The sequence below is a fragment of the Mustela erminea genome, chromosome 16 (assembly GCF_009829155.1).
Source record: "Mustela erminea isolate mMusErm1 chromosome 16, mMusErm1.Pri, whole genome shotgun sequence".
NCBI lineage: Eukaryota > Metazoa > Chordata > Mammalia > Carnivora > Mustelidae > Mustela > Mustela erminea.
This window is the reverse complement of record NC_045629.1, coordinates 73327195-73399283: the sequence shown is the minus strand read 5'-3', so window position 1 is coordinate 73399283 and position 72089 is coordinate 73327195.

Below are 72089 nucleotides of genomic sequence, written 5' to 3'. Positions count from 1 at the left end.
CCTTAGGATAGATAGAACTTGCTTTTTTAAAGACTAGTCCCTAAATAATATCCACTTGTTTCAGCCTTTCTCCTTCTTCAGGTTGGATGGTAAACCATGGAAATTCACTGAAGGCTGCTACCCAGGAGATTCAAAAGGGAATTGTTAAAAAGGAGAACTATCCAAACATTGTCCTTTCTCTTTGCAGCCTAAGCAGGCTTTCATAGGCAAAGTAATAATAGGTGAACACTCCAAGAAGAATATTGTCTGGACTCAGGAGCTGTGGCTCTGGCTCCATGTCCAATGACCCAAGGTTTATGGGGTTCAGGTCCAGAGAAATGGATTTCTGCCACTGAAGACTCATTAGGGCTGATGCTGTCATGGTGCTAGAAGGGAAACCTTATGTTCATCTCAGATCTGCCAGCTGTCCTGCTGCCATCCCCACTGGCAATGGCAAAAATTCTCTGAACTTGGACTAGAGAAAACATAGTGAGAGCCAGCCTAGTCCATGAGCCCAATCATGGGAATGCTAATAATAGCAGACCTTTCTTGAGCACTTACCAAGAGCTGGTACTGCTGAGAGCAGTCTGCATGTATTAGCCCGTTTACTCCTCACAACTGTAATGAAGCTGGTGCTGTGATGATGACTGTTTTGCATGTAAGAAATGAGGCCCAGACAGCTGAAGTAGTTTGCCTATGATTGCTCAGCCAGAAAATGGTAGAGGTGGGTTTTGCACTCAGGTCTGTCTAATGCTGGTTGCCAGGATCCCATCACTAGGCTTTCCCACCTCTCAAATCCAGTCTCTCAGCAGGGCACTCTGGTCCTCCAGGATGTGACTCAGAGCCTCCTGCCCTCTCTCCCACCAGGGTCTCCCCTCCCTAATCACCCCACACCTCTTTTTTCTGGCCCTACAAGTTCAGGCTGCACTCCTTGAGCACATCTTACACTTCCAAGATTCTTTCCTTTTGCTCATTACCTGTGCTTTAAAGGTACTTTCCCTTCTTTCCTGCCACACCAACTCTGTCATCCATCAGTTCCCTGTGCAAATGTCACTTCTTATATGCATCTTCTCCTTGCTTCCCCTTCTTAACTCTTGGCCTCCTTAAATCTGTTCCCTCAACATCAAGTTCATGTTTTAGCACAGCGGTCAGCACACTATGGTCTGTAGGCCAAATCTAGCTCACTGCCTGGTTTCATATAGCCCACAATCTAAGAATACCTTTTATATTTTTAAATATTTGGAGGGAAAACATCAAACAAGTAGCATTTTGTGAGTCTTGAAAATTATTTGGAGTACAAATTTCAACGGATATAAGTAAAGTTTTATTGGTAAATAGGCATATTCATTTGTAGCTGTATTGTCTAGGGCTGCCTTGGCACTACCACAGCAGAGTTGAGTAATTGTAATAATGACATAGAGCCCAGTGTCTAAATTAGTTGCCTCTTCACATAGAAACAATTGGGTTAAAGTGGTGTTTCAAAATAATGGGCACCCACGTGTTTCTGATATTTATATCACTGTGTCCAGCTTGGGGCCTTGTTCTAAGGAGGCAATAATTTAATGAGCCTATGAATGAAAATTAAGTGAGTGTTAAGACAATACACCAAGAACATGGACTGTGTATCATTTCTGTCACTGCTATCTCAAAGTTGGATAATTTGATCAACATTTTTCACAAAGGGATAGCACAGTAATTCACAGCTGGCAGCAAAAACTTGTTATCATTTATAGACTGGAAGGGTCTAGAGGTGGGAGCAGCTTCAGGATTCAAGAAAAAGAAAATCACGTAGACTTAGCCACTTTGGGAATACCGGTAGCCATCTATAGAGATGCCTGGCCAGCTGATAGGAATCTCTCTCAAGGAAGAAGCCAAGAAAATAGATGCCCTGGCCTCCTCCTGCCCCTTATGCCCATCTCTGGTCCATCTCTCCGTTAGCAGAGCTCACCCAGGCACTGGAGCCTGTCAGTGTTGGGCATGAAGGCCAGCTCCTGGAAAGCACCAAGGATGAAGACAGCAGCCTGGAGCAGTGAGGGGAAGATGTCCTATATACAAACCAAGTAACAAGTTACCTCTTCAGGCATCAATCTCATCACCTGTAACATGGTCAAGTTGGATAATAAGATTTATAATGATACTAACAAGCAACAACCAGACTAATAGTTGTTGTTGAGACCTTATTGTGAACCCTACATTTACTTTGTCAAACCACCTTCAGAATAAATACCATCCCCCTTACACAAGCAAGAGACTGGAGACTCAGGAAGCTATTGCAGGATACTCACACAGCCGATCAATTGCCCCCATTGGAAACTACATTCTTCCTGAAGTCCCTCCCTCATTTTTGCTTACAGTTCTGATCGCACTGGTTGTGGCAGTAGCCTGCTCCTGATATCTTTCAAGTTAAACTCAACACTAACTAGTCATCCTTGGGTTACCTGTCAGCTCTTCTGGATTCACTAAATTCATACAACCTCTTTCTTCTCGTATCTGCTTTCCTATAGATGCCAGTTTCAAAGTCTCCTCTCTGTTTCTCCTGAAAGCAGAAATGCCAAGGAAACATGGTCTCCCATCCCCTACCCTCTTTCTTGTTACTATCATAAAACTTGGGCAGGAGTCCTAGTAGCAGAGACATCATCAATAAAATTAGTCTTATGACGACCAGTTTTCCAAGAAACACGTTGAAGGCTGAACATTATAGGTCTGAACCCTGGTATGTTTATTTATTTATTCTGAGCAATTTGCTCAACACTAGAACCCTTGTACATCATAGCATAGATGTGATTTCTTAATTATTCATGCCATTAATAATTGACACCTTTAATAACACCGTAATTCCATTAATAATTGAGTATATAAAATGGAATTCTCTGGAATTAATTTATTATCATTAATTTTCTGTGCCAGCTTACCAGAGCTCATTAGAATGTTGGTCAGGATCTGTGCATCAAATTATTTAACTAGTCATCTTCAGGCTTACAAGGCCAAGGAATTGTGGAATTCACTCCAACCACTTCATTTCCTTACCATGAACGGTCCCTTTTTTGTCTTTTAGCCCTCCAGGAAAGGGGGAAAGCTTCTTGGGAACACCTCCACAGAATTCAGCTTATGTTTCTGCTGGCTTATAGAATAGGCCTAACAAAAAAGAGGAGGGAAGCAGGCTGCCTGTGGGACTATAAAACCTTGTAGCAACCTTCTCTTCGGGGCTACCAGCCATGCCAAGTCAGACCCAGGACTCAGCCCTCTCCTGGCTTAGACCCCAAGGACTGTGACTGCTCCCATTCCCTTATTAAAACTTTGGCAACCTATTTGCTGCTCCATGATCTCTCTTCCTTAAATTTACTAAAGGAAAATATTCCCGTCTTCCCTTCTCATCTTGATGCTATTCCTGAAGACGAAGCATTTGACCCTTTTAAGAGTTTCAGAGCCTACATAGATCATGAGTAATTCTTTGATTTAACAGAGCTGCTGTCCTCATGTGGGGCACTGCAATTCATTGAACCTAATGTATCTGCAAAATGGTGTAATACGTACAGTGAAGGTAAGAGGGTAGCCAAGGAGAAACACTGCCCCAGATGCCCATTCTAGAAAGCTGAAGGGGAGGGTCAGCAGAAATCTGCAGTTGTCAGCATCTTCGGTGAAGAGAGCTGTCTGGTCTGAGGGCACGGCCTTACCAGGTAGGATGACCAACTCATTCTGTTTGCCTGGAACTTACTTGGCACTAAAAGTCCCACAGCCCAGGATTGGTCCCTGGGCTGAAGTGCGACTCCATAGGCATGTTTTTAAAAACAGGCACATTGGCCCTCAGCATCTGACAAAGCCAGTCCTTTGTGAAGTTTTGGGTGCATTATCTGGAACAATGGACCACAGTGATTATGCTCTTCTCCCCTCCTCCACATCAGCTGAGCTGAATACAGCTGCCCACAAAGCCCACTGGGATCTTCTGACAAGAAAATTAATGTGATATATTCCTCCCATGAACTCCCATAACACTCCATAACTTTCTAATGGTGCTCTCCACATTTCATTTTTTATTATAGCTATTGCAAAGCTTGTCTTCCACTTTCCTGAACTGTGAGCCTCAGACCCCATGCTGGTGACTGCCATGTTTGTGAATGAAGAAATGAAGAAATGTATGGCATGTTGCAACCTACACTCCCATTTCTTGGATGCCCACTGACGCTTGAGAGCCCCCAGCGGGAGGGGCTAAATGTATGTGAAAACCTGTGACACCAAAAACATACATTCTTTTCCTGTTTCCACCCAAATCCCAAGACCTGTTTTGCTTAACTGTGAGCTTGGTTTGTGCAGGAATAAATCTGTTAAATAATAGATACAAAATCACTTTAGGAATTATTTATGTGTGAGGTTAAACCTAGAAATATGTCTGTGTCTCTGTTTAAACATAGCCTAATCCAGTCCTTGAAACAGGGCAAATGTATCAAAATTGCTCTTCTAAGTTGTACTGAAGTTTTCTGATAAAAAGAAATAAACTACCATTATCTAGGAGCAGATACTTATTACTAATCTTCTCTTAGTGGATTGAATGGTTCAGTTAGCTTTTTAGGACCTTTGAAAATCTTATCTGTGCATACTAGAGCCTTTTCCCCCTGTCTCCCTGGAGGTATATATAAATAGATACAATCATGTGCTCCAGAATGCCAATTGTAGCTGTTTTTCCATCTCTCTGACCTTGTGGAACCCTTCTCCTGGATTTAGCCAGCCTGATTAACCAGAGGGGAAAAATTCATAGTATCACCTGGATGCTTTGATGAAGGATACCGAACCCCATGATAGAAATCTTTTCCCTGATGAAACTTATCAACTATTAATTAGTTTCCTCAACTGACCAGGGATCCATCTGCATCAGATGATAGTAAATGCTAGGGAAAGGAAACATCTGGGACTCAGAGGCCATTGCATTGGACACTCTTTGCCTTCCTGCCACTGAGGTTTGAGATTGGGGTACTGCTCTAAACTAAATTTAAAACTCAGCTCCAGCTGAAAATGTTAGGTCTTCTATCAGCAGGTATCATCACCTGACATACTAAACATTGATTACTAAACATTAATTCATTTATCTATTTATTGTCTATCTTCCTGTATTTGGTTAGGGATTTTGTAAAGAGTGCCTAGCACAGCAAATTTTCATTTGTTGAATGAATGAATAATAAATTTCTGAATTTTCAAACTTGTGAAAATCTCAAGTGAATGGATCCTCAAAGCCGTCTAGTCTAACTTGTGTTCTGCACGTCTGTGAACAGTCATCATCCTGAACATAATCCACTCCAGGAAAAGGGACTCATTACCTTCTAGGAGAGGCAAATCTGCCAACTGGCTTTAATCATGGCATAGAATAAGTTCACTCCCAGGAAACTGTTTCCATAAAGCCACACCTATTTTTGTACTTGTTAAAATGGGATGAGTACACAGCTGCTCCAGAGTTAGTAATTAATACTTTTCATAATGTCAAATGCATTTTTTACATTTATTGAATCCTTCCTATGTTCATTGCTCAAATAATGAATACTTGCAGAATGCTTAGCTCACAAAATAACAGAACAAATCTATCTAACCCTAAATTTATTAGCACCTATTGAGGAAGGAAGGCATTATCACCCTGGAGCTAGAACTCCAGAGACATGTTCAGAACAGTAAACAGTGAAGTTAAGACAAGTTAACTGGAAACAAATTGCATATTTACACTGTAACATTATACCACTACAAAACAAAACAAACAAACAAAAAAACAAGTGCCCTCCTTAATGCGCATCCCCCATCTAGCCCACCCCCCACCCACCTCCCTCGGTCACCCCTCAGTTTGTTCTCTATTGTTAAGAGTCTCTTATGGTTTGCTTCCATCTCTCTCTCTTTTTCCCCATTTGTTCATCTGTTTTGTTTCCTAAATTCCACATATGAGTGAAATCATAGTCTTTGTCTTTCTCTGACTTATTCCCTTGGCATAATACACTCTATCTCCATCCATATCATTGCAAAAGGCAGGATTTTATTCTTTTTGGTGGCTGAGTAATATTCCATTGTGTGTGTGTGTGTGTGTGTGTGTGTGTGTGTGTGTGTATTACATCATCTTTATCCATTCATCAGTTGATGGACACCTTGGTGTAGCAAGAGATGGACACTTACATACACATAGGGGGATCTTATGATGGACTCAGGAGAGCTCCTCAAGGACAAGTCATCCATACATACTGTGCTGCCTCTAGAGGGCACAATGACCACATTCTATCAAAGCCTGTTTCAACTCTGGGGAGCCTGAGGAAGACTAGTGAGGGAGAAGAGAGGGAAAGAAAGGAGAGAAAAGAAGGTAACCAGGTATCTCTTCCTCACTGCAATCTTCCAGGCATGAAGCAGAACCTAAGCTGGTGTAGAAGGGAAATCTTCAATGGTGTTAGTGGGTGGTGATATATACTAGACTGGATACTTTAGTTGCTGAAATGAGGCTGTTTTCAGGCCTCAAGTTGGCCAGAGAACATATGTCAAAATCTGGGGTGACCTGGAAAAGTTGAAAGTTGGCCTCTCAAAGCCCACTGCACAGGTTTAAAGGGACAGATAAAAGGGAGAAGAAAGCTGCTCTCTGTTTATATACTCTGGAGTCTATCACGATCAACAGAACTCGATAGAAGACAGGTCACACAAATGCGAACCTTACTTCATTGTTTAAGGATACAGCATGAGCACTTCCTCATACTCAAAAGAAATTTCATGACTATTTCCTGAATGATCCACCAGCGAGTGTGTATCCCCAGTGATTGGGTGTTTGGGTTGTGTCAAGTAGTTTAGGCTCCGGGTTATTGCACACACAGCTACGTGTTTCTTACGTGCATATTCTTGCCCCCCCTGGGGGAATGAATCCAAAAATCAGATCTTCAAGAACCTTGGACTTCTTTCAAACAATGGGATGATTGTCCCACTTGAATTAACTTCTTCAGAAAGACTTTAGACAGGAAATGGGAGGAGACTCTGACCTGCTCAGAGCGAGGCTCTCAGCTGTCCAAATCTGCTCTGCTCCAAGCTCCCGTAGAAGATATCAGAGATGCTGCACTTTGGACAATGAAAGGAGCCCCTATATTAGCTTGGTTCCAGAACAGATAGCAGATAGCACACATGGTGTAAGAAAACCCCTTTCCCTGAAAAGTTCTTGAACATATCCTGGATCATTGAGCCTCAGGACCTACATTATCACATTAGAGCTATAAAAGAACCTTGACTGGTGACCAAGACAAATGTATTATCCCCATTTAGCAGATGAGTAAACTGAGGCTCAGAACTTTCCCAAACTCAATTTACTGTTGCATAGCAGTGCTGAGGGCCAGAATTGAGGCCTTTTCTATCATATATATATATAGAGAGAGAAATACATATATATGTATTCATAATTCAGGTATAGACACATATTTGAAACTATTTACAGTAATACAGTGTTCATGTGTATAGATAAAAACTCTTGCCACTGCTTGTAATAATCTGGGACTGGAAAGGTTTGCTTGGATAATGAAAGCCCTGGGATCTGTTATGGTCTGGTTTTCACCAGCTCAGTACGTGTTCTACAACTCTTCAGACTTGAATTTCATGCCAGAACTGTGCATTTAGCAATTAGGAAAACTCAGTGAAGTATGGCCTTGCAAAGGAAGAGAGCTCTATTCAAAGTGCTTTTTAGAATATACAGCATTTCCTTCCCTTGATGAAATAGTGATCTAAGTGTTCCATTATTCAAACATGGGGTGAATAATAATAAGGCACTGGCTGGAACTATTAAAATGGGGAAAATACTTAGAGGGATTTATAAGTTTTTTGGTATCGAAACTTGTTCAACATCTTCTCTTAGCGAAAACATTCCCAAGACTTGAATAGACGCCTCTGCTGCATGCTGTTTTATTTTCGGTGCAGGTCAGGAGAAATCCTAGCTGTCTGCAACGTCAGAGGCAGTGGGTTATAGAACTATCAAAAGTAAAGACAGGGAATGGCTGCAGAACTATTGCTTATGTCCTGGAAGGATGAATGCTGGATTCCACCCTTTAATACGTTCCTCATGTAGTATAGATGAGTCTGATTTCAGTGGTGGATGTAACCGAGACCTTTGCCCTCAAATTCATTGCAAGGGGCTGTAGACAACAAAGGCCACTGGAGGACCTGACAAGGAGTCTTCTTGGAATGAGTGTAATCCAAAACCCATCACAGAGTTTTATTAGAACCAGGGAAGGGGACAGAACTATTGGTCACGACTCCAAAGAAGCTAGAGAAATCCCACATGCTTAGGGGACTGCTGCAAAGCCATTGTCAATGCCAAAGGCTCATATCATTTTTTCTTTTCCCTCTTTGACCGAGGGCAGAAGAATGTACTAGTATTAGCATGAGCAGAGATGATGAAGAAGGCTATCTGGACAGTGTAGCACTTCTGCTGGAATATAAAGAAGGGTCAGGAATTAATTTGGTAAACTGACGGTGGGGAGAAAGTTCATTCTAAGCAAAAGTAGCCCACACGTGAAAACCTAAAAAAATGGGATAACCTGTGGCATATTTATGAAGATGATAAAAGCCTAGCATGGCTGGACTCCAGAGATAAGGTCCTGAGGTGGAGATAAGGAGAGGCTGAAGTGATGGGTCAGGAATTTGGTCTTTCCAAAGGGCAACAAAAAATATGAGTGTGTTTTAAATATTAGAGTGGCCAGATCAGATTTGAATTTTAAAGAATGCATTCGAAGGGCATGAAGATGGATTTGAAAATACTAGTAAGAATACAACTATAATAGAGTCATGAATGCTGCTGCCTTCAAAATGGAGAGGGCACAGCGCGAGAGAATAGAGAGAAGTGGATGGATTTCAGAAATATTTAAGGAGTATGATCAATTGGTTTTGGGTGATTGGTTCCATGTGGCATAATGAAGAAAAAAAAAAAAACTGATTCAAGATTGAGTTGCAAGTTTCTGGTTTTAACATCTTGTTGGATGGTGGAGAAAGTAGCAGTTATTTGTATGGAGGACTAAAGGGAAGGAGCAAATTTGGAGTAGGATGGCCATAATAACTGTGCCATAGCATTTACTGAACATTTGCCATGGACTATTGACCATTCTAAGTGTTTTATATACATCTACCCACTTGATATTCCAAAAACTGTGAAGAATATACAGTTACAAATACTTAAATAATTCACCTAATGGTTCTATTGCAGGTTCCTGGCAGACTGGTATTTCAACACAACCGTCTGATCCTGAAGCCTTGAGTTGACTTACTACTTGAGTTGACTTACCACTCTACTTGAGGGTCCAATTGTAGAAGGGCTGAATAGAAGGTGGGATGTATAGTTCTGGAGTCCAGAAGCAAAATCTGAGCAATACATATAAATGAGGGAGTCATTGTGTTAACGCATGATAGGCCATGAAAGTCTCAATAGTTTAACTCAATAAAACACAAAGCCCCATGTGGATGTCCTAGCCTGGTAGCTCTCACAGGCAGCTCCCCTCTAAACATTGACTCGGAGAGCTTCCTCCAACTCAGGGCTCCACTTCTCCCTGGGGGCTTCTTGGAGTCCTGGTCTGGCATCCTTCCTATATGTTCAACTATCAGATGAAGAGAGAGAAAGAGAATGGAGGGTTTCTCAGGATGATGTTGGAGGCCAGGACTAGAAGTTGTGTGCATCGTTTCCACCCAAATGATAGTGGCCAGAACGATTCATATGGTCCCAACTGGCTCCTTGCATTTAGCTGTGTGCTCAGAGAGAAAATGAAGATATGTTCACAAACCTAGATGGTGACTGAAGTCATGGGAGTGAACAGGCTTACCTGGTGAGTGGCTAAAGAATTAGAATGATGACCTGGGTCATATACTTGACAAGCTCTCTTTGATAATGATGATTAATAATAGCCCAAACTTTTAGAGCATTTACTGTCTACCAGGCACATTTACATATATTAATTCATGCACTCCTTACAAAAGCCCTTTGTGTAATGCTATTATATAGTTTTATGTATATATAGAAACAAAGCTATGGAGATAGTAAATAACTCTTTCAAGGTCATAGAGCTCATGAGTAATAGAACAGGAATTTGAATGCAGGCAATCTTGTTCCAGAGTCTATGAGTTTAACCTATGTCATATACTACATAATTACTACCTTCAAATACTTGAAATATGTCACATTAATATGTAAGTATCTTTGCTATGGGTTCCCAAGAGATAGGACTATAACTAACAAATGGAACTTGAATGATGGTAAATTTCAGCCCAGAAGAAGCCAGCTCTTCCTAGCTGAGCTGTCTGAAAGGAAGCAAAGTGTATCCCTAGATAGTGAGATCAGTGCAAGAACTCAAGCTAAGAACAAACCGTTGGCAAAGATATCACAGAGAGAATTCAAATATCAAATGGGTGCTTGGGAAAGATAATATTTGTGTTCTCCTGCAACCTATGAGAGTTAGGAGAATTTTTAAATACATATTTGCCAATTTCTCCTTGTGAATGTGTAACCCACACACCAGTGGAAGTTCTGAATTAAAATTAGTTTCAATGCCTGTATCTTCTTTGGGCTGATGTCTGAAAGGAAGAGAAAGGAAGAAAAAAAAAAAACCATGAAAGAGGAATTAGCCCCTGCTCTTAAAGTTCTTACAATTGACATAGAGACAAGACATTCACTTGTGTACCATTCTTGTGAATAACCAGAGAGCATCCTATTTAGAATCTCCTGTGGAAGGAACTGAGATGTGATTTATAGATGGCTGAGGAACTCTAGGTTGACTCAAGTGTGTTGTCTCTCTGCTCCAAAGTTCTTTCTTTTCCACTACCAAGGGATTTCTACAACTTTAGCATGCATCCAAACCATCTGGAGAGCTTATTAAACCAACCTCAGCTTTCTGATTGGGTAGGTTTGGGCAGGGACCCACAAATTCGCCTTTCTAACAAGTTCCCAGGTGATGCTCATGCTGGTCAAGGTGATCACGCTTCGAGAACCACCGTTCTAACATAAGATTTATTGACCAGTGCCATAATCCTCTGTGTATGTGTCTAGTTCTTCAGACTGTGAACCCCTAGAAAAAGGACTGTCTTGTTTGTCTTTGTGTTCCCAGGGTCCAACCCACTGTTTGTCCCTTAGTGAATTTGTGTTGAGTAAATAATTTGAAAGAACTGTGTAGTTTTTTAGAAGTATGAAGAGGAAAAGAAACTATGGGAATCAGTTGGGGGAGGAATCCTATGATCTCTCCTCCCACAGATTTGGAAACATGATTCAGGCAAGGAGGTGTCTGAGCTGAAAAGCAACCTACTCTATACACAAACACCTCATTTCATAATTATGCATATAAGACTCCAGTCCTCAGATGAGTGTCAGAATCTCTTCTTCTCACCTCCTTTCCCCATCATCTTCCTTCCTTTTCTGATGGTCACAGCCCCTTCATGAAAGGAAAATAGCCTTTCTTGTACATTGAATGTAATTTCCCTCCTCCAGAAGTCCGTTGGCTTTGGCCGAACTTTGCTATCCTCACTGAAGAGGGAACCCTTTCCCACTGTTCTCTAAGAGAGCAGCCCCTTTGAAGTCACAGCTGGCTTGACTAAACTCATTTCCTCTATCCACAATGTGTGTCTGATGCAATGTTGGCTGACGCTCCCTCTTGCCGGCTCCCGCTATTGAACCAGACCCAAGTGCAATGTTTAATGTGAGTGTTTGGCTTGGCTTAAATTTGGCCAAATCATCTGTACTTTGTTTCATTTGAAAACCCTCTCTCTCTCTCTCTCTCTCTCTCTCTCTCTCTCTCTCCACCCCCCACCCCGCTCTCCCTCCCCCTCTTTCTCTTACAACTAGTTCATTCCAGATGTTTTTGATTTGTCCTTCTGTGGTCTACTCCACCCAGTTCCTAAATCAGTAAATTATTTTCATGCTTCTACCAAAACTTAAGGGAAGAAAGTACTCAATTAGAGAGAGAAACTGATTATAGGTTTCCTAGAGCTTACATTTAGTGATGGCAGCTCTCCTCAGGAAATACCTTTGAAAGGTAGGAGAAAATGTCTTATGGTAGAGAGCACAGTTGACCCTTGAACAACATGGGTTTGGACTGTGTGTGTCCACTTATGTATGGATTTCTTTTTTTTTTTTTAAATAAATACAGTACTGTAAGTGTTTTATGATTCTCAACATTTTTTTCTCTAGCTTACTCTACTATAAAAATATAGTAAATAAAATATATATAAAATATCTGTTAATCAACTGTTTATGTTATCAGCAAGGCTTCCAGTCAACAGTAGGCAATTAGTGGTTAAGTTTTTTGGGTGGGGGGCAAAAGTTACATATAAATTTTGACTGCAAGGAAGTGGGGGTGGTCAGCAGCCCTAACCCCCCCACTGCTCTGGGGTCAACTGTACTTGAGTTTGTCTTTCAACCTCTTAGCATTTGGAATAAGAGAGTAGACATAATGTTGATGTACTAATCACAAGTACCGAAACTCTCTCCCTCCTTCAAGGCTGATACGATTATTATTGTTTGAAGTCTCTCTGTTACTCAAGTCCGAATAGATTCCCATTCTGTGAACTCCCGTGTGAGAGATAAAATGTAAGATAAAATATTTATGGACATTCCCCTTTCCCATCACCTCTGACCCTTCTCAGCATGTTGATTATGGCAACGAAGGTCAGGGTAGACTGGGTGCAAGAAGGGAGAAATGTTTGCTTTATTACTATTGGAAAGAATGAAGACCTCAGAGGAAACTGTCAATTTGATAGGCTAGCAAGAGAATTTAGAGAGTGAAGTCTGTAAAATCCCTGAGTTAGGGAAGAGAGTTCTGGATGTTTTTGCGTACAGAGGTGAGAGATTGAGGGCAGCTGATTATATGAGATTAGAAGAGAAGTAGAGAAGGAGATTTTAAGAAACTGAATTGTGATTTTAAACTGATTTTAAGAAACTACATTGTGTTAGGAACAAAATTTCTCTTTGGTGCCTTTTAAAATAACTTTAGTTAATATTTACAGTCCTTTCTGAGGCCTTTTGTGTGGGTTTTCTTCTGGATTTAACATGAAGATGAGACAGACCATTCGGGTTATGCCGGTAAAACTCCTTATTTTGGTATTTCGTGCTGCCATTTGTCTGCATGATTACCTGATGGATGGAGCGGAAGGAAAATGGCCTGTAGAGCCACACAGATGCTCTTGTTTCCTGGGAGGAGGCAGGTTCTTCTAGTTACTCACATAGTCATGTATTTAGTTACGTTAGGGACATAAGTTCTCTGAACTATCTCTGAAAAGTCGGTGTATTAATATCCAACTTGCATGATAAGAATTAAATGAAATCATCTGAAGTGCCTAGCACGAGGTCATATTTGTAACTGGTATGTTGAACGACCAGGACTCATCGAATGCAATCACAGCACAGCTTCATTTTTGTTTCCAACTCCTAATTATTTAAATACTAGGGGCAGTTACCCAGGCCACCGAAATTTTGGCACATTGCATCATCTTCTAGATGTTCTTGGAAATAAAGATAACTAATGATTTTGTATATCAAAATCAGATGAGTAAGAAATGTCAATGAATAATGGACATGGTACCTACAAAATAATACTTTGGTCTTTGGTTAAAGGTGAGACCTCTTGCCCAGCCTACTCACTACGTTGGGGCAGTCCAAGTAGGCCAGTTTATGTTTTGGAGAATTGAGTCATGATTTACCGCCCCGCCCTTCCTTCCTTCCTTCCTTCCTTCTCTTCCATCTGTTCACCTATTAAGCTTAAGTTGACAACCTGTCCTCTGTTGAAAGCAGGTTGAGAAATGGGAATAGAGGGAGAAAGTTCTTAGTTGGTGAGTTGTAAGTTTGGCTTATAAGATGGGTTCTGGCCGATGGGTTCAGCTAACCTTTCACGGGAATTTTCGTGATTCTTCAATGGCTCTCCTACTGAACTTCTCTAAGTGAGGACTCCACAGGCATGGACAGTGCCTTTACTTTTGGTTAGTGTGGCCTTTATCCATACTCAACTCAACTCATATTTCTGGCAGTCTACTCCACATATCTTCCATGGATACCCTCTGGCAGAAGATTTCTTTGATAGGATTCCTATTTAAATAACTGAACTTTCCAATGAGATTTCACATCTGAACACTGCTAATCCACACAGGAGAGTGTGATGACTTTCCAAGCGCCCTCCCCACCATCTGCTTTATAGATGTGGGCCATTCCATCCAGCTTCTCCCCTTTATTCTTCAGGCATGTGTCACTCTGAGTCTCAGCATCCCCCCAGATCCCCCAAACACAGAGCCAAATAGTCTTGCCAAAGTCCTTTTCTAAATTTAAAGTAAAATGGCAAGAGAAAGGAGGGGTGGGTTCCTAGCATAGCTTTTCCAAATAATTTTCACAAGAATATTCTTCTTTATTCCTATTCTTTCGACCTCTTTATCTTCTCTCTGTGTTCCACATGATTCTCAGAATTACTTCAAAATGTCTGCATGTGGTATAGTATTCCACCTTGGAATTTTCATCTATTTTTTCTCACCGCCTCAGTTAAAACTTTTAAGTTTACATCTTGGTACACGCTCAGGTGTCACCATTTTCCTGTCTTTTTAAATAATTAATTAATTAATTAATTAATTAATTAATTTTCAGCATAACAGTATTATTCATTGTTTTTGCAGCACACCCAGTGCTCCATGCAATCCATGCCCTCTATAATACCCACCACCTGGTACCCCAACCTCCCACCCCCCCACCACTTCAAACCCCTCAGACTGTTTTTCAGAGTCCATAGTCTCTCATGGTTCACCATTTTCCTGTCTTACTGCCATGAGATGAAATGTAAGTTTTGTGAAAACTCTAGTGATAATAATGTCTTCTGTAAAGTCCGTGATATACTTACATGGCAATACTCACAGAGTAGATCTATAAGAAAGTTTTAACAAAATTGAATTTCTCAGGTTCATCTTAATTAACATACATATGGAGATGTATAGTTCAGTGTTCTAGAAATATTTGCTAAATTAAGGAAACAAGTTATCATGAGCTCTTTGCTATTAATTGGATATGTGATCTCAGGTGAAATACCACTTCAAAAGATTGTTTCTTGTTTCTCAAAGGGAGATTGCGTTGATCACCTGTGAGCCCTTTCAACTTTAAAGCCCCACAATTTTATAATTCCACAAGAGGATTTTGTTGTTGTTGTTGTTATAATAGTTTCACGTATGTACCTTCTCTGATCAAGTAAATGGCAGGAGAATGTGGGTAGGGATTGTATGACCTTTATGTGTGTAGATATTAGAGTTAACAAAATTGATTTTATGCTCCAACTTTCATAAAGAACCCAAGTGTTCTGGGTAAAGAGGATTAAGGGCAATGACAAGGATGCCACTGTTGGGTAAATCTTTCTAACTGTTGGAGTTTTGGGTGATTAAGAATCTATAGAAGGACACAGTATCCCTATAGTATGGTTTTGGGAAGTCTGCTCTTTGGTGTCTCTTCTGGAAGTTAGAGCCTTTGCGAAATTTGTGCCAACATATTCACAGGATCTACAGGGCTTGGTAACTGACAAGTCCGAGAAGTGGATGGCAGAAGTACCATCCGTGAAAGCTCAGATGAGGGGAATGATCAATCTGTTGGGCTCAGGGAAGCTTTCACAGGAGAGACCAACTTAGCTGAGTCATAAGAAATGATTAAGCCTTCATAAAGCACAAGGAGGGGGAAGAAAGATTACTGTAGGTAGGAGATGAAGGAAACATAAGTCATCTGCTCTCTTCTGTGGGATCCGAATATCAGCTTAATAGTACACAATACCAGTCTAAATGCATTTACCTTAGGATGCAGCAATTTGCCTATGAGACACATACCCTGGAGAAACTTGCACATATGTGTACATGGAAGCTTATCACAGAATATTCATAACAGCGTGCCTCTAGTAGTGAAGTATGGGCAACCACCTGAATATCCATCACCATGTATATGCAGTATGTTAATCCGTGGGGATACTATAATCAGTTGAGATGAATGTACTTGCAATATGTCTGTCAACATGAGTAAACCCTGATGACATAATATTGTGTAACATATTGTTACTCAAGTAAAAAAAAAAGGAATTATTTATATGAATATGTGAATATACTATTCATATATATAAACAAGCAAAAAACCGATATTGTGAAGGAATGCATACTGTAAATATGAAAACATTTGGGGGAATGATAAACACAAAGTTCAGCAGTGGTTCTCTCTGTGATAGGAAGTGTGTGGGAGAAGAACGGAGACAAGAAAGCATATACAAAGAAATGCAATGGTATGGATAGTGGTTTTGCTCTTAAGCCAAGTCGTTGGAGAATTTCTTCTTTGTAGTGTTCTCTAGCATTACCTGAACTTCTTGGATCTCTGAAATAGAGGGTTCATAAATATCCAAGCATATAATCTTTTAAAAATAAACTTTATTACTGGCAAACTACACTGAGCTCTAGGCTTAAACCCAATCCCAGGATGAGCTTCTAGTCTGCCACCTGAACAGACTTTGACCACAAGCACAGGGCAGCAGGAGCAGAGAAAATAGACCAAGCCACTTGTTCCCCTGCACAGCTGTCTGACTGAGAAGTGGAGAGGAGGTCACCAACTTTTCCTCAATATTTCTAAGACGGGCGAAAAGTTCCCATTGTGTGGCTTTCCCATTTTCCTAACCAGGATATTCCATTTCCACTTTTGTCATTTAATTAAAGAAAGTTTTGTTAATATCAGAATGCACGTAAGTTATCCGTAGTGACTCTGACCTTGGTTCATCTAAGTGGGCTCTAAAGAGTTCCCTGATTCTTACCTGGAGAGACAAAGGCAGCAAACAGATGTTGAGTGATCACTTGGGGAAGCCTTTTGCCATCTTAGGAACTTAGGAGTTTCTACTCTGCCTCCTGGCAGAAGCATCTTTGATTGCAAACAGACTGTGTGACAATAGAATCTGATGAGACTGCCCCAGGCCTGTCTGGGTAACTGGTTCCCCAGAGCTGCTTATGAAGGACTCCTGGGGAGCCAAGAGAAATCTTGCGGTGTTCAATTCTAAGCTTTGATACCATAGAAGCTTCCAAGAAACAGTGTATTTCCCCCAGATTCTGATCCATGGAGATCGCAATGGAAGGCTCTAAGGATGGCTGCTGAGGGAAGCCTGGTGTGGTGGGAGAAAGAATTGGTTGGAGCTAGAAGCTGGTTTCCAGACTCTGGTTCTGTTAGGTTCCAGGATCAAGAACACTGAGCCAGTCAGTAATTAGGGACAAGCTGTTGGTTCAAACTTAGGCGAACTGCTGTGGCTGCAAGGGTATACCTTGAACAGGTATCCACAGAGCAGTGAGTAGGGTGGAAATCAGGGATCATGCCCATTTCCCCACTTTCAAAATTCTCAGAGGGAGAAACCAATCAGAACAAAGTAAGAGACACGCTCAAACAGTTGTGTGAATTGTAGGGCACTAGTTTTAGTTTCATTTGATTTGTGGCAGGGTAAATTCACAATTTTTTTTTATCAAGATAGACTAAATAAAAAAAAAAGATACTATAAAAAAAGATACTATGCACTTTATTGGGGGAAAACATACTATGACTAATCTAAGTAATCTTTAAGTCCTTTCCAAGTATTTCAGTCTAGAAGCCACACTAAGAAAGCCAGCCAGTAAGATTAGAAGTGGCATGACACAAAATCTGGGAGTTAGACAATGAGGGCCCCAAAGGGGCTCCCAACCAAAAAGCTCTTTGGCTTTGCTTAATGTTTGTAAACCTTACTTTATAATGCTACTGATCTTAGAAGTGTTAAATGAGGTAATATCTGTATATGTGAAAGGACAGAATGGTTTAATCCCAAAACGGGCTTCATCTTTTCCCCATAAGGGCTGCTTCTTGACTTCAAAGCAAAGCTAAGTTTCCCCAGTCTCCCACCAGTGTCTGAGGATTCTAGTCCCGTCTTCCCAGAGAGGCCTTTCTGCTGGCGTTTCTGTATTTGTTTCCAGTCTTGACTAGAAGCCAGGGGGAAAATCATTGCAAAATTTCAGAAATGCTTATTCATTTTTACTTTTCTTCTAGTGGTGGGTGGACTTGAGTTATTCCTCTAAACACATCTGCCCTAAATTTGCATGTATCATGAAAATGATTTTGTGTTAAAATGTTTTTGTTAAGTTGTGTTCAAATTTTTATTTCAAAATATTTTGTTGTGGTCAGGATACACGCTTTCTAAAAGGAACTCCTTTATGAAAAAAATAAGTGGATAACCCAAAGTGGGTGGCTGCTAAGGAAAAGGGCACTGAATTAGCAATACGATTGTATACATAATTCCAGCATTTGCCAGCTGTTGGGAGGAAAATGTCAATTATCATTTAAACCCAGTGTTTACTGAGGTATAGATACATACACAAATCTTAAATGTATAAATCAACAGTCTATATATATATATCTATATATATCTATATATATATATCCTATTTTTAATAACTGGAAGGACCCTTCATGTCCCCTTTGTAAGGATGAACCTACACAGTCTGCCTCTTTCCCCCCTAAAAAACTCAGGTAACCATTATTCTGACTTCTATCACTACAGTAAAGTTTTTCTTGTTCTTGAATTTCTTATACTGAATTACCCAGTGTGTAAGATTTGTGGTCAGCCTCTTTTACTCATTCACTGCTGTGTCTGTGAGATGCAACTGTGACATTCTTGTAGCAGATGTTCTGTTTAACTGTGGCATAGTATTCCACTCTCTGAATATTCTGCAATTTATTTATCAATTCTACTGTACATAGACATTTGGGTTCTAGTTTTCGCTATTATGATTAAAACCGCTATGAAATTCTTATCCTTGTCATTTGGTAGACAAATGTACTTGTTGACCTATGTCATAGAATAAAATTACAGGGCCATGGGGTAGATATGTGTTCAGCTTTAAAAGAAGGTGGTTTCAAGAGGTCTTCCAAAGTGGTGATTTTCATGTAAGAGAAAAAAGTAGGCTTTTTCGTTTGTGGGGGGAGAGCCGGGGAGGGAGGGAGGAAGGAAGAAAGGGAGAGGTTGGACCACTCCCCTATAGGATACACAGGTAACACAGGAGGCTGTGTCCTCAGAGTTTCTTTTCTTCCGAGTGAGATGAAAAAAGCGGGGGGTGTTTTGTTCTTAGGGAAAAGCATCCAAGGGAGGATGGTGACTGTCTTTACTTTCCCTAAGAACAATCACAGGGCTAAGCTGAAAATAACCCTCATGTTTCAATACTGAATCAAAAAACAGAAAGAGTTACATTTTCTTAGGTATAAGATGGAAGAGAAGGAAAACAAGGTTAGTACCATCACAGATGAGTGAATAAACCCTATAATGATACCTTGTGTCACTTTCTCAAAGAGCCTAGAATGTACCATCTTAAATACAGTGTCTTGTAAGGAGTGTTTAAATACTTTAGAAGAAAAACTGAAGGATTCAACTTCCAAAACCTTATCCACAAAAAGTGATAACAAATATTAAAATGGACTGTCTCAAAATTTTTTTGTTGTTGCCTTGTAAAAGGAAAAGCAGCTTCAGTTTGGCTCTCACGAAGAGCTAGGTTATCTACTACCATGATGCTACAAATCAGATCTTGTTAATTATTCACATATGTTCTTATTCAAGGCTTGATGCGTTTGTATCATGAATATTTACACGTGGCAGTCCATCTCAGTCATTCCGAATTTCTCTTAGGATCAGCAATACGAGTATATTGTCAGCCGCAAGCTGTAGAAGGCATCTATTATATGGGGGCTTTGGGGGTATTTTTAAATTATTTGGTCCTATGCCCAAGTTAAGTGGGGATCTGGCAACAACCTGGCTTGTGATCAATGCAGGCATATAAGGCAGATAATTCAGGTCCCTACAGGAAAAGCAACATAAAATGTGAACTCAGGCATGTCACTTTTCCTCTCTGCTGCTCAGCCTCTTCATCTGGCAGAAGTGGAGGTTACAGTGGATAATCTCCAAAGGCATCTGCTAGCTCTAATGTTTGATGACTTTATAATTGTCATCTGGCTATGCGATTATTTCACCAGTGAATCTCAGGGACTGGAATCATCAATATTGATCAAAGGAGGCTGATCAGTTCAACTAAACCAACATTGAACGACGACTCTTGGGCTGAGACTCTTCAGAAAGGGTCAATAGAAGTTGGATAAGTGGATGAATGCATATATATAGAGAGAGCAAGGTACAGATAGAGAAGGTGCTTACTACATACAGAACCAGACAGACACATTTCTTTGAAAAAAAAAAAAAAAACAAAACCAAACAAAACCCAGCAGTTAGTGTATATATAGCTGAATGAAGTAATTGTAATGAAAATATGAAGTAAAATCAAGTGCCAGCCAGTGTCTGAGTGACTTTCCTAAACAATCAGATGCCGTTTGATTACATTAATCAATGTAATATAGTGGGAAGGCGCTTTGGGCCAAATCTGAGAATGCATCCTGACCTGTCACCTACCAGCTTTGTGATATTGGGAAGATTACATACTCTTTGAATCTGACTCTATCAAGGACTTAGCTGAACTTTGTAGATTAACCCTCAAGAACAGTTTCTTTGTGCCAATCTAAGAATTAATGAGACTGTGAAGGTGAAGTTACTTGGCAAACTGAAAACCATTCAAGTGTTTATTTTTGTTACTATCAATAAACTACACATTGTAAGAACACAGGGGAGTTAGTGCTTCATTAGAACTGGAAGACATCAGAGAAAGCTTGACAGAAGTTACATTGGGTACATTTTCAGTCTATTCCATGCTTTGGGGTGAATCAGGCACATATTCAGGAGATCAACATAAATAAGCATTTATCATATGTCAGAACCCCATGATGTTTTAAAGACACACAAATACCAATATGTGGTTCTTGACCTTAAGAAACTCACAATGCTGTGAGATTTCCAAATATTTGCTGAAAATATTCTCTGTGCCAGGCAATGTCAGTTGCCAACAATCATTCTGGTGAAAATGGAAGGCACCAGTCTGTCTCAAAGAGCTTATATCCAGGTGGGAAAAGGAGACCTTCAAGCAAACAATTTGAACACGGTGTTATAAGTGGATGATAAGGGACTTTTGAGAAGCACTAGTTCACATGACACCTAAATAGTGTTCCCCTTCCCTCCCCATTAGTAAGGGGTGAGCACCCCTTTGTGTTCAACAGCAACTCACAAGCCGAAATACATAAGAACCACCTGTGGATCTTGTTAAAATGCAAGTTCTGAACCAATAGGACCAGAGTGGGGCCTGGATTCTAACAAGCTACTGGCTGGTGCTGATACTCAGGTCAGTGTCCCTCACTTTGGGTGGCATCAGATGTAGCAGTGTTGAATATACAAAATACAAATGAATGGCACGAGTTTAAAAATAGATCATTTAACTTCTGAGATAGGATTTAACCTGGCTGATATTTGCTTCATAAGGAAAAAAAATCCTCAATAATAAAACAACAGAATGACTTTCTTATTTTCCTCCCAATGATTCTCAAAGGTTCTCAGGAGGCTTGCTCTCTGGGGAGACATATCTAAGTCATTAAGGGTTTTCTTTTATTTTTTTTAAAAGCTGAGTCAACCCTTTGCGCTCCTGTTTTTTGAGAATCAGCACCACAGTGAACTCTTTTAAATAACAGATTGTTGGTACTGTGTGTCTTATTGTATAGACATGTTAAAGCCACTTCTAGCCTCTTTCACCTTGGGCAGATTTAGAGCATCTGACAATCCCCATGAACTCTTTTGATGGTCTTCCCTCTAATTCCTCTGACTTCAGCATCTTGTTATGGAAATAATTTTGAAATTTCTTCCTTCCTTCTCAAGGTGTAGATGTGGATGGACAAGTTGGCATTGAATTAGTTGGTTGAAGAATACACATGGATCCTAATTATATTGAACCTAGCCACCATTCTAGATGGACAAGTTTCTAGGCAGACCTGGATACAGATGCTGGCTACCCCACTCTTTCTATGACTTTAACAAATTACTTAATTTCTCTGGGTCTTAATGGCCCACCTTTAAAATGGAGTCATTAGTACATGACTCAGGAGTAGTTGTCAGAAATCTGTAAAATGGTGGGGGAGGCATCCGACACGAGGTATGTGCTCCATCAGCAGTCTAGGGAACTACTGTATTTGAAGTAAGAGAAATTCTGATTTTGTGTTCTCTTTCTACTATTTGCTTTAGAAAGTCTTTATCTTTATCGAATAGAAGCTCTGGAAAATAACTGACAATTCTTCTCTCCCTTGCCACCAAAAATGTGTGTGTAAAGATCAAGGTCATAAGGAAAGTCAACTAGGGAGCTCACAATTCAAATGTTGTCAGGTAGGGTCTCTGTGTCTTCTAGGAATTAGGACTCACTGAGTTCCGTACTTTATCTGCAATGGTTTCTGTGGATATTAGATCAGTGTGTCCCAAGAATATATCTATGATTGAGATATTCAAGATAACCAAGAGATACTTTAATTCTTTAAAAAATTTTTATTCTTTTCTAACCATCAGAGTTGTGCTATAATAAAATCTTAGGTGTCATAGGAGCTAGTGGATTTTCTAACACTGAAGGTTGAGTAGGTGATAAGTATTGTTAAATTCATTCATTCATCAAACACCTATTAAATACTTACTAGGTGCTAGGCACTGCACTCAGTGTTAGGACAAAATATTTTAACTACACACTTGGCCTTGCATATAGCCAGAATAAGAAATGGAATACTCGTCTGAGAAATAACAGCAAACCATTTCAACAAATATTTTTAAAGTATTTATGTAGGAGGATGAGAGAAACTTATTGTCCACAGATAAAACTTTGATAACATTTTATGTTTAAAATAAGAGACTTGTTACAAGTCCTGGATGTAAAATATTCTTAAATATGTGAAATGATTTTGAAATTATAATTTTTTGAGGCATGGACCTTCTTTATGGTCCTTCTTTCTATGTATTCTAATAAAGACACAGGTTTTAGTTACTAGTACTACATTGTGTGTTATTTGGTGTGGGCGTTACAGATGATTTTGCTGACAAAATGGTGTTCATTTATCTGGACACTCCTTAAGTGGTGAGGTGGGAGCCACACACTGCAATTTACCCGTACCTGCAAACAAACAAAAACACCCGTACCCATACCTGCAACAGAGACTGAGGCTGGCAAGTAGTGTTTTATATCTTCACTTGATATGTCATCTCCCTGTAAGGTAGAGGGGCCAGTTTCTGTTTTGCTCATTATATAATAATTGGGTGAACAAATAATCCAGTGGGTGCCATATTTGTGTTATAATTCCTTATTGATGACAGATCCCTGCCTGGATGCTCCCTTACCCAACTTTGCCTCTTGTTCCCAAATGGTCCAATAGTCTGTTAAAAAAAAGGGTATGGGAACACATAATTATAACCTACTGTGATGGATATTGTGTTAATTATTTCTGCTTGTCACCTAGCATTAGTCAAGGAGAAACTAGGTGAGGCCAAGGGGAGGTCAGTTTGGTCACCCAGGCACTGTGGAAGCTGGGTTAAATTTGAAGGGTTTTCCAACAATAAATGGCAACTACTGCAAACATGTCCAGTATGAAACAGGATGTGGATCTATATTGTTGTTGACTTTCATTTCAACCAGATCATCTTTGAGTATGATTTTATAGACTCTGCCTTTATAGCAGGAAAGCTACTGATAAAATCCTAAAAAGGAAGTCATTTGCTACTTTCCTCCAGAGAATTTATTGATTTTTTTTAAAGGGGAGCCATATTTTGCCACTTGAAATCTAATAACTATTTTCCCTAGGGTGTTGTTAAAGTTCAGAATAAGATTCACTTAGAATCTGTTGTGTAATAACATCTATAACTAGATTATGTGAGAATGCTTCCCCTAGCCTCACTTACATAGTTGACTTGGCCTGTGATGAGTATAGAGCCAATATACCCAAAATACCTAGAAATAAGAGAATGTAGTCTTGGAAATAGAATGTCCTCCTGCCAGCTCCCCAGATATTTCCTTTCAAAGCAGTCATGAGAATATTTACTGCGTGTTTATAATGTGTCTTGCTTTACGACCAATATGATAGAAGATTCTCTCTCATTCCAACTTACTCTGCCTCCTCCAGTCCTCTCTCAATGAATGGTATCTCTTCCTCCAGAGTCACCTTAGCTAGAAATCAAGGACACACACTTCACATGCTCTCACTGCTCCCTCTTGCTCACCTGCTGTGGTACATGTTGCTGATTGGCTGATGCTACCTGTCCCCTCTTCTTGATTAACACCACCTCAGTCATCTCTCCCTTTTGCTAAAATGACTTTTTAAAATAATTATAAAAAATTCAAACAGACAGAAAAGTCTGTGTAATGTGGCTAATATCCATGTACTTCCCACCGTGTTGCTAACAAATATTAACATTTTTACATATACTTTGGACTTTGATAAAGCAAAATATAAATTTAGCTGAAATTTCATTCAGTATCTCTCTTTGTTTCCTTCCTTTTTCCTCCTTCATCAGAAGCAAAAAGCCACGTAGTTGTTCATTCTTCCAACTGATGTTTAAAAAATATTTATTATACAGGCATATATTTATATATAACATGTCATATTCCATGCATTAAAGTAAGCACTTATGTTATCAAACTAAACTGTATATACCATTTTAAAATACACCACTTGCACTTTTATGTTTCTTCTGATGCATATAGATGTAATGCTTCCATTGTAACAGCTGTTGTTGTCCATTTAAAAAACCACAATCTCTATGTTTCTCTATTAATGGATTTTAGGATGTTTTTCTTCTATTTTTTTTTTTTTAGCTGGTACAACTGATGCTACAAGGAACAATTTCCTATGTATGTCCTTGGAAGTTACTGGAGGATTTATGTAGATTGTGTCCCTCAGTGTAGAATATCAGAATGATCAGACATTTCCAGCTTGGCAAATTATTCTTCTTTATTTTTTTAATTAATTTATAATATATCATTTGCTTTAGTATAATATCCTCTTGTTCTATCCATGTTGTAGTAAATGACAAGATTTCACTTTTTTGATGGCTGCATAGTATTCCACTGTGTGTGTGTGTGTGTGTGTGTGTGTGTGTGTACCACATCTTCTTTATCCATTCATCTATTGATAGACATCTAGGTTCTTTGCATAGTTTGGCTATTGTGGACATTGCTGCTATAAACATTCAGGTGCATGTGCCCTTTTGGGTCACTACACTTGTATCTCTGGGGTAAATACTCAATATTGCAATTGCTGGCTCTAGGGTAGCTCTATTTTCAACTTTTTGAGGAACTGCCATACTGTTTTACAGAGTGGGTGTACCAGTTTGCATTTCCACCAACAATGTAGGAAGATTCCCCTTTCTCCACATCCTCACCAACATCTGTCATTTCCTGACATTAATTTTAGCCATTCTGACTGGTGTGAAATGGTATCTTATTCTGGTTTTGATTTGTATTTCTCTGATGTTGAGTGATGTTGAACACTTTTTCATGTGTCTGTTGGCCATCTGGATGTCTTCTTTGCAGAAATGTCTGTTCCTGTCCTCTGCCCATTTCTTGATTGGATTATTTATTCTTTGGGTGTTGAGTTTGGTAAGTTCTTTATAGATTTTGGATGCCAGCCTTTTATCAGATACGTCATTTGAGGATATCTTCTCCCATTCTGTCAGTTGTCTTTTGGTTTTGTTGATGGTTACATTTGCTGTGCAAAAGCTTTCAATCTTGATAAAGTCTCAATAGTTCATTTTTGCCCTTGCTTTCCTTGCCTTTGCTGATGTTTCTAGAAGAAGTTTCTCTATGGCTGAGGTTGAAGAGGTTGCTGACTGTGTTCTCCTCAAGGATTTGGATGGATTCCTGCCTTACATTGTAGTCTTTCATCCATTCTGAGTCTATTTTTGTGTGTGGTGTAAGGAATAGGTCCAGTTTGATTCTTCTGCATGTGACTGTCCAATTTCCCCAATGCCATTTGTTGAAGAGACTGTCTTTTTTCCATTAGACATTCTTTCCTGCTTTGTTGGAGATTAGTTGGCCATAGAGTTGAGTTGAGAGTCTATTTCTGGGGTCTCTATTCTGTTCCATTGATCTATGTGTCTGTTTTTGTGCCAGTACCATACTGTCTTGATGATGACAACTTTGTAATAGAGCTTGAAGTCTATAATTGTGATGCTGACCTCTTTAGTTTTCTTTTTCAACATTCCTCTGGCTATTTGGGGTCTTTTCTGGTCCCATATAAATTTTAGGATTATTTGTCCCATGTCTTTGAAAAAAGTTGATGGTAGTTTGATATGGATTGCATTAAATGTATAGATTGATTTAGGTAGCATAGACATTTTCACAATACTTTTTCTTCAAGCATGGAAGGTTTTTCCATTTCTTTGTGTCTTCCTCAATTTCTTTCATGAGTACTTTATAGTTTTCTGAGTACATATTCTTTGCCTTTTTGGTTAGGTTTATTCCAAGGTATCTTATGGCTTTGGGTCCAATTGTACATGGGATCAACTCCTTAACTTCTCTTTCTTCTGCCTTGCTGTTGGTGTATAGAAATGCAACTGATTTCTGTGCATTGATTTTATATCCTGACACTTTACTGAATTCCTGTATGAGTTCTAGCAGTTTTGGAGTGGAATCTCTTGGGTTTTCCACATAAAGCATTTTACCATCTGCAAAGAGTGAGAGTTTGACTTCTTCTTTGCCTATTTAGATGCCTTTTATTTCTTTTCATTGTGTGATTGCTGAGGCTAGGACTTCTAGTACTATGTGGACATCCCTGCCATGTTCCTGACCTTAGGAGAAAAGCTATCAGTTTTACCCATTGAGAATGATATTTACTGTGGTTTTTCATAGACAGCTTTGATGATATTGAGGTATGTGCCCATTATCCCTACAGTGTGAAGAGTTTTGATCAAGAAAGGATGCTGGATAGAAAGTCAGGATGGCAGAGGAGTAGCAAACGGAGATTATTACATCAGGTAGCAGGAGTTAAGTTAGATAGTTATCAAACCATTCCAAACACCTACAAATCCAACAGGAAATCAAAGAGAAGAAGAGCAGCAATTCTAGAAACAGAAAATCACCACTTTCTGAAGGGTAGGACCTGCACAGAAGTGAATCCGAAGTGACAGGAAGATAGACCATGGAGGGAGGGGCCTGCTCCTGGCAAGCAATGGAGCAACAGAGCACAAAATCAGAACTTTTAGAAGTGTGCTTTACTGAGGGAATATCACTCCAAAGGCTAAGCAGAGGTGGAGCCTTCAGGGGACAGCGTGGTCTCAGGTCCTGCAGGGTCACAGAAGGATCAGGGGTGTCTGAGTGTAGCAGAGCTAGCAGGTGTTAGAGTGGGGAAGCTGGCTATGGAGACAGAACAGAGGAGTGAGCTCTCACTCAGGGTTACTTTAAACTGTGATCTGTGGCACAGTCAGGCCATTGTTCTTTGAGCAGTGACCCATAAGTGGCAGATCTGGGGACACACCCCTGGAAGAGTGGCAGGGATCTGCTGGGTGTGGAGCCTCCAAATGGGGCTGTGTACCAGAGATAGAAATGCTTGGTCTCTGGTTGAGCAGAGAGTGCGGCCAGAGACCAATGAGATGGGAGTGTTTGAGTGCTTTTCTCTGAGGGCGCACTGAAGAGTGGGGCCCCAAGCTCTTGGCTCCTCCAAGTGGAGATTGGGAGGCTGACATCTTTATTTCCATCCTCCACAGCTCTATGGAAAGCATTCAGGGAACAAAAGCTCCTGAGAGCAAACCAGAACAGATTACTTAGCCTGGCCCCTGGCAAGGGTGATGCAATTCTGCCTCTGGCAAAGATACTTGAGAATCACTACAACAGGCTAGTCCCCCAGAAGATCAGCAAGAAATCCAGCCAGGACCAAGCTCACGAATCAAGAAGAACAGTAGAATAACAGAAGAGGGGAAAGTAAAGCATGGAATTCATGGCTTTCACCCCATGATTCTTTAGTCTTGCAAAGTTAATTAAATATTTAAAATTTTTTTTATTCTAATTTTTAAAACTTTTACTCTTTCCTCTTTTAACTTTTTTAACTAGTTTATCTTAACAATACATTTCTTTTTTAAAAAAGTATTTTTCAACCTTTATTATTATAGTTATATTTTATCCTTCATTGTATCTAACATTATCTTTTTTTATACACATAGGGTTTTTTTCTTCTAAAATATTTTGGGATACAATTTCTTCTAATAGATTAAAATGTACCCTAAATCTAGCACGGGATTTGTTCTAGTCTCTAAGCCTGAGCAAATTCTCTCCTCTTTCCTTTTCATTCTTTTCCCAACCAACTTATCAACTCCTTTTTTATAATTTTTTTAAAAAATTTCAATCTTCACAGTCATATTACATCCCTTTATCGTGTTTACCCTTATTTTTATGTATGTATGTAGGTATATATATATATTTTTTCTTTATTTAAAAATTTGGGAGGTAGTTTCTTGTAAGGGACAAAAATACCCCCCAAATCAAGTGGGAAGCTCTGTTCTATTCACCAGTGTAATATATATATTTCCTTTTATTTTTTTTTAATTTTTTGAACTTCTTTTTACCCTCTTTCTTCTCCCCCATGGTTTCGGGTCTTTTCTGATTTGGTTAACACACATTTTTCTGGGGTCTTTGCTGCCCTTTTAGTACTTTATTCCCTCATTCATGAATTCCTATCTGGATAAAATGACAAGGTGGAAAAACTCACCACAGAAAAAAGAATAAGAGGCAGTACCCAAGGCTAGGGATCTAATCAATAAGACATTGATAATATGTCAGATCTAGAGTTCAGAATGACAATTCTCAGGGTTCTAGCTGGGCTCCTAAAAGGCATGTAAGATATTAGAGAAACCCTGTCTGGAGGAAAAAACAAACAAACAAAAAAACCCTGTCTGGAGAAATAAAAGAACTAAGAGCTAACCAGTCTGAAATTAAAAAAAAAGTGATTAATGAGGTGCAATAAAAAATGGAGGCTCTTACTGCTAGGATAAATGAGGCAGAAGAGAGAATTAGTGATATAGAACACCAAATGATGGAGAATAAAGAAGCTGAGCAAAAGAGAGACAAACAACTACTGGACCATGAGGGGAGAATTCAAGAGATAAGTGATACCATAAGACGAAACAATATTAGAATAATTGGGATTTGACAAGAAGAAAGAAGGGGGGCAGAAGGTATGTTGGAGTAAATTAAAGCAGAGAATTTCCCTAGTATGGCAAAGGGAACAAGCATCAAAATCCAGGAGGCACAGGGAACACCCCCTCAAAATCAATAAAAATAGGTCCACATCCCATCATCTAACAGTAAAACTTACAAGTCTTAGTGACAAAGAGAAAAATCGGGAAGCAGCCTGGGACAAGAAGTCTGTAACATACAATGGTAAAAATATCAGACTGGCAGCAGACCTATCCACAGATACCTGGCAGGACAGAAAGAAGTGGCATGATATTCAGAGACCTAAATGAGAAAAACATGCAGCCAAGAATACTGTATTCAGCTAGATTACCTTTGGAAATAGAAGGAGACATAACAAGCTTTCAGGACAAATAAAAAATAAAAGAGTTTTTAAACACCAAACCAGCTCTATGGGAAATATTGAAAGGGGTCATCTAAGCAAAGAAACACCCTAAAAGTAGTAGACCAGTAAGGAACAGAGAATATATATAGCAACAATCACCTTATGGGCAATACAATGGCACTAAATTCATATCTCACAATAGTTACCCTGAATGTAAATGGGATAAATGCACCAATCAAAAGACAAAGGGTATAAGAATGGATAAAAAACCAAAACCCCATCAATATGCTCATTATTTAGACCCAAAGACACTTCCAGATTTAAAGTGAGTGGGTGGAAAACAATTTAACATGCTAGTGGACATCCAAAGAAAGCTGGAGTGGCAAGCCTTATAACAGATAAATTGGATTTTAAGCCAAAGAATATAATAAGAGATGAGGAAGGACAATATATCATACTCAAATGGTCTGTCCAATGAGAAGATCTAACAATTTTAAATAGCTATGCCCCTAACGTTGGAGGAGCCAACTACACAAGCCAATTAATAACAAAATCAAAGAAACACATTGACAATAATACAATAATAGTAGAGGACTTTAACAACCCCCTCACGGAAATGGACAGATCATCCAAGCAAAAGATCAACAAGGAAATAAAGGCCTTAAATGACACCCTGGACCTGGTGGACCTCACAGATATATTCATAACATTCCATCCCAAAGCAACAGAATACACATTCTTCTCTAGTGCACATGGAACATTCTCCAGAACAGATCACATCCTTGGTCACAAATCAGGTCTCAAATGGTACAAGATTGGGATCATTCCCTGCATATTTTCAGACCACAGTGCTCTGAAACTAGGACTCCACAACAAGAGGAAAGTTGGAAAGAACCCAAATACATGGAGGCTAAAGAGCATGCTGCTAAAGAATGAATGGGTCAGCCAGGAAATTAAAGACGAATTTAAAAATTCATGGAAACAAATGATAATGAAAACACAACAGTTCAAAATCTGTGGGACACAACAAAGGAAGTCCTGAGAGGAAAAATATATAGCGATACAAGCTTCTCTCAAGAAGCAAGAAAGGTCTCAAGTAGAGAACCTGACCCTACACCTAAAGGAGCTGGAGAAAGAACAACAAAGGAAGCCTAAACCCAGCAGGAGAAGAGAAATAATAAAGATCAGAGCAGAAATCAATGAAACAGAAACAAACAAACAAACAAACAAACAAACAAAAAACCAAAAAACCCAACCAACCAACCAAACAAAAAAACAATAGAACAAATCAACGAAACTAGGAGCTAGTTCTTTGAAAGAATTAATAAGAATGATAACTCCTGGCCAGACTTATCAAAAAGAAGAGAAAGGACCCAAACTAATAAAATCATGAAGGAAAGAGGAGAGATCAAAACGAACACCAAAGACAATTATAAGAACATATTATGAGTAATTATACGCCAGCAAATTTGACAATCTGAAAGCAATGGATGCATTCCTAGAGACACATAAACTACCACAACTGGACCAAGAAGAAATAGAAAACCTGAACAGACCCATAACCAATAAGAAGATTGAAGCAGTCATCAAAAATCTCCCAACAAACAAGAGCCCAGGGCCAGACAACTTCCCAGGGGAATTCTACCAACCATTTAAAGAAGAATTAATACCTATCCTCCTGAAACTGTTGCAAAAATAGAAATGGAAGGAAAACTTCCAAAATCATTTCATGAGGCAAGCATTACCTTGATTCCAAAACCAGACAGAGACCCCACCAAAAAAGAGAATTACAGACCAAAATCCCTCATGAACACAGATCCAAAAATTCTTACCAAAATACTAGCCAATAGGATCCAACAGTACATTAAAAGGATTATTCAGGGATGCCTGGGTGTCACAGTGTGTTCAGTCTCTGCCTTCAGCTCAGGTCATGCTCTCAGGGTCCTGGGATCGAGCCCCACATTGGGCTCTCTGCTCAACAGGAAATCTGCTTCCCCTTCCTCTTTCTGCCTGTCTCTCTCCCTTCTTGTGATCTCTGTCTGTCAAATAAATAAAATTAAAAAAAAAATAAAAGGATTATTCACCATGACCAAGTGGGATTTATTCCAGAGATGCAAGTTTGGTTCAACATCTGCAAATCAATCAATGTGATACAATACATTAATAAAAGAAAGAATAAGAACCATATGATTCTCTCAATAGATGCTGAAAAAGCATTTGACAAAGTACAGCATCCTTTCTTGATCAAAACTCTTCAAAGTGTAGGGATAGAGGGTACAATACCTCAATATTATCAAAGCCATCTATGAAAAACCCACCATGAATATCATTCTCAGTGGAGAAAAACTGAGAGATTTTCTGCTAAGGTCAGGAACACAGCAGGGATGTCTCCTATCGTCACTGCTATTCAAAATAGTACTAGAAGTCCTAGCCTCAGCAGTCAGACAATGAAAAGAAATTAAAGGCATCCAAATCACCGAAGAAGAAGTCAAACTATCACTCTTTGCAGATGATATGATACTGTATATGGAAAACCCAAAAGACTCCAGTCCGTATCTGCTAGAACGTGTTCAGGAATTTAGTAAAGTATCAGGATATGAAATCAATGCACAGAATCAGTTGCTGTTCTATACACCAAGAGCAAGACAGAAAAAAGAGAAATTACGGAGTCAGTCCCATTTACAATTGCACCCAAAACCATAAGATACCTAGGAAGAAGCATAACCAAAGAAGCAAAGAATCTGTACTCAGAAAACTATAAAGTACTCGTGAAAGAAATTGAGGAAGACACAAAGAAATGGAAAAACCTTCCATGCTCATGAGATTGGAAGAACAAATATTATGAAAATGTCTATGCTACCTAAAGTAATGTACACATTTAATGCAATCCCTATCAAAGTACCATCAATTTTTTTCAAAGACATGGAACAAATAATCCTAAAATTTATATGGAACCAGAAAGGACCTCAAATAGCCAGAGGAATGTTGAAAAAGAAAGCCAAAGGTGGTGGCATCACAATTAGAGACCTCAAGCTCTATTACAAAACTGTCATCATCAAGACAGTACGGTACTGGCACAAAACAGACACGTAGATCAATGGAATAGAATAGATAGCCCAGAAATAGACCCTCAACTCTATGGTCAACTAATCTTTGACAAAGCAGGAAAGAATGTCCAGTGGAAAAAAGACAGCCTCTTCAACAAATGGTGTTGGGAAAATTGGACAGCCACATGCAGAAGAATCAAACTGGACCATTTCCTTACACCTCACTCAAAAATAGACTGCAATGGATTAAAGACCTCAATGTGGGACAGGAATCCATCCAAATCCTTGAGTAGAGCACAGGTAGCACCCTCTTCAACCTCAGTCGCAGCAACTTCTTCCTAGAAACATCACCAAAGGCAAGGGAAGCAAGGGAAAAAATGAACATTGAGAGTTCATCAAGATTAAAAACTTTTGCACAGCAAAGTTAACCATCAACAAAACCAAAAGACAACTGACAGAATGGGAGAAGATTTTTGGAAACAACATATCAGATAAAGGCCTGGTATCCAAAATCTATAAAGAACTTATCAAAATCAACACCCAAAGAACAAATAATCCAATCAAGAAATGGGCAGAAGACATTCTTCTGCAAAGAAGACATCCAGATGGTCAGCAGACACATGAAAAAGTGCTCTATATCACTCAGCATCAGGGAAATACAAATCAAAACCACAATGAGATACCATCTCAAGCCAGTCAGAATGGCTAAAATTAACAAGTCAGAAAATGACAAATGTTAGCGAGGATGTGGAGAAAGGGGTACCCTCTTACACTCTTGGTGGGAATGCAAGCTGGTGCAGCCACTCTGAAAACAGCATGGAGATTCCTCAAAAAGTTGAAAATAGAGTGACCCTATGACCCGGCAATTGCACTGCTGGGTATTTACCTTAAAGATACAAATGTAGTGATCTGAAGGGGCATGTGCACCTGAATGTTTATAACAACAATGTCCACAATAGCCAATCTATGGAAAGAACCTAGATGTCCATCAATAGATAAATGGATAAGAAGATGTGGTATATATATATAGATGTGAGATTTATATAATGGAATACTATGCAGCCATCAAAAGAAATGAATTCTTACCATTTGCGACGATGTGGAAGGAACTAGAGGGTATTACTCTGAACAAAATAAGTCAATCAGAGAAAGACAATTAACACATGATCTCCCTGATATGAGGAAATTGAGAGGCAAAGTGGAGGGTTTGGTGGGTAGGGAATGAAAAAATGAAAAGAGATGGGATAGGGAGTGAGACAAACCATAAGAGACTCTTAATCTCACAAAACAAATTGAGGGTTACCAGTGGGGCAGCGGGGAGGACAATAGGGAAAGGGTGGGTGGGTTATGGACATTGGGGAAATGCTGTGAAGTGTGTGAACCTGGCAATTCACGTACCTGTACCCCTGGGGCTAATAATACATCATATGTAAATAAAAAATTAAAGAAAAAAAAATGATGCTATACTTTGTCAAGTGCTTTTTCAGCATTTATTGGGAGTATCGTGATTCTTGTTCTTTCTTTTATCAATGTATTTTACCACATTGATTGATTTGCAGATGTTAAATCAACCTTGAAGTCCAGGAATACATCCCACTTGGTCGTGGTGTATAATATTTTAATATACTGTTGGATCCTATTGGCTAGTATTTTGGTAAGAATTTTTGGATCTCTGTTCATAAGGGATTTTGGTCTCTTTTTTGGTGGGGTCTCTGTCTGGTTTTGGATTCAAGGTAATGCTTGCCTCATGAAATGATTTTGGAAGTTTTCCTTCCATTTCTATTTTTGCAACAGTTTCAGGAGGATAGGTATTAATTCTTCTTTAAATGGTTGGTAGAATTCCCCTGGGAAGTCGTCTGGCCCTGAGCTCTTGTTTGTTGGGAGATTTTTGATGACTGCTTCAATCTTCTTATTGGTTATGGGTCTGTTCAGGTTTTCTATTTCTTCTTGGTCCAGTTGTGGTAGTTTATGTGTCTCTAGGAATGCATCCATTGCTTTCAGATTGTCAAATTTGCTGGTGTATAATTACTCATAATATGTTCTTATAATTGTCTTTGGTGTTCGTTTTGATCTCTCCTCTTTCCTTCATGATTTTATTAGTTTGGGTCCTTTCTCTTCTTTTTGATAAGTCTGGCCAGGGGTTTATCATTCTTATTAATTCTTTCAAAGAACTAGCTCCTAGTTTTGTTGATTTGTTCTATTTGTTTGTTTGTTTCTGTTTCATTGATTTCTGCTCTGATCTTTATTATTTCTCTTCTCCTGCTGGGTTTAGGCTTCCTTTGTTGTTCTTTCTCCAGCTCCTTTAGGTGTAGGGTCAGGTTCTGTTCTTGAGACCTTTCTTGTTTCTTGAGAAAGGCTTGTATCGCTATATATTTTCCTCTCAGGACTTCCTTTGTTGTGTCCCACAGATTTTGAACTGTTGTTTTTTTATTATCATTTGTTTCCATAATTTTTTTTAAAATTTCTTTTCAGTGTAACAGAATTCATTGTTTATGCACCACACCCAGTGCTCCCTGAAATCTGTGCCCTCCATAATGCCCACCACCTGGCTCCCCCAACCTCCCACCCCCTCACCCCTTCAAAACCCTCAGATTGTTTTTCAGAGTCCATAGTCTCTCATGGTTCATCTCCCCTTCCAATTTCCCTCAACTCCCTTCTCCTCTCCTTCTGCCTATGTCCTCCATGTTATTTGTTATGCTCCACAAATAAGTGAAATCATATGATAATTGACTCTCTCTGCTTGACTTATTTCACTCAGCATAATCTCTTCCGGTCCCATCCATGTTGATACAAAAGTTGGGTATTCATCCTTTCTGATGGATGCATAATCCTCCATGGTGTCTATGGACCACATCTTTCTTATCCATCCGTCCACTGAAGGGCATCTTGGTTCTTTCCACAGTTTGGCAACCGTGGCCATTGCTGCTGTAATCATTGGGGTACAGATGGCCCTTCTTTTCACTACATCTGTATTGTTGGTGTAAATACCCAGTAGTGCAATTGCAATTGCACTACTGGGTCATGGGGAAGCTCTATCACAACTAACACCAAGGAAATAAAAACAATCATCAGAAGTTATTATCAACAGTTATATGCCAATAAGTTAAGCAACCTAGATGAAATGGATGCATTCCTGGAAAAGTATAAACTCCCAAAATTGAACCAGGAAGAAATTGACAACCTGAATAGACTGATATCTAGTAATGAGATTGAAATGGTGATCAAAATCCTCCCAAAAAAACAAGAACCCAGGACCTGATGGATTCCCTGGGGAATTCTACCAAACTTTCAAAGAAGAAATAACACCTATTCTCCTGAAGCTGTTTCAAAAAATTGATGCAGAAGGAAAACTTCCAGACTTTTTATGAAGCCAGGATTACCCTGATCCCCAAACCAGGCAAAGACCCCACCAAAAAGGAGAATTTCACAGCAATATCACTGATGAATATGGATGCTAATATTCTCAACAAGATCCTAGCAAATAGGATCCAACAACACATTAAAAAGATTATCCACCATGACCAGGTGGGATTCATCCCTGGGTTACAGGGATGGTTCAACATTCGCAAATCAATCAATGCGATAGAATAAATCAATAAGAGAAGAGATAAGAACCACATGGTCCTCTCAATTCATGCAGAAAAAGCATTTGACAAAATCTAGCATCCGTTCCTAATTAAAATGTTTCAAAGTATAGGGATAGAGGGAACATTCCTGAACTTCATAAAATCCACCTATGAAAAACCCTTAGCAAATATCATCCTCAATGTGAAAAAGCTCACAGCCTTCCTATTGAGATCAGGAACACAACAAGGATGCCCACTCTCACCACTCTTGTTCAGCATAGTATTAGAAGACCTAGCAACAGCAATCACAACAAAGAGAAATAAAAGGTATCCAAACTGGTAATGAAGAAGTCAAACTCTCTCTTTGCAGATGGCATGATACTTCATATGGAAAATCCCAAAGACTCCACCCCCAAACTATTAGAACTCATACAGCAATTCAGTAATGTGGCAGGATACAAAATCAATGTACAGAAATCAGTTGTTTCCATGAATTTTTAAATTCGTCTTTAATTTCCTGGTTGACCCATTCATTCTTTAGCAGCATGCTCTTTAGCCTCCATGTATTTGGGTTCTTTCCAACTTTCCTCTTGTTGTGGAGTCCTAGTTTCAGAGCACTGTGGTCTGAAAATATGCAGGGAATGATCCCAATCTTGTACCATTTGAGACCTGATTTGTGACCCAGGATGTGATCTGTTCTGGAGAATGTTCCATGTGCACTAGAGAAGAATGTGTATTCTGTTGCTTTGGGATGGAATGTTATGAATATATCTGTGAGGTCCACCAGGTCCAGTGTGTCATTTAAGGCCTTTATTTCCTTGTTGATCTTTTGCTTGGATGATCTGTCCATTTCCGTGAGGGGGTTGTTAAAGTCTTCTACTATTATTGTATTATTGTCAATGTGTTTCTTTGATTTTGTTATTTTTAAAAAGATTTTATTTATTTATTTGACAGAGAGAGAGAGAGATCACAAGTAGGCAGAGAGTCAGACAGAGAGAGAGGGGGGGAGGCAGGCTCCCTGCTGAGCAGAGAGCCTGATGCGGGGCTTGATCCCAGGACCCTGAGATCATGACCTGAGCCGAAGGCAGTGGCTTAATCCACTGAGCCACCCAGGTGCCCCTGATTTTGTTACTAATTGGTTTATGTAGTTGGCACCTCCAATGTTAGGGGCATAGGTATTTAAAATTGTTATATCTTCTTGTTGGACATTCCCTTTATCTTATTTTATTTTATTTTATATTTTACAAAGGTACAGAAGCAGTTTAATAGAGGAAAAAGAGTAATTTTTTACCCATTTTGTTATTTATATTCAAATTAGTTAATATAAGGTGTAATGTTGATTTTGGGGTAGATGTGATTTATCACTTACCATATACATACATACATACATATAGATAGATAGATATGTATATATATGTGTACATATATAGGCTGGGTTAGCCTGGTGGTGGACAGACACTTTAAGTATGATATAGTGTACCTCCTCATCCCTTATAGTCTGGCTTAAAATCTAATTTGTCTGAAGTAAAGTTTGCACCCCAACTTTCTTTGGATGTCCATTAGCATGATAAATTGTTTTCCACCCCCTCACTTTATTTTTTTATTTATTTATTTTTTTACTTCTTTTTTTTTTTTTTATTTCCAGCATAACAGTATTCATTATTTTTGCACCACACCCCGTGCTCCATGCAATCCGTGCCCTCTATAATACCCACCACCTGGTACCCCAACCTCCCACCCCCCGTCCCTTCAAAACCCTCAGATTGTTTTTCCTCACTTTAAATCTGGAAGTGTCCTTGGGTTCAAAAAGAGTTTCTTTCAGACAGCATATAGATATGTCCTTTTTTTTTTTTTAATCCATTCTGATACTCTATTTCTTTTGATTGGGGTATTTAGTCCATTTACATTCAGGGTAACTATTGAAATATATGAATTTAGTGCCATTGTATTGCCTGTAAGATGACTGTTACTGTATATTGTCTCTGTTCCTTTCTGGTCTGTTTCTTTTAGGCTCTGTCTTTGCTTAGAGGACCCCTTTCAGTATTTCCTGTAGGGCTGGTTTGGCATTTACAAGTTCTCATTTGTCCTAGAAGCTTTTTATCTCTCTTTGTATTTTCAGTTACAGCCTAACTGGATATATTATTCTTGGCTGCATTTTTTTCTTGTTTAGTGCTCTGAATATATCATGTCCGTTCTTTCTGGCCTGCCAGGTCTCTGTGGATAGGTCTTCTGCCAATCTAATATTTCTACTATGCTATGTTACAGACCTCTTGTCCTAAGCTGCTTTCAGGATTTTCTCTTTGTCACTGAGACTTATAAGTTTTACTATTAGATGATGGGGTGTGGACCTATTCTTATTGATTTTGAGGGTGGTTCTCTGTGCCTCCTGGATTTTGAAGCTTGCTCTCTTTGCCAAATTAGGGAAGTTCTCTATAATTTGCTATAAGTTCACTATAATTTGCTCCAATATACCTTCTTCCCCCCCTTTTCTTCTTCTGGAATTTCAATTATTCTAATATTGTTTCCTCTTAGAGTATCACTTATCTCTCGAATTCTCCTCTTGTGGTCCAGTAGTTGATTATCTCTCTTTCTCTTGGCCTCCTTATTCTCTATTATTTGGTCTTCTATATCACTAATTCTCTATTCTGTCTCACTTATCCTAGCAGTAAGAACCTCCATTTTTGATTATACCTCATTAATAGTTTTTTTAAAAATTTCAACTTGGTTAGATTTTAGTTCTTTTATTTCTCCAGAAAGGTATACTGTAGTATCTTTTATGCTTTTTTGAGCCCAGCTAGCACCTTGATAATTGTCATTCTGAACTCTAGTTCTGACATCTTACTAATGTCCATATTGATTAGGTCCCTGGCCATTGGTATTGTCTCTCTCTCTCTCTTTTTTTTTTTTTTTTTTTTTTAGGTGAGTTTTTCTGCCTTGTCATTTTATCCAGATAAAATGGATGAATGAGGGAATGAAATACTAAAAAGATAGCAATGACCCCAGAAAATATAAACTAATCAAATTAGAAGAGACTTGAAACTAGGGGGGAAAAAAAGGAGGGGACAAAATACCAGAGCCACACATTTGATTTTTTATTGTATTTCCATCTGGAAGAAACCATGTCCCAAAATTTTGAAGAAAGAGATGTACACACACACACACACACACACACACACACACACACAGAATGAAGGGATGAAATATGACAGTAAAGTGAAAAAAAAGATTCTAAAAAAGATGTTGATAAGAAGTTGGTTAAAAAACAAGTTGGGTATTCATCCTTTCTGATGGAGACACAGTATTCCATTGTATATATGGACCATATCTTCTTTATCCATTCGTCTTTTGAAGGGCATTTTGGCTTTTTCCACAGTTTGGCAATTTTGGCAATTGCTGCTATGAATATTGGGGTACGGATGGCCCTTTTTTCCACTACATATGTATCTTTGGGGTAAATACCCAGTAATGCAATTGCAGGGCCATAGGGTAGCTCTATTTTTAATTTCTCAAGGAATCTCCACACTCATTTTCAACGTGCATTCCTACCTATGGGGTAAAGGGTTCCCCTTTCTCCACATCCTCCCGAACACTTGTCATTTCCTGTCTTGTTAATTTTGGCCATTCTTACTAGTGTAAGGTGGTATCTCAATGTGGTTTTGATTTGAATCTCCCTGATGGCTAATGATGATGAACATTTTTTTAATGTGTCTGTTAGCCATTTTGTATCAACATGGACAGGAATGGAGACTATGTTGAGTGAAATAAGTCAAGCAGAAAGTCAATTATCATATGGTTTCACTTACTTGTGGAGCATAAGGAATAACATGGAGGACATTAGGAGAAGGAAAGGAAAAGTGAATTTGAGGAAATCGGGGAGGGGGGAGATGAACCATGACAGACTGTGGAATCTGAGAAACAAACTGAGGGTTTTGGAGGGGTGGGGGGTGAGGGGTTAGGTGAGCTTATTGATAGGTATTAAGGAGGGCATGTATTGCTTTGGGCCCTGGGTGTGGTGCATAAACAATGAATCTTGGAACACTGAAAAAAATAAAATAATCAAAAACTTCTGCACAGCCAAGGAAACAGTCAAGAAAACAAAGAGGCAACCCATGGAATGGGAGAAGATATTTGCAAATGACAGTACTGACAAAAGGTTGATATCCAGGATCTATAATGAACTCCTCAAACTCAACACACACAAAACAGACAATCGTATCAAAAAATGGGCAGAAGATATGGACAGACAGACACTTCTCCAATGAAGACATACAAATGGCTATCAGACCCATGAAAAAATGTTCATCATCACTAGCCATCAGGGAGGTTCAAATTAAAACTACATTGAGATATCACCTTACACCAGTTAGAATGGCCAAAATTAACAAGACAGGAAACACGTGTTGGAGAGGATATGGAGAAAGGGGAACCCTCTTACACTGTTGGTGGGAATGCAAGTTGGTACAGCCTCTTTGGAGAACAGTGTGGAGACTCCTCAAGAAATTAAAAATAGAACTTCCCTATGACCCTGCCATTGCACTCCTGGGTATTTACCCCAAAGATACAGAGGTAGTGAAAAGAAGGGCCATCTGTACCCCAATGTTTATAGAAGCACTGGCCATGGTCGCCAAACTATGGAAAGAACCAAGATGCCCTTCAATGGACAAATGGATAAGGAAGATGTGGTCCATATACACTATGGAGTATTATGCCTCCATCAGAAAGGACGAGTACCCAACTTTTGTAGCAATATGGACGGGACTGGAAGAGATTATGCTGAGTGAAATAAGTCAAGCAGAGAGAGTCAATTATCCTATGGTTTCACTTATTTGTGGAGCATAACAAATAGCATGGAGGACATGGGGAGTCAGAGAGGAGAAGGGAGTTGGAGGAAATTGGAAGGGGAGATGAACCATGAGAGACTATGGACTCTGAAAAACAATCTGAGGGTTTTGAAAGGGCGGGGGGGGGGTGGGAGGTTGGGGTACCAGGTGGTGGGTATTATAGAGGGCACAGATTGCATGGAGCATTGGGTGTGGTGCAAAAATAATGAACACTGTTATGCTGAAAATAAAAAATAAATTAAAAAAATTATACTAATAGTGAACAATATTGAATAATATTGAAGGTCATGAGAAACTTTCCGTTTTCCTGATTTTTGTGGAGATGCCCCATTAAATGAGATTCTGACTTTGGAACTAAATGATATGTGTTTGTGAGAGAGAGTGTATTACCATATTATAAATGTATCTGTCTGTTTTTATTTTCTTACCTGTTTTTTCAAATAGGAATCATTATCAGATTTGGTGAAAGGATCTTTCAGAACCTATTGATATAATATGGTCTTATCTTTGACCAATTAATAAGGCATATTATATTAATGGATTTCTTAAGGAAAAAGAGAAAAGAAAGAATGTGATTAGGCTGGAGCTTAGAACAAAGCCATGCACTAGATTTAGGGTATATTTTGATCTACTAGAAGAAACTGTATCCCCAAATTTTAAAGAAAAACCTATATGTATACAAAAAATAAGGTTAAGTACAATGAGGGGATAGACTATGAGTATAACAATGAAAATTAAAAGATTTTTTTAAAAGGTATTGATAAGATAAAATAGTTGAAATAGGTAAAAATAGGAAAGGGAAAATTAAAAAAAATAAGAAAAAAATAAAGTTGGAAAAAATTCAACTTTGAAAGACTAAAGGATCATGAGAAAAAAAAAAAAAGCCATGGATTTTATATGTTGCTTTCCCCTTGGTCTGGAGTTCCTTAGTTCTCATTTATCCGTGAACTTTATCTTGGCTGGATGTTCTTGCTGACCTTCTGGGGGAGGGGCCTATTGCTGTGATTCTCAAATGTCTTTGCCCGAGGTGGAATTGCACCACCCTTGCCAGGGGCCAGGCTAAGTAATGAGCTCGGTTTTGCTTTCAGTAGCTTTTGTTCCTTGAATGCTTTCCATATATCTTTGGAGAACAGGAATGAAAATGGCAGCCTCCCAATCTCTTGCCCCATAGGAGCTAAAAGTTGGGGTCCCCTCCTCAATGTGCTCCCAGAGAAAAGCAATCAGTTCCTCCTATTTCCCTGTTCTCCAGCCATACTCCATGCTCACCCAGCCTGTAACCCTAGCGTTTCTATCTCTGGCCCACAGCCTGGTTTGGCATCTGCAAACCTAGCAGATTCCTGCAGTGCACTCCCACACCACCCCTCCTTGGGGAGGGATGTGAGTTTCCCTGGATCTGCCATTTGTGGGATCCCTACCTGACGAACAGTGGCCTGACTGTGCCTCAGATCATGGTTTAAGGTAACCATGTGCTCAGAACCTACTCCTCAGCTCCATCTCTGCAGGCAGTTCCCCCCCTCTGATACCTGGGAAACACTGCCACACTGTCACACTCATGCAGCCCTGGTCTTTTTGTGACCCTACAGATCCTGAGACCACACCCAGAGGTCTCCACCCCTGATTAGCCTCTGGAGTAATGTCCCTCAGTGGAGCAGACTTATAAAAGTTTCAATTTTGTGCTGTGCTGTTCCACCACTTGCCAGGAGCTGGTGCCTCCTCGCACAGTCTATCTTCTTATTTGTTGCCTCAGACTCACTTCTCTGCATGTCCTATCTTCCAAAAAGTGGTCACTTTTCTGTTTCTAGAATTGCTGCTCTTCTCTTCAATCTCCTGTTGAATTTGTAGGTGTTCAGAATGGTTTGATAACTGTCTAGCTGAACTCCTGGAACCCCATGATATTTAGGTCTTTAATCCCTCCACCATCTTGCTCCCAAATTCTTCTTTATATATGTATTATACTATCTGTCTATATCTGTGTATCTACTGAGAAATTTAAAGAATTGGCTCATAGTACTGTAGGTTCTGGTAAATCTGAAATGCTTAGGGCAAGCTGGCAAGGGTGGTGATTCAGGGGAGTTGACATTGCAGTCTTGAGTTCAAAGGCTAGAAGCTCAGGTGGAAACTATGTAGTCTGGAGAATTCATTTTTCATTGGGAAAACTCAGCCTTTTCTTCTAAACCTTCAGTTGATTGAACAATGCCCACCCACGCTATGGAGGCTTATCTGTTTTACTCAAAATCTGTTGATCTAAACATTAATCACATCTAGAAAATACCTTTACAGCAACATTTAGACTCATGTCTAACCAAACAACAGGGCACTATATTCCGGCTAAGTAGAGGCATAAAATTAACCACCATAATATTCTTTGCTGTTTGTTTTCTATCAGTTTGTCTTTTCTTTCATTTAAAAAAAATTACGTAATGATTTATTTAAAAGGAAAACAGAGTTCTCTGTAGAATGAAGTTCGTAACAAAATTCTTTTTGTTCAAGCCAAGGACCGCATTCAAATATGACTTTCCTAACAAAAACAATACTGGGGACTTTATAATCTCTTATTTATTAAACAAACAATTTATCCTAATTTATTGAAAAAGTAAATATGTTTGTTCTTTACTAATGGGTTTGAGGTATTCTTTAAATATTTTGAATACTAATCCTTTATTTGTTTTATAGGTATCAATTAATGTTCTGTGTTTGCCTTGCATTAACATTTGTTTATACTGACTTCTCATTGAAAAATTTAAGGTTTTGACATAATCAAATTTATCAATGTTTTCTAACTTGTACTTTTTATGTTTTATTCAGGAAATTCTTTCCTCTCCTAACTTCATATAGGAATTATCCTGTTTTCCTCAAACATTTTTTTTTAAGTATACTTTTCACATTTGAGTCTTTAATTCACTTAGGGCTTATTTTTGTGTATGTGTAAAATCAAGATGCAATTATGTATATACACATATAATTTTATAATTTGGTTTATTAAAGAACTTTCATTTTTTAGAACAATTTTAGATTTGCAGAAATTGTTAATGTAGTTAACGTTTCCATATATCTTACACCCAGTTTCCTCTGTTAACATCTGAAATTAGTATGACGCATTTGTTACAATTAATAAACCCAAACTGACATATTATTATTTAATAAAAGTCTATACTTTATTCAGTTTTCCTTCATTCTTACCAATGTCTTTTGTTTACAAGTCATTCATAAGGTAGATGTTTTGCGAGGATTTTATTTCAGTCTCTGGCTTGTTTTTACACATTTTCCCCTCTATCTCTCTGTTGTCTTTACACATGCTTGTACCTCTGTCTAGAATGCATCTTAGTTTGGGCTGCTAGAATCAAATACCAAAGACTGAGTGGCTTAACTAACAAACATTCATTTCTTGTGGTTCTGAAAGCTGGAATTCCATGATCTGGGTGTCAGTATGATTGGTTTCTTGGTAGAGGGCTGTCTTTCTGGTTTACAATGGGCCACTTTCTTTTTTTTTTTTTTTTTTTAAGATTTTATTTATTTATTTGACAGACAGAGATCACAAGTAGGCAGAGAAGCAGGCAGAGAGAGAGGAAGGGAATCAGGCTCCCCGCTGAGCAGAGAGCCCGATGCAGGGCTCGATCCCAAGACCCCGAGATCATAACCTGAGCTGAAGGCAGAGGCTTAACCCACTGAGCCTCCCAGGCGCCCCAATGGGCCACTTTCTTGCTGTGTCTTCCATGGTGGAGGGAGAAGGAGACAGGGAGAGGAAAAGAAAGGAGGGGAGGGAGGGGAGCAGGAGAGCTGAAGAAACAAGTTGTGTGTCCCTTCTTATAGGTTTCTAATTCCATCATTAGGGCTCCTCCCTCTCAAAGGTCCCACCCTTAATACCATTACATTGAGGGTTTGGATTTCAATATACGAACTTTAGGGGGACACAAACATGCAGTCCATGACAAATGGCTTTGCCTCAGTAAATTCTTACCTGACAACACAAAATTTGTGCTTAGATGTTGCTTTTCCATAAAGCCTTTCTAGGTCTCCCAAGATCATAATAGTTTCCCCTCCTTCCTATTACTGTGATTATTCCTGCTGAATAATCTGATAAGCATCTCTCTTATGTATTTACTGTATTCCTACTGTATAATCTGATAAGCATCTCTCTTATGTATTTACTCCTCCTCTTCCCCACTGGGTTTTTAGGTCTTTGGAGGTGGGCACTGCGCCTTGTTGTCCTTGCAGCTCTGGTGTTAAGTATTGGGTTCATTAGATGTTGGTTGAATGAATTACTATGTGCATGGTCTTGCCTTGAGGATACAAACATCATTCATTTGAACCAAAGAACAACTAAATTTAAGGTTATATGATACTGGTTATGTAGGCAAAGGTATTTAGATGAGGCTGAAATGAAGTCTGAGGTAAGTGTCAGCATAGGTATGAGGAAGGTTAACTTGAATGAGGGATTTTGGTAGGTTTATATGTACAAAATCACCAGGGATCTGGCTTAGGACAGCACCTTGACATGGAGAAGAAGCAAGAAAGGGAGCAGTGTTTTACAATAAAAAGAAAAAAAAAGCTGGACCAATGCCAGATTTGTTTCCGTGGAAAAGGAAATATAAAGGTAATAGTAATAATTCTGGTATTCTTTGGTTTTGCCAAAATGCTCTCAAACCTACACCTCTTACATTGCTTGTGGGAACATAAACTGCTACCCACTTTCCACAAAATATATGGGCATTATTTCTCAAAAGCCACCACATTCTAACACCATTTGACTATTTCTGTTTCTAGGAATGTATCCCAAGGAGATAATCAGAAATAGGAATAAATATTTATGAGTAAATATGTGCATTATTTATGAGAGCAAGAAACCGGAAACCACCTAGAAATCTAGTACTATGAAAATGATTATGTAAATTATGATATATATTCATGTGAAGGAATAGGATGCAATCATTTACAATTATATTTATAATGCTTGTTAATGATAATGAAAATACTTATGATATAGCATCAAGTAAGGAAGGAGATTATAAAATTATCTCAGTTTTGTAGAGAAAAATGCTTAGCTCAATGCTGAAAGAAAACATGTCTAAAATATTAATGGTGGTTGCTTCTGGGTATAGAGAGAAGAGGTGATTTTCTATTCTGCTTCACTGAATATGTTTGTAATTTCTGTATTTTTTTAACCTTAAGTATTAGTTTGATAATCCAGAGAGGATTTTAAAATCATTTTTAATACTGTATTCTGGAAAAAGAGGCAGTGTTACACTTAAATCCAAATGCCCCCTCTTCCCTAAAATCTTATAGCCTCTAAATTAAAAAAGAGTTACCCTCCCCATCATATACTTCCACACAATTATTAATTTGTTCATCCAGCACTCTGCATTTTGTAGTCAATCCAGGGCAATGTAACATTAGGGCATATTCTCTACTCTGAGAACATTTTCAGTTTATGGGACAGGTAAGCATATAGTTAACAGAGTGAAAAAAAAAAAAAACAAGCATAATGCTCAATGGTTTTTTTTTTTTTTTTTTTTTTTCCAAGAGAGAGTAGGGAGGCAGGTAGAGAGGCAGAGGGAGAGGAAGAGAGAGAATCCTAAGCAGGCTCTGCTCTCAGCACAGACAGAGCCCACACATAATCGCCCAACTCTGAGACCTGAGACCATGACCTGAGCCAGAATCAAATTGGTGACTTAACCACCCAGGTTCACCTAACAGATACATTTACACACTGGGCTTGGGATAGCAGAGAAAGGAATGACTAACTTTACTTGATGATATAGCATTTAAATTGGCTCATCAATGTTTTCAGTGACATGCACTAATTAAAGAAAGAGCTGTGGGAAGGTATGAATTTGTAATCCCAGGTCACAGGAGGTGCAAAGTTATAGTGAGTTTCTGTGTCCGTGGAAGATTATGCCTGGGAGAGATTAGTCTGGTCAGATTGAGGTCTGTGATTTATGGACTTGCTGGCCATAGGATGGGGCATGGGCTTCTAAGTCATGTATTGCGTTAGAGAGCATTGAATGTTTGCTTAGTAGGGGATTGACACGACCAATTTCTGACTGTTTCATATCATTCTTCCCAGCAAAATCCATAGTCCACCATACAACTTTTGAATTCTTGGTGCTCAAAATGTGTCACTGCAAGAAGCAGATTCTGACTTTGGTCATGGTGACACCTGAGGTAGGCAGACATCTGTTATAGGTATTTTGAGATTGGAAACTGAAACACAGATGATAATTTGGGGCAGAGTTTCTCAACATTTCTTCATTATTGGCCCCCTAAGGAGTCTTTTTAGCAGTTTTTACTTAAAAGCACATCCACAGAATTTTAAAACTTTAGATATACTATACATTTGTCCATAGATTTCATGCTTATCTGTGCTTTATACATAAAAAGGTGAGATTTTAAAAAAATCTCTCTTCCTTAAGATCATTTTTTAATTTTTTTTTGTCCTCTTGGTGGTGACATCCTTTCTGTTGAAAGCACATGAGTTAGAGCCTTTAAAAAGCTTTTAACTGTGGTAAAATACACATAACCTGAAACTGACCATCTTAACCATCTTTAAATATGCAGTTCTGTAGGGTTATGTACATTTCCACTGTTGTGTATCCAATCCCCAGAATGCTTTTCATCTTGCAAAACTGAAACTTAATCTGGTAAACAACACCCCATGCCTCTTTCCCCCAACCCTTGGCAACTTTCTGTTTCTATGAGTTTGAGAACTCTAAGTGCTTCATATAAGTGGAATCCTATAATAGCTGTCTTTTTGTGACTGGCTTATTTCACTTAGTAAAATGTCCTTAAGGTTCATCTATGTCATAGTTCCTTTTTAAGGCTGAATAATATTTGATTGTTTGTATATACGAGATTTTGTTTATGCATTCATCTATTGATGGACACCTAGGTTGCTTCTACCTTTTGGCTATTGAACAGTTCTGCAATTAACATGGGTGTGCAAATATCTCTTAGAGACCCTTCTTCCAGTTATTTAGGGTATATACACAGAAGTGGAATTGCTATATCTTATGACAACAGAGGTTTAATTTTTTGAGGAACCACCATGTTGTTTTTCATACCATTTTCCATTCCTGTAGCAGTGTACAACAATTCCACATTCTTGCCAATATTTTCTGGCTTTTTTTTTTTTTTTGAGAGTAGCTGTCTTACTGACTGTGAAATGATAGCTCATTGTGGTTTTTATTTGCATTTATTTAATAATTGCTGTCTTAAATTCTATCCATATATCTTCTCTGAAGAAATACCAATTCAAGTCCTTTGCTCATTTTGGAATCAGGTTATTTGTTTTGTTGTTGTTGCTGTTGATGAGTTTTAAGAGTTCTTTATATATTCTAGAAAGTAATCCCTTATCAAACACATAATTGCAAATATGATCTTCCATTCCTTGGGTTACTTTTTGCCTCTATTGATTGTGTCCTTCGATAAGGTTAGCCTTTTAAAATTCAGTTGTTGTTGAGATATTCCATGGCCTTTGGCATTCTTTTCCTATATGTTCTTCCTCTGGTAACCTGGAGGTTGGAATCTGGTTGGTATCCTAGACCTGGGAAAGTATTAAGATCCAGCCTGATAACTGGTGTTTGGGCCATGGTGCCATGGGAAGGTTCTAGATATGGGATCTAATGGGTTTCTGTATTAATCAGGGAAAGATGGATAATATTGTGTCATTCAACCCAAGCAGAGCATGACAGGAAGCGTGAATCACACCATCAAAAAGAGAGTTTAAAAAAGAGAAAGAGGCATGAGAAAATTAAGAGGAGAAGCCTAGACTGAGACTGGCATTCTCCTCTGCATATTACTCTTTTTCACTTCATCTGTTAATGTCATGGACTATTAACTATTAGTATGAGGGCGTTTTCACCTTGTCTACATAATCAAGTTGTCAACTGATCTAGCTCAAGTGTTTTCTAGATGGACATCTAGGCAACTGACTTGTGGTTTCCTTTCCATCTAGAGATTTGGTCAGGACCAGCACTGCGAGGTATGGTCTCTGATAGAGACAGCTCCCATCAAATCCAGACAGAAATTTAATACCTCTCAGGAAGTGAGGAGGGCTTGACTTCACTCTCAATTTATGTATGAACCCATCACCTTGCATAAAGATTAAACTTCTTGCAGCAGGAGGGGGAAAAAACCGTCTCTGATATTCCTATGGGAGAGAGGTAATGCATTTAAAAATCTTTCTGATGCCATGACCATAAGATTAATGCTGTAATCCAGTTTGTTATCTGTCTGCTATGTCTCCTTGTGTCTAGCAAAGTCAATAGAACTTCACTTCTCTAATTGAAATCAGTGTGCTGATGGAGTCTGTTCATGGAAATGAAAGGTGGCTGCCATAATCTGTTGGGAGCTGAATTAATCCTTTGGGAGTGAGGCCTATCTAATTACTCCTCTCAGAAATACTGGCCTTGCTTTCAGATCTGTAGTACACAGCCATGGGAAAGAGGCCAATGCACCATTGGACTGATTTTGTCTTAAATTGTTTTAAACTTCCCTAACATCATTTTTGAGACCCTTGCCTTGGAAAGTGCTATTTCTTAGGTTTCTTACTTTTTTATATGAAAGTATTCCTAAGTTAAATGAAAAGTCCAATTTGCCAGTCACATATGAAATTCTTTCCGCCTATATTTATTGCACTCTGATATAAATTTATGGCTTTGATACCCAGAAGTAATGCTGCTCACAAATTATTGGGAGAAACACAAAGGCTAAATCCTCTCAAATATCACTTAGTTTCACCCAATTATTACAACAAGAACAATTAGGTGAATGCATATCATGACTTGGATACTGTTCTAAGCACTTTGCAAGTATTTTCTCATTTAATACTCCCCAAAATCATTTGACGTGGATGTTATTGCTATTCTTTCAATGTATATACATATATTGTAAAGAAGCGCTGAAAATTTAAGGATCTGCCCAATGTCACAGCGATGTTTAAGAGCAATAGTAACAACTGAGGCAGTCCAACTTCAGAATTGGGTTGTTACATAAGATGGAGGGCATTCAGAGAAATATGAATTTCAGATAAACATTGGAAAAAAGTATAGAATACATATACCCCCAATATTGCAGGAGACATGCAAATACTAAAAAATTGTTTGTTGTTTACCTGGAATTCAATACCGAGAGTACCACAGGGGTTGTTGTGTTTGTTTTGTTTTGGCTAAATCTGGCAGCCCTATTTAAGATCACATGTTCTTAAGCACTCTGCTACCCTGCTACTACCTGAACAGTGAGTGCACTGGGCCCTGAATGGAAAAGTGATTTACTTAGAGCTCCCCAGCTGATTAGTGGCAGAGCTTCCCCCCCATCCCCATGCCACCCCTAGACAGAGCTAGTCTCCCTTTTTCTTATCATTTCATATCCCACCTTTATGATGCTTAGTAAAATGCTACTTTTACAATGTCACAAAACATACTACAGGGCACTGGGTTCTTTGTCTGGGAGCAGGGACTCATTTGTACTTACCATTGCTAAATCTCAGTAGATATGACTGGCATACATTTGAACACAGCGGCCTAACATTTGGTGTGTGTGTGGAGGGATGAACATTCATAATTCAACAAGTGCAGCATTTACATATTCATACATCTAGATACATTTATTATTTTTCAAAGTCCTTTGAAGTGTTAAATGTTTTGCTGAAATATTTTAGTAATGCTGATGACATCACAACTGGCCTAGAGTATCTGACACAGAATGTTGCTTAATAAAGAGTGGCTCCATCGAATTATTTTTCTGCTCACATGTTTCACCTTATAGTGATTAAGACATCTGCATTCTGATCCCAGCTGGGACATTAGAATTTCTGAGACCTTGGGCAAGCTTCTCCCTGCATCTTAATTCTATCCTCCATGAAGTACAAAATGGAATAGGGTGTTTCTCTCCTAGCGCTGCTTTTGTCCTTGATATCCTCATTCCTGGTTTTTGTACCTAGTATTGTTCCTAGTATTCTAGGCTCTGTCTTCATTTCACCCATGTGAAATGGATCCTTCAGGATCTATATGGATCCTGAAGTTGGCTCCTTACAAGCTTGGCCACTTAGTCCTCTATATGGACATAAGAATGGTGTCTAAAAATTCTATTCTCTCTTCTATGGGGTTCAACAAAATTCTAGGCAATTAAAGGTAACTAGAATCTTTTCAATTAGTTGGCCATTTGATTACTTCATACACAGGATAAAGATCCTGTACATTCTGGCACAAACCTACATTTGTTTCCATGCTCTTTTGTCACCATTCAACGTATTGTTCCAGTCCCGTAAGATGACTTTCTCTTAGCTTAATATGTTGGATAGTTTTTTTCTCCTGTCCTGATATTTCTGAGCTTCATTTTTCACATGAAAATATAATATCCATTTTATATGGTAGTAGCCATAAAAATTAAGGAAATATAGAAGCACCTGTCAAGCTAGTCATTTAGTTAATTACCTTGTCTTTCTCTATGTGGGGGGAAACCTGATTCAGAGACTTAGTGTGTTGCAACATTAGTCAGTTTCCCTCACTGCTGATTCAGCTTATACCCACAGCACCAGGATGGTACCAGGCACTTAAGAGGTGCTTGTTGAAAGTTGAATGCATCATGGAGAAAGTAATTATCACTGCTCTTAGAAAAGCCATAACACTTCAAGTTATATTACAAAGCTGTAGTGATCAAGACAGTATGGTGCTGACACAAAAACAGACACAGAGATCAAAGGAATAGAATAGAAAACCCAGAAATGTATCCACAGCTCTATGGTCAATTAATTTTCAACAAAGCAAGATCATCCAATAGAAAAAGTCTCTTTGACAAATGATGTTGGGAAAACTGAACCACTTTCTTATACCATACACACAAATGAATTGAAAATCGATTGAAGACCTAAATCTGAGACAGGAAACCATTAAAATCCTACAGAAGAACACAGGCAATAACCTCTTTGGTATTGGTTATAGCAAATTCTTCCTAGATAGGTCTCCAGAGGTGAGGAAACAAAAGCAAAAATAAACTGTTGTGACTACATCAAAACAGAAAGCTACTGCACAGTGAAGGAAACAATCAACACAGCTAAAAGGCAACCTATGAAATGAGAGAAGATATTTGCAAATGATACATCTGATAAAGTGGTAGTATCTAAAATCTATAAAGAACTTATCAAACTCAACTGGATCATTTGTTTTTTGGGTGTTAAGAAATGGGCAGAAGACATGAATAGACATTTTTCCAATGAAGACATCCAAATGGGCAACAGACACATGAAAAGATGCTCAGCATCACTCATCATTGGGGAAATAAAAATAAAAAATACAATGCTATATCACCTCTCACCAGTCAGAATGGCTAAAATTAACAGCACAGGAAACAACAGATGTTGGTGAGGATGCGGAGAAAGGGGAACCCTCTTACACTGTTGGTGGGAATGTAAGCTGGAGCAGCCACTCTGGAAAACAGTGTAGATGTTCCTCAAAATGTTAAAAATAGAGCTAACCTACAACCCAGCAATTGTACTACTGGGTATATACCCAAAGGATACAAAAATATTGATTTGAAGGGATACATGCAATCTGACATTTATAGCAGCATTATCTATCATAGCCAAATTATGGAAATAGCCCAAGTGCCCATTGACTGATGAATGAATAAAGATGATTTGGTTTATATATATACACAATGCTATATTACTTAACCCTAAAAAGGAATGAAATCTTCCCATTTGCAACAACGTGGATGAAATTACAGAATATTTTGCTAAGCAAAATAAGTCAGAGAAAGACAAATACCATATGATTTTACTCATATGTGGAATTTAAGAAACAAAACAAATGAATACAAGGGATGAAAAAGAGGCAAACCAATAAACAAACTCTTAACTACTGAGAACAAACTGAGGGCTGCTGGAGGGGAGATGGGTGGTGGGTGGGTTAAATGGGTGGTGGGGATTAAGGAGGACACTTGTTGTGATGAGCACCGGGTGTTATACATAAGTGATGAATCATTAAATCTTACACCTGGAACTAATGTTACACTGTGTTAACTAACTAGAAAAAAAAAAAATTGGGGGGGGGAAAAAGAAAGGAGAAAAAAACCCCCAAACAAAAAAACATACACTTAGTGTTTAGATATGGCCTGACTTCTTCACTTTGGCTTCTTTGGGGAAAGAGGACTAGGGTCTTGGTTTTAAGTATGAGGATAATGCTACCTTTTGGAAAATAGAAATACTTGTTTTAGGACTATGTAAGCAGGGGAATTTGTTTTATTTTGAGGAGTAAGAAACAGCCATTGGCATTTCTGTGCCTGTGGTTCTGTCAGCACCAACAGTCTTTAGGAACATCCCTGGCTCAAATTTCTGGCAGGCCTACAGTTCTAGACTCTCCTACTGCCCTGCCTAATCTTAACTCCATGCTGATTCTCTTACTCCTCTCTTTAGAAATGAGGGAACCTAGCCTCGATGTGTAGACAAGGGCTGCCTGTCATTGCTCTGTGCCCTTTTCCAGGCTATCCGAGGAGAACAGAGATATCAAGGGACAACGAGGACAAGAGGAAGCAATGGCTCCTTTAGAACAAGAAGGAGAAGGTATAAGCTAGTGAGAGAGGAGAAACAGCAAAGGGGAAGAAGCCCAGAGACTGGCATTTCCTTTTGAATGGACCTGAGAAGCTGTTGGTGCTTCTACTCACTGTTCCTTCCTAGTGTCTACACTTTTACCTCTGTAGGCCTGGGACACCCATTCCAGTCACCTCACCAGTGTAACTGCTGCTCATGCTTTAAGAATCAGCTTGGGGGGAAGAAAAGAAAAAAAGGCATCAGATTGACAGTTGGCTTTCTCTGATCACAACATTGGGTTTAGGAATCCCTCCGTAGTGTTCTGTGACCTTGTGTTACCTCACCTTACTGCTTCATTGTGTAGTTTGTACACATACTTATTTTCTCCAACAGACCCCGAACAGCTTAGACTATTATCACTGTCAGTGTTCACTGACCATACTCTAATTCTAACACACCTGCTAGAATGAATCACTTAGAGATTTCTGCCAACACCACTGATAGAGGTACTCCTGGTTTGGAATTATTCCTTGACATAAATTTTAAGATTAACTGTTGGAGAACTAATGTACCAGATTCTGAGTGGAACAAAATTTTAAAACCAGTCTATTGACATTTATTTGATAGAATAGGATGTTCATTCATGTATTCATAAAACAATTCATTCTTTCAATACATCTTTCTTAAACACCCCCAGTTTATTAATCCTTTTGTTCATTCAACACCTATTTATTGAGTGCCTATTAAGTGTTAAAGCTGTGTAGGTATTGGTGAATGTAACAGGAATATTTCCTCCATGGGAATCTTATAGGATAATGGAGAAAACAGGTAATATGAATGTAAACACACCAATTTTATGAATTGTGATAAGTAAAAAGGTATGGTAGTGGAGAATAAAAATGACAGTGTGGTCAGTGAAGGTCACATAGACTGAGGACAACTAAGCCCAGTATTCCACTAGGCACTCATCTCAGGAGGATCTGAGTGACTGGTGGGCCATACATACAGAAGTCTAAGTGTGATACTTCTTGCCAAGGACAGTGATGGAAAATAGAATGGGGAATCAAGAACAACGAATGGATACCAACTCTAGTTAGGCCTTCCAGGGATGGTTTCCCAGAGGAAGTAAGGTTTCAACACTCCTGGAATAAAAAGACATTTTTGAAACCTTCCAGGCAAGGGGGATAGATACCTCATTCTAACTTCTCTCCCTGTCTACTATATTTCTCCCCTCCAGTTCATTCTGCAGGAAGGATCTTTCTAAACACCATGTCTGATCATTTAATCCCCTGATTAGCAATTTACATAGTTTCCCAACTCTGTACAGGAGATACAGACCAAACCATATAGGCTAGCATAATTTGCAGCAGATCTCAATGTCCACACCTGCCCCCTCCTTGCCCTCAACCTTGTCCATTCCTTAGCAGTGAGTTCAAAGCTGGGCTCCTTCACACATTGGTGATTTATCCCAGGGTATTCCCTCTGCTTTGGAAAGCTCAGCTTCCAGGCTTCTACTTCAAGGTCCAGGTCCAGTGTCACTTGGATGACCCTGGCATACATCACTCCCCTCACCCCACTCTACACTAAGAGAGAGTTGGTCCTTTCTTTCTCTTCTTTCAGAGCATCTAGAACCTAGTTCTATTTTTAAAAATCATTTCACTGGACTATAATTATTTCAGGGTCTGTCTTCCTTACTAGACTGTGTGCTTCCTGAGAGCAAGAATTCTGTCTGAGTAATCTTTGTACTCCTAGGCCCAGAGTGCTCAGTGATTCCATTATAGGTGATCGATTAGTGGTTTCTAATGGACTGAAAGAATGAGGAGAAGGAAAGTGAACTTATTGGGTGAAATTTCATGGTTAACAGTTTGAAGACTACAGACAGAGGGCACCTGGGTAACTCAGTTGGTTAAGTGTCTGACTTCAGCTCAGGTCATGATCTTGGGGTCCTGGGATTGAGCCCCTGTGTAGGGCTCCCTGCTCAGTGGGAGTCTGCTTCTCCCTTTTCCTCTGCCCCCCTCCCCTTGCTTGTGCACTCCTGTGATCTCTCAAAGAAATAAATAAAATCTTTTTTTAAAATAGAGGGCACGGATTGCATGGAGCACTGGGTGTGGTGAAAAAATAATGAATACTGTTATGCCGAAAATAAATAAAAAATAAATTAAAAAAAATAAGAAGGAATATAGGCATGTGTGATAAATAGAAGGAAATTAAGAAAGACAGACTGTATTCAGCTTTACGAGAAATGCACAAGAAAGTAAGAAACATTGGTTCCACATTGGCAATTTTCTGAATTCACGAAAGCCATGAAGACAAAACAGAATTGTTAGCCATTAACCTCCGTGGACAAATCTGGGAACTAGCTAGAGCACCCTTGTCCAATAGTTATCTAGTGAGAACCATGCAAATAATTTTGAATTTTCTAGTAGCCACATTAAAATGGTAAAAAGAAACAGATGAAATTAATTTTAATTATATATTCTAATTAATTAAAATATAGCCAAATGTTTATCATTTCAACATGTAATCAATATAAAAAATAATATGATATTTTAATTCCTGGCTCTTCTAGTGAGTCTTTAAAATCTGGCATGTGTTTTACACTCACAGCTCTTCTCAGTTTGGGCCAGCCACCTTTCAAACCCTAACCATATGCAGCTAGTGGCTCCACTAGTGGACAGCTCAGAGCTAGAGCATTTGGGTAGCTTTAAAAAGGTGGTATAAAGGGGCGCCTGGGTGGCTCAGTGGGTTAAGCCTCTGCCTTCAGCTCAGGCCCTGATCTCAGGGTCCTGGGATCAAGCCCCGCATGGGCTTTCTGCTCAGCGAGGAGCCTGCTTCCTCCTCTCTCTCTGCCTGCCTCTCTGCCTGCCTCTCTACCTCCTCTCTCTCTGCCTGCCTCTCTACCTCTCTACCTGCTTGTGATATCTCTCTCTGTGTCAAATAAATAAATTTAAAAAAAAGATGGTATAAAATTTGTTTTTAATAGATTATTTGCCTGATCATTTTCATTGCATAGGCAGGAGAGATGACTATTTACCTAAAGAGTGCATTTAATTATTTTACACAATTGCACTGAGCTGGTTTAAATATGCAATCTAATGTCTTTGGAATTATTTTACACAATTGCACTGAGCTGGTTTAAATATGCAATCTAATGTCTTTGGAACTCGTACTGCAGAAAGTGGAAGAAAATAAAAAGAAGGAATTAAAGTCTCTATTCACAGACACTTCTGGAAAATATATAAATTCGTAAGCCCTCCCTAAAATTTACCAAGAGCTTTAGGAATGTTCATACCTACTGTTTGACATAAGAAATCTCACTTCCACAAATCAACCACCAGGAAACATTAGGAAATGCATACCAAGATTTAGGCATCAAGATTTTCAGTGTCATTTTGTTACACAAATTTATAACCAGAAGTCATCAAAGTCCAGCATTGTTGGAGCACAAATTGGGTACATTGTAATGAAATATTGTGCTGCCACTAAAATTTATGTTCAGAAGATTTTTGATGTTGTGGGAGTTGTGATACAAAGTTAAAAAATATGGGAAACAGAATTGTATCTTCAGTATTGAGCAACTTACATGAAATGTACAATGAAAGGCTGGAAGGAAATACGGTGAAGTGCTAATAGTACTTCCCAGTGGTGGGATGATAAGGGACTCCTTTTTTCTATTTTGATGGCTTTTACAATTTGTCTCACAAGGAGAGTACATCAGTACACTGGGTCCATAAGCAAGCAAACGAACGTGGAAAATACTGTGCCTTGTTCACTTTCCCACAACCACCATAGCTCTCGCAAGAAACGCTTCCCTTCCCGCTCTCTTCCCTGCATAGGCACACAGTCTCCCTCTGGGGAAAGAATGGAGAGAGAAGTGGCTTGAGGCAGGGAAGCCCCAAGGCTCCTAGAGGACAGGACAGCTCACTGAAAGAGGAGAAGGGAGACCAGCTTTCTTGTTTTGGATTCCTAACACTGACTGGGAAAATCCCATCATTCCCTGAGGTCCCCATTCCTCATCCTTACAAGGCAATAGAGATCACTGGAGTGAGTTCCCCTTACCCTCTTCTGATCCTCTCGCATGAGCTCTCTGACAAAGACACTTAAGTTTGGCACGTCTTCTCCCCTGCCCATGACATATCTATTCAGTTCTGGCCCTACTGATTCTAAGTATTTCTTTTACAAATGGCATCCAGCTGAAGATATCTGAGCCCCCCATCCACATACCAAAATGTTCTTCCTACCACATTCCCAGAGCGCCCCCAAATACCAGTCCCTGGTTCAGGGAGCCTCTCTTGTTTAGCATATATTTGGAAGACCACTTGTCCCCTGGGTCAATAGCAGGAAAGCGAATCTTAGATCCATTTCAGAAACTGTATCAAATAATGGCATTCCGTTGAAACATGAACAGCCCTCTTTTGAAGATAGTAAGTTTGAAAGCAGAAAATCTTTCCCAATATGTCTTCTCCATGAATGATTGAGGAATAGAGGCCTGTAGATACCTTAGTGATCTTTACAATATGAACCCCCACCAAAACATTTTACAAAAGTACTAGCTATAAAAAAAGCTAGGGTGGGCCTTAGCCCACCCTAATTCTGCATCATGTATCATTTGAAAATGCCACTGTGGGGAGACAGGTTTTGCTTTTACATTATGAGGCTTAATGTCTAGATTATCTCTATACAAAATCCAAACTCATGGTTTGACCAAGTAGTTTCTGAGATCCTGAGAGCCTTATTATAGTTCCATTACCTAACCTGGTACCCTGTATGTCCTATGTTTATTGATCAGGACTGTTCTTAGATTAATAAATGATGAAACTTCTGGTCTCCCCTAAAAATTGTGGGATGTAAAGTTGTCAAATATCTATGCTGCTATAGTATTATTATCCTCCTGAGTTTTTGCTCATTGTACTTCCTTTATTATTCATTCACTCACCAAATATTTTGGAGGTATTGTGCCAGTCACCACTTTTTGATACCCATCAATCAACAGCAGACTCTATAGGAACTTATGGACTTACAACATTTGGATTCAAAGCCAAGTTCTGCTTCTTACCAGTTGCCTGAACTTGAGTAAGTTACTTTCTACCAGACTCCCTTCCATTTTCTGTAAAATGGGGATAAATGTAACCTATGTTACAGGGCTAGTATGAGTATTCCCTGACATCACTTATGTAAATAAATCACTAACCATCCCAAAGATTAACTTGAAGCCATTATTTTTAGCTATATTTAAGGTACATACCAATTTTCACAAGAGTTAACATCTCACGAGGTGCCTGGGTGGCTCAGTTGGTTAAGTGGCCTACTCCTGGTTTTCAGCTCGGGTCATGATCTCAGGGTCACAAGATTGAGCCCTGAGTCAGGTTCTGTGCTGAGTGCAGAGTCTGCTGGAGGTTCCTTCTTTTCCTGTCCCTGTGCTCCCCACCCCAATTGCTCTCTCTCTAGAATAAATAAATAAATATATTTTTAAAAAGTTATGTCTTGTAATGCTTCCATCTCTATGCTGAGAAGATGTATTATTTCTAGCTTTTGCACCTGAGGAATTGCATGAATAATCTAGGGGCGGACATTTTTGGGCATGGGAACCATCAGAACATTGATGTTGTAAGATATACTCTTGCCATGTTATATATCGCTCTCAGTGAGGTGTGCGTTGGGGAATGTGTGCAGAGGCCTTTTGTAAAGTGAAATTTCAGTAGCAATAGTGGCCTATCTATGGCTTAGCAAGGGAGGAAGCTAACATTTGAACATTTACTTTATGCTGTGGCCTTCATTATCACTGTCATAATTTGTGACCTCCAGACACGTTTACAAATGAGGAAATGTTAGGCTCAAATGTTTATTTGGTATGAGATTCCCCAGCTCCCAAGTGCCAGAACCAGGCTTTAAATTCAGGTTTGTGTGGCTGAAAAAGTTGTAGTTTGAATGTTAAAGCAGAACATCTGAAATTGCTAGTCATGGATATGATAATAAATGTAGGTAATATCTACTGAGCCCTTATTATCTGCCAGGAACTTTCTAAACCTTGGTTACATATTATCTCATTGAATCCTCCTCAAATCCTACATAATATATAAGGTTATATTTCTCATGTTACAAATGAGGGCACCAAGGTGAAAGATATTAGCATATGCCTAAGCTCACCCAACTAGGCACTGATGGTGGTGGGGTTCAAATATAGGCAGACTGGTTCTGTGACCCTCCAACTTAACCTTGATAGAATATTTTTAGAAGTCAAGCCTCAAGTAGGAGTTATTAATTATGACCTTCATAACCTAGAAGTCCTAACTTAAATAATTTATAATTTGAAATGTAATAGTTCATTACAATTTTCCTTATCTAATCAAAAGTGAGAATAGAGAAGTGTGCATTTCCAGGGCAATAGGGAAAACAAGACAACGATGAAATTATGGTTCTGATGTGTGTACCCATGTTCTGATCAGCCTTTGTCTTCATTTGATTTTTATTTTTTCTAAGGAAAAAGTAGTCATGGTTGCTGGCTGCTGCTTGCTTGGCTGTGCATTTAGAAGGTCTAAAATGTATCCATTTATCTCCATCTGATGGCGGTCTTGGTCAGGAAGCTGTGGGCAATTCATCTTGTTGATAGCCTTCCCTAATTCCACCTGTTCTGGTCACTACCTCACTTCTTAAAATTCTTCTTCTGTTTTTTCTTTCCATTTTGATATATTATACTTGGTGAAAGGTAGTTTTAGAGAGAGGAGAACCATAGATTTGTAAATTTTTGAATGAGTGGGTGTATAAGGTTGTCATGTTTGATTGCATAAGTTGAGCACTGTACAAGTAAGAAGACACCATTTGCATTATCTATGATGTGAATGATATTCCCTGGAGTTGTACAATATATGTTCAAGTACCTGTATGAATATTGATGTGTTTATGGTTAAGGTGACATTCATCTCTGAACCTGTCTCTGTATAAATATATGACTAATGTGTCTAGCAATTCATCATTGTGCATACATGACGCTGTGCATATATGTCTATTTGTGTCTTTGTGTCTGAGCACGAGTTTTGATGGTGGAGTGGGAGAGATGAGGCAGGAGAGACTGGATGGCTTAACTACCCTAAGACGTATGAGATCGCAGCAAGAGGAGTCACATGCCTCTTTTGCCAAAGTGAAGTAACATTTAAGCATGATATAGGATAGGCTGTGTTGATCAAATGCCACATAAAGCCCTTGGTGATTATCCAAAGTTCCTCCAAATTTGTCTCCTTTTTCTAAAATCAAGGAATGTACCTCCTTTTTGCTTAAATAGGTTTGTTTAATATTCTACAATATGGAAAAATAATAAGGGCTGAAGTTCTCAGCTTTACTTTTAGCTTCGTGGACTTGCTTCTTAGTCATACCTGTTCTTTTTCACCTGTAAAAAACAAAAAACATAATCCCCAAACATATGTGTGCAAATATGTGTTTACACATAAAATTTCCTTGTACATGAGAGAAAGCTGTAAAATGAAATAATGAAACTTGATGGAAAGGTATTCTAAATGTATGAAAAGTCATACATACATAATACTAAATTTCTTCTTTTTTTCTTTATATTTCATTAATTCAGTTCACTCATTCTTCAACAAACACTAATTGAGCAGGTACATTCTTCAAGGCATTATGGTGGATGTTGGGATACCTGTAATCTCCTCAAAGTACTTACAGACTATAGGGGAAGATGAATACACGAATAGATGTTAAAAACCAATTTGGTTTTTATTGGTAAGGCCAGTTTATGACTTTGATACTCTCACAGTCTAATTAGAAGAAAAGGCTAATAAAGAAAGCACTGTGGTACCTGGATGGCTCAGATGGTTGGGTCTCTTACTTTGGCTCAAGTCATGATCTCAGGGTCCTTAGATAGAACCCCATGTTAAGACCTGTATCAGACTGCACTCAGCAGGGAGTCTGTTTGTCATTGTCCCTCTGCCCTTTTCTCTGACTCATGTTATCTCTCTCTCTCTCAAATAAATAAAACCTTAAAAAAATTGGAATTCTGATGGTTAAACATTACTTTTGACATGTTTGAGGGAAACAACAAATTTTGGGTTTGAGAGCCCAGAATTCTTTGTGGAAAAGATAACATTCTGTTTTATCAGGTTTTGTTTCTTTGATCTATAATTTACAATTCATGAAGATTTCCCACAGAAAGTATATAATTTAATATTTTGTAAATTTATTGAATAATACATCCATAGCTGCAAACTAGTTTCAGAATATTTTCACTCACCCCAAAAATTCCCTGGTCCCTTGTTTACACTCTTCATTCCAAAGCCAAGTCACATGAACATCTGCTTTCTGTCTCTAAAGGTTTTCATTGCATGGGCATTTCACAGCAATGGAATTATAAAGTATATAGATTACTTGTGTATATCTATTTTCCTCCACTTAGCATACTTCTGAGGTACACCACACTACAGAACAAAACAGTAGCATGCTACTTTTTATTTTTTAATTTTTTTATTGACATATAATGTATTATTTGCCCCAGGGGTACAGATCTGTGAATCATCAGGCTTACACATATCATAGTCCTCACCATAGCATATACCCTCCCCAGTGTCCATAACCCAGCCACCCTAACCCTCCCTTCCCACCCCTCAGCAACCTTCAGTTTGTTCCCTGAGATTAAGAGTCTCCTATGGTTTGTCTCCCTCCTGATCCCATCTTGTTTCATTTTTTCCCTCCCTACCTCCCTCAACACTCTTCCCTGCCTCTCAAATTCCTCATATTAGAGAGATAATGTGATAATTTTCTTTTTCTGATTGACTTATTTTGCTTAGCATAATACTCTCTAGTTCCATCCATGTTGTTGCAAATGGCAAGATTTCATTTTATTTTGATGGCTGCATATTCCAGTATTCCATTATGTATATATACCACATCTTCTATATCCATTCATCTGTTGATGGACATCTAGTTCTTTCCATAGTTTGGCTACTGTGAACATTGTTGCTATAAACATTCGGGTGCATGTGACCCTTTGGATCACTACATTTGCATCTTTAGGGTAAATACCCAGAAGGATGGTTGCTGATTCATAGGGTAGCTCTATTTTCAACTTTTTGAGGAACCTCCATACTGTTTTCCAGAGTGGCTGCACCAGCTTACATTCCCACCAATAGTGTAGGACGGTTCCCCTTTCTCTGCATCCTCGCCAACATGTGTCATTTCCTGACTTGTTAATTTTAGCCATTCTGACTGATGTGAGGTGGTATCTCACTGTGGTTTTGATGTAAGTTTCCCTGATGGCGAATGATGTTGAGCACTTTTTCATGTGTCTGTTGGCCATCTGGATGTCTTCTTTGCAGAAATGTCTGTTCCTGTCCTCTGCCCATTTCTTGAATGGATTATTTGTTCTTTGGGTGTTGAGTTTGATAAGTTCTTTATAGATTTTAGATACTAATTCTTTATCTGATATGTCATTTGCAAATATTTTCTCCCATTCCATTGGTTGTCTTTTGGTTTTGTTGACTATTTCCTTTGCTCTGATAAAGCTTTTGATCTTGATAAAGTCCCATTAGTCCATTTTTGCACTTGTTTCCCTTGCCTTTGGTGATATTTCCAGGAAGAAATTGCGGCAGCTGAAGTTGAAGAGATTCCTGCCTGTGTTCTCCTCAAGGATTTGGATGGACTCGTGTCTCACATTGAGGTCTTTCATCCATTCTGAGTCTATTTTTGTGTGTGGTATAAGGAATAGATCCAGTTTGATTCTTCTGCATGTTGCTGTCCAATTTTCCAAACACCATTTGTTGAAGAGACTGTGTTTTTTCCATTGAACATTCTTTCCTGCTTTGTTGGAGATTAGTTGACCATAGAGTTGAGGGTCCATTTCTGGGCTCTCTATTCTGTTCCATTGATCTATGTGTCTGTTTTTGTGCCAGTACCATACTGTCTTGATGATGACAGCTTTGTAATAGAGCTTAAAGTCTGGAATTGTGATGATGACAACTTTAGTTCACTTTTCCAACATTCCTCTGGCTATTTGGGGTCTTTGCTGGTTCCATATAAATTTTAGGCTTATTTGTTCCATTTCTTTGAGAAAAGCTGATGCTATTTTGATAGGGATTTCATTAAATGCATAGATCGCTTTAGGTTGCATAGACATTTTCACAATATTTTTTCTTCTAATCCACGAGCATGGAATGTTTTTCCATTTCTTTGTGTCCTCCTCAATTTCTTTCCTGAGTACTTTATAGTTTTCTGAGTACAGATTCTTTGCCTCTTTGGTTAGGTTTATTCCTAGGTATCTTAAGGTTTGCAATTGTACATGTGACCAACTCCTTAATTTCTCTTTATTCTGTCTTATTGTTGGTGTATAGAAATACAATTGATTTCTGTGCATTGATTTTATATCTTGACACGTTACTGAATTCCTGTATGACTTCTAGCAGTTTTGGAGTGGAGACTCTTGGGCTTTCCACATAAAGTATCTTATCATCTGCAAAGAGTGAGAGTTTGCCTTCTTCTTTGCTGATTCAGATGCCTTTTATTTCTCTTTGTTGCGTGATTGCTGAGGCTAGGACTTCAAGTACTATGTGGACATCCCTGCTGTGTTCCTGACCTTAGGGGAGAAGCTCTCAGTTTCTCCCCATTGAGAATGATATTCGCTGTGGGTTTTTCATAGATTGCTTTAATGATAATGAGGTATGTGCCCTTTATCCTTACACTGTGAAGAGTTTTGATCAAGAAAGGATTCTGTACTTTGTCAAATGCTTTTTCAGCTTCTATTGAAAGTATCATGTGATTCTTTTTCTTTCTTTTATCAATGTATTATATGACATTGATTAGTCTGTTGATGTTGAACCAACCTTGCATTCCAGGAATAAATTCCACTTGGTCATGGTGAATAATTCTTTAATGTACTGTTGGATCCTATTGTCTAGTATTTTGGTGAGAATTTTTGCATCCATATTCATGAGGGATATTGGTCTGTAATTCTCGTTTTTGATGGGGTCTTTGTCTGGTTTTGGGATCAAGGTAATGCTGGCCTCATAAAATGAGTCTGGAAGTTTTCCTTCCATTTCTATTTTTTGCAAAAGTTTCAGGTGAATAGGTATTAATTCTTCTTTAAATGTTTGGTAGAATTCCCCTGGGAAGCCATCTGGCCCTGGGCTCTTGTTTATTGGAAGATTTTTGATGACTGCTTCAATCTCTTTACTGGTTATGGGTCTGTTCAGGTTTTCTCTTTCTTCCTGGTTCAGTTTTGGTAGTTTATATTTCCCTAGGAATGCATCTATTGCTTCCAGATTGTCAAATTTGCTGGTGTATAGTTGCTCATAATATGTCCTTATAATTGTTTGTATTTCTTTGGTGTTGGTTGTGATCTCTCATCTTTCATTCATGATTTTATTTATTTGGGTTCTTTCTCTTTTCTTTTTGATAAGTCTGAGCAGGAGTTTATCAATCTTATTAATTCTTTCAAAGAACCACCTCCTAGTTTCATTGATGTGCTCTATTGTTGTTTTGGTTTCTCTTTCATTGATTTCTGCCCTGATCTTTATTATTTCTCTTCTCCTGCTGGGATTAGGCTTTCTTTGCTGTTCTTTATCCATCTCCTTTAGGTATAGGGTTAGGTTACGGATTTGAGACCTTTCTTGTTTCTTGAGAAAGGCCTGTATTTCTATATACATTCCTCTCACGCCCACCTTTGCTGTGTCCCAAAGATTTTGAACAGTTGTATTTTCATTTTCATTTATTTCCATAAATTTTTAAATTCTTCTTTAATTTCCTGGTTGACCCATTCATTCTTTAGAGGATGCTCTTTAGCCTCCATGTATTTGGGTTCTTTTCAACTTTCCATTTGTGGTTGAGTTCTAGTTTCAAAACATTGTGGTCTGAAAATATTCAGGGAATGATCCCAATTTTTTATTACCATTTGAGACCTGATTTGTGATCCAGGATGTGATCTATTCTGGAGAATGTTCCATGTACACTAGAGAAGAATGTGTAATCTCTTGCTTTGGGATGGAATGTTCTAAATATATCTGTGATGTCCATCTGGTAGGGTGTCAATTAAAGCCTTTATTTCCTTGTTGATCTTTTGCTTGGATGATCTGCCCATTTCAGGGAGGGGGGTGTTAAAGTCCCTTACTATTATTGTATTATTGTTGATGTGTTTCTTTGATTTTGTTATTAATTGGTTTATATAATTGGCTGCTCACATGTTAGCAGCATAGATATTTATAACTATTAGTTCTTCTTGTTGGTCAGACCCTTTAAGTATGATATAGTGCCCTTCCTCACCTCTTATTATAGTCTTTGGCTTAAAAACTAATTTGTCTGATATAAGGATTGCCACCCCCTTTTTCTTTGTATGTCCATTAGCTTGGTAAATTGTTTTCCACCCCCTCACTTTAAATCTGGAGGTGTCTTTGGGTCTAAAATGAGTTTCTTGCAGGCAGCATATAGATGCCCGCCCCCCCCCCCCCTTTTTTTTAATGCATTCTGATACCCTGTGTCTTTTGATTGGGGCATTTAGCCCATTTACATTCAGGGTAACTATTGAAAGATATGAATTTAGTGCCATTTTATTTCCTGTAAAGTCACTGTTACTGTATATTGTCTCTGTTCCTTTCTGGTCTGTTACTTTTGGCCTCTCTCTTTGCTTAGAGGACCCCTTTCAATCTTTCTTGTGGGGCTGGTTTGCTGTTTACAAATTCTTTTCATTTTTGTTTGTCCTGGAAGCTTTTTATCTCTCTTTGTATTTTCATTGACAGCCTAGCTGGATATAGCATTATTGGCTACATATTTTTCTCATTTAGTGCTCTGAATATATTATGCCAGTCCTTTCTGGCCTGCTAGGTCTCTGTGAATAGGTCTGCTGCCAATCTAATATTTCTACCATTGTATGTTACAGACCTCTTGTCCTGAGCTGCTTCCAGGATTTCCTCTTTGTCACTGAGACTTGTTTTACTATTAGATGATGGGCTGTGGACCATTTTATTGATTTTGAGGGGGGTTCTCTGTGGCTCCTGGATTTTGATGCTTGTTTCCTTTACCAAATTAGGGAAATTCAGTGCTATAATTTGCTCCAATATACCTTCTGCCCTTTGCTTTCTTCTTTTGGGATCCCAATTATTCTAATATTGTTTCCTCTTATGATATCACTTATCTCTCGAATTTTTGCCTGTGGCCAAGTAGTTGATTTTCTCTCTTTTTCTTGGCCTCTTTATTCTCCATCATTTGGTCTTCTATATCACTAATTCTCTCTTCTGCCTCATGTATCCTAGCAGTAAGAGCCTCTATTTTTTATTGCACCTCATTAATAGCTTTTTTGATTTCAACTTGGTTAGATTTTAGTCCTTTTATTTCTCCAGAAAGGTATTCTCTAGTATCTTTCATGTTTTTTATTTTTTTTGAGCCCAGCTAGCACCTTGATTATTGTCATTCTGAACTCTAGTTCTGACATCTTACTAATAGCTGTATTGATTAAGTTCCTAGCCATTGGTACTGCGTCTTGTTCTTTTTTGTTGGAGGTGAGTTTTTCTGCCTTGTCATTTTATCCAGATAAGAATGGATGAATGAGAGAACAAAATACTAAAAGGGTAGCAACAACCCCAGAAATATATGTGCTAACCAAATCGGAAGAGATCTGAAGTTGGGAAAATTGGGAGAAGAAAGGAGGAAAAAGAAAAAATGAATATATATGTGTGTGTGTGTGTGTGTGTGTGTGTGTGTGTGTGTGTATGGCTCCATTCTATTCACCAGTCTAATACATATATATATATATATATATATAAAATACACATATATATACATGTGTATATATGTATCTATGTGTATATATGTATATACATATACGTATATGTATATATATGTATTTATTATATGTATTATTTATATATAAATATGTATAATACATATGTACATGTGTATGTATGTATATATGTATAATATGTATATATGTATTAGACTATTAATTCTACTACTATTACTCATATTATATTATATTATTATTATATTATGTTATATTATATTAGTATTAGTATTAATATTAGACTATTAATTCTACTACTATTAATATGTGTATGTATATACATATATACACATGTATATATATGTGTATTTTATTTATATATATATATATATATATATATATATATATATATATATGACTGGTGAATAGAATGGAGCCACACACTTGATTTGGGTGCATTTTTGTCAGTTAGAATTTGTCAGTTAGAATTTGGTGCATTTTGTCAGTTAGAAAAATTTGTCTTCCAAAATTTTAAAGAAAGAAAAACATATTTATATAAAATATATATATATATACACAATGTATATATAAAATGTATATATATACACACACGCACAAAATAAGGATAAACACAATTAAGGGATGGAATATTACTGTAAAGAAGAGAATTAAAATAGATTCTAAAAAAGCAGTCGATAAGAAGTTGTTTGAGAAAAGAAATAAAAATAGAAAAAATGTAATCAGGCTGGAGACTAGAATAAAGTCATGTTCTAGATTTAGAGTATATTTTGACTATTAGAAGAAATTGTATCCCAAAATTTTAAAGAATGAAAAACCTTATGGTTTGTCTCCCTCCCAATCCCATCTCATTTCATTTATTCTTCTCCTACCCCCTTAACCCCCCATGTTGCATCTCTACTTCCTTATATCAAGGAGATCATATGATAGTTGTCTTTCTCCGATTGGCTTATTTCGCTAAGCATGATACGCTCTAGTTCCATGCACGTCGTCGCAAATGGCAAGATTTCATTTCTTTTGATGGCTGCATAGTATTCCATTGTGTATATATACAACATCTTCTTTATCCATTCATCTGTTGATGGACATCTATATGTATACAAAAATAAGATCAAATACAATGAAGGGTTAGAATATGACTATCAGAATGAAAATTAAAAGATTGTTTTAAAAGGCATTGATAAAATAAAATAGTTAAAAATTTTAAAATACTTAAGAGGAAACATTTTAAAAAAATAGAACAAGAAAAAAATAAAATTAAAAAAATTTAATTTTCAAAAGCTAAAGAATCCTGTGAAAAAAGTCATCAATTCTATGGGCTGTTTTCCCATAGTTCTGAAGTTTTGCAGTTCTCATTGTTCCATGAACTTGGTCTTGGTTTGATGTTCTTTTTAATCTTCTTGGGGAGGGGCCTGTTGTATCAATTCTTACATGGTCTTTGCCAAAGGCGGAACTGCACCGCCCTTGCCAGGGGGCCAGGCCAAGTGGCCTAGTTCAGAGAACGAATCTGCTTGGGTTCACTCTTGTTCACTTTTGTTCCCTGAATGCTTTCTGTAGAGTTTTGGAGAAGGAGAATGAAGATGGTGGCATCCCAATCTCTGGCCCCATAGGAGCTGGAATGCAGGGCCCCAATCTTCACTGTGCCCTCAGAGAAAAGCAGTCAGTCCCTCCCATCTCCCTGGTCTCCAGCCATGCTCTGAGCTCACCCGGCCTGTGACTAAGTGTTACTATCTCTGGTACATGGCCCCATTTGGAGACTCCAAACCCAGCAGATTCCTGGAGAGTGCTCCTGCACCACTCCTCCCAGAGGAGGAAGGAGGGGGTCTCCTTGGATCTGCCACTTGTGGGGTCTCTGCTCAAAAAGGAGGGGCCCAATTGTGCCTCGGATCACAGTTTATAGTAACACAAAGCAGAGAGCACACTCCTTGGCTCTGTCTCTGTAGCCAGCTTTCCCACTCGAGTACCTGGGAGCTCTGCCACATTCAAGCATCCCAGGTCTTTCTGTGACTCCATGGGTCCTGATACCACACTGTCCGCATGAGGGCTGCACCCCCTGCTTATCCTCTGGAATGACGTTCCTCAGTGGAGCAGACATCTAAAAGCTCCAATTTTGTGCTCCATTGCTCTACCGCTTGCGGGGATCTGGCCCCTCCCCCTGAGGTCTATTGTCCCAAAAGTTGCCTCAGATTCACTTCTCTGCACTACCTACTTTCCAAAAAGTGGTCGACTTTCTGGTCCTAGAATTGCTGCTCTTCTCTTCAATCTCCTATTGAGTTTGTAGGTATTTGGAATGGTTTGGTAACTATGTAGCTGAACTGGGACCCAGTGATATTTAAGTCTCTACTCCTCCACCATCTTGTTCCTCCCTATTGCTGAATAATAGTTCACTATCTGATTCTATCACATTTTGTTTATTCATTCACCAGTTGGTGAGCATACAGGTTGCTTTCATTTTGAGGCTATTACAGATAATTTCCAAGAGTATTTGTATACAAGTCTTTGGGAGGACATGGGCTTTTACTTCTGTTCTACTACTTCTGGTAGATCTCTCAGAATCTACTTCTGATAGATCAGACATCTACCTCTGATAGAGCTCTCAGAATAGGTAGAGTAGAATGGCTGGAACATTTGGTAGCTTTTTAACAGCTTGATGGGGTGTAATTCACATATCTAAACTTTATCCTTTTAAAGTACACAATTAAGTGCATTTAAAATTTACATTTTTAAGAAACTGCAAAATTATTTTTCAAAGAAGGTGGCCCACTTCACATTCACAGTAATGAATGAGAATTTCGGTTTCTCCTCTTCCTTGGCAATGGTTGGCACAGTCAGTCTTTTGATTATAGTCATTCTAATGTATATGCAGAATTATTTGTATTGCAGTTTCATTTTCCATTTCCTGTTCACTAATGATCTTTAACATCTTTCCAGGTGCTCACTTGTCCATTTGTATACCATTTTTTGTTTTTGTTTTCATCTTTTGTTTTTTTAAAGATTTTATTAGAGAGAGAGAGAGTGCACAAGTGTTGGGGGGGGAAGGGAGAGGGAGAAGAAGACTCCCCCAGTAAGCAGGGAGACCTGATGGATCCCAGGACTCTGAGATCATGACTTGAACCCAAGGCAGATGCTTAGCCGACTAAGCCCCAGATACCCCTGTATATCATCTTCAGTAAAGTAATAGATTCATATACTGTGCCCTTCAGAAAAAGTTGTAAAGTTTGTCTAATTATTTTTGAGTTATCAGAGTTTTCTGCATATTATGGATAGATGCACTTTATCAGACTTATTATTTGTAAATATATGTGCATAACAGTGACATTAAAAATTTGGCATTATCTGATAAAGTTGAATATATACATGTATCTTATATGATCTAGCAATTCTACCCCTTGTTCTATACACAACAGAAGTCTGTGCACATCTGGACCAAAAGATAGAGAAAAATATGTTTTGTAGCCAAACAGTGTGTGTTAGATCCAAAATGGGAGCAACACAAATGTCCATCAGTAGGTTAGATGAATGTGCTTTGATATGTTCATGAAATTGAATTGCACAGAGATGGAATGTAAATATCATAGCTAAAGCAATAAATAGATAAATCTTATAGAAGAACACTGAATACAAATGGCTATATACAGAAGATATAAATAGTATAATTCAATTTATATAAATTTCAAAGGCTGTCAACAACTGATAGTGTTAGGCGTTATATAATTGTTATATTTGGGGAGAATGGGTGAGTAGTGATTCAGAATGGGTGAGAAAGGAGCTTCTGAATTGTTGGCAGAGTTCTAATTTTTTTTTCACCCAAATGATGGTTACATATATGTGTCAATTTATGAAAAGTCACTATATTTCATGTTTATAATTTGCAAACTTTTAAAATACAGACTATGGTTCAATAAAAGGATTTTAGAAAAAAAAAAGGAACATGGGCTCTGGTGCTAGACTGGTATAAATCCTACTCTCTGCTATAGGACCGTGGCTATATTACATAAGTACTTTATGTTCCAGTTTCCTTATTTTAAAAGTATAATAATAATAGCACCTATTCCCTAAATTGTGAGAATTATATTACTCAATTAACGTATTTAAAAGAGTGTTTATACCCAGTGTGTGCACAATGACTCTTGGCTATTGTTGTTGTTGTCATGTCCTAGATGTCCCCCCACTCTGAAAAATATTGTCTCCTTCGTATCCCACTTGAAAGCCCAATTTTTCTCTAGGACCCTATCCCAATACTACACTTGCCTGTCTCTTCACACCCTCCTGAATCATCTTTCCTACCACCACTTACTGTGGGGTTTTCAGTATTTATTTGCCATCTTCATACACCCAACAACCTCCTGGAAACCCTAAATCACCCAACTGAACTCAATACTTTACTTTGAAACTTCTTTTTCCTTTTCTGTTCTACATTCTTCTGCTCTCCTTTTTCTTTTCTTTTCACCATCAATTGTCCCACACAATAGCAATGACACTGAAATCAGACAGATCTGGGGTCAAATCCTGGTTTTGTTTATGCTAGCCATGAGAACTTGGGAGCCAATTAACCCCCATGTCCTTCTGTTACATCTTATTTAATGGAAGGAAGATGACATAACCTACCTAGGTTTGGTTGAGGGCATAAAATATTATGGTACTTGATACCGAGTTGTGATCTGGGACATAATATGCATTCAATAAATGTTAACTGTTATTATTTTTGTTATACTATTGGTTTAGTTATTTCTATTCATATAACTAAATAGCATTTATTTCTTTGAATTTGTCCCTCTTTTTTATTCCTGCTACTGCTGGTAGGCTCCAGTTTAGAACCTCATTATCTTTTTTCTTCCCCTCATTATCTTTTGAATCACTATGAAGCTCTCCTTACTTTTCCAAACTTGAACACTCCATTTCATTATCTATGCTACCTTGAATTGTTGTATCTAAAACATGCCACCTACCAGCTCAAGCCCCTCAATGACATTTTCCTC